Below are 72,089 nucleotides of genomic sequence, written 5' to 3' on the forward strand. Positions count from 1 at the left end.
ATGGAAATTAGAAGCTAGTATTAGAATTGTTGATCTGTGAGCATATTTTCGATCATTTTTTAAGTGTTCTGACTATATCTCTGGTTGCCTGGTATAATGAGTTCACAATTAGATAAACTACATGTTTATATTAAGAAGAAACCTGAGATATGCTTACAAAAGGAACTCAATTAAAATCCTTCTATTGTTATCAAAATTATTAAATATTAAATTACAACGCTCCTTAAGTTCTACTCAACAGTAGAGTTGACCTTTTTAAACCAAAGAATTTCTTTGCATGAATTACTTGTGAAACTTTCTGATCAATGTTAATGACAAATGAAAATTATGAGGATTATAATCACAGTTCATCCATGTGCCATTTAGAGTGTGTGCTGTTGTGAGTCACTGACAACCCTGCCCAAATAGGCTTAAACAGTAACAGGAGGTTCACTGACTCACAGAACTGGGGTCCTCATTGCTGGTGCCTTCAATATTTCCACTCCATTTTCCTTTTTTTTTTTTTTCCCCAGGCTGTGTCTTCCTCTAGAATTTTGCTTTCTCTAGATGGTTCCCCCTCAAGGAAACAAAATGGCTCATACATTCCAGATGCCACACTGGTGACCCGAAATATGCTGGGATAGATCATTCATCTGAGTTACTCTGTCTCAAAAGCAAGCAATTCCTTTCACAAAAACTCTCATCTAATTGGTTTGAATTCTGCCACTTGCAGAATCAATCCCTGGGGCCAGAGAAATGCCCTGATTGGCTTGTGGCTGAGTTCCTTACCCAATCACCATGGCCAGAGGGACAGGACTGCCCTGACTGTCTAGGACCAATCACTGCTCCCCACAGGACATGGTCAAGGGGCGAGTCCCACCTAGACCACAGGCTGCTACACCTGGAAAAAGAGGAATAGACACCAGGGAGACCGCCACGTGGCCACTTAAGTTCCTAAACTTTTTGTGGGTTTTTTGTTGTTGTTGTTCAACTGTATTCACAGGAAAAGGGTGCAGGCATATGTGAAACCCACACATACACTAAAGCAGTTATAAATAATTGTTGTAGATAGAAGCCTACGGATTATGGCGAGTCCCAGCTTCCTATTTCTGAGATTTTCCTGGAGACTCAAACACTGAAATTTCCTTGAATTCTAGATCAAAGTACATGTGGCTTTTAATAGCATTTTCTCACTGCTTTTAAGAAACTTTCAAGAATTTACTGCATCTGGCTCTTAGGCTATCTGTCATTCCAGAAAAATCAGCAGGCATGAGGATTCCCACCTCCTTAACAGCTTCCCATGAGGCAGCTTCTTCTCGGTGATGCCACTGCCTGAGAATCCAAGGGCAAGGAAGCAGCTAAGCGAGCCAGAGCCTTCTCTCCCTCACAGCCAGGTAATACATCCTTGTCACCAGCATGGAGACAAAGAGACGTGCTAAATCAGCAACTCCTCATCTTCCCTGGTGCTGGAAAGTAGATGTAGATGCTTTGAAGAATGCATCCAAACAAATCCATAAGTCCAGCCACTGAGTCCATAAGGGGCAAGTCATTTCTGATACAGAAACAGAATCGACTGTACCACTAGTTTTATTATTGAACCATCCTTCTTTTCATAACTGTTTGAAAAGACCATAACAGTATTTAAGCGTCTAGTGAAGGAATTCTTGTACCTCTCCTGAAAGGAAAATGATGTCTTAACCTAACCAAAATAGCAAATTTAGGAACTTAGGAATAGGAGTAGTTATTTAGTATGTTATTCTTTACAAACAATAGAATTCACAGTGTTTTCTATTTGAACCTTTTCATTTTAAGTCTCTTAAAACTGAGTTTCTAATAAATCCTGTCAGTTTCACAGAGAACTATCATACCCAACTAATCAAACTCCTTTAAGTAGCCAGGTGACAAGTCTGTTAGTGTCTAGAGCAAGTCAGAGAAGTAGTCTGTCTTGACTTAGGCAAAGCTGAAGAATCTGTCTTATTTGGCAAGCATACCTTTTGTACTTACTGCATGCCAGGCACGGTGCTTGTCAATGTCCAAATTTCCAACTTCACACCAACAGCAACAACTGAAGGTTGCAAGAGAAGGATGTGAGGAATGGGAGAAATCAGAGGCAGGAGAGAGAAGAAGGAAGGGAGGGAGAGAAGAGGAGAGAAAAGGTAGGAGAAAAGGAAAAGATAATATTTATCCATCGCTCGCCAATTAACGCTGCTAGCTGGCTTCTTTCCTGGCCACGATCTTGTTTAGTGAGAATGGAGGGGAGAAAAGGGAGGAAAAGGCAAAGGCAAAATGAAGAGAGAAAACTCTGCCCCAGAGCTCGCCACCACCTCCACTCAATCAGTTTCATTTTTAATCCTCTCACCATCTACCTTCACACCTGTATTCAGTGGCCCATTTCTAGCCCTGCTTCCCTCATCCCAGAGTGTTGGAAGACAATTCCAATGCCTTGACACCACCAGGGATGAAACAGTAGAAGATATGTTCCTGGTTCCCTAAGACGTGACTCTGAATAAATACTCTGGTGACAGTTGGGATCTCAATTACTACATACAGTAGTTCTATAATTTACTGAATTCCCTCCTCATGCATTGAGGCTCTGCTATTGTCAGTGACTAGTCTAGGTTATGAGAGGCAGTGATGAACAAGGTCTCTCTTATGGAGCTTACATATTAGCAGGGCACATACATAATGTACAAAGAAATTAACAAGAAAGTATCAGGTGGTAGATATTTTTGAGCTATGCAAAAAATTAAAACAGGTTAACAGACTAGAATAAATAGGTGGCTAATTTACACTGGGTGTCAGAGAAGATCTAATAGTTAAAGTTAATCTACTAGGTAGGTGTACCCAGGGTCATTTTTCTGAATGGCTGAAGGACAAGAAGGAGCAGTCTTGTTAAAATCAGAGAGCATAGCATCTAAGTGAGAAAACAGGTAATGCCAATGTGCTAAGATGACAACAAATCTGACTTACTCAACGATCTCAAGGAAGACCAGTGTGACTGGAGCACCGACAGTGAGGGAAGAGTGGTGAGAGATGAGGTTTGAGAGGGAGCAGAGGGAGAAGCACAAAAGGCATTGTGGGAAACTCCTAGGGTACAAGGAAGTCATTGAGTTAGAGAGTTCTGGCATTTTCAGTATTATCCATATTATCAGCTGCCAGCCTTATCAGTACATATTGCAAATCTATTGCATGTTAAAGAAATGTGTGGCCTTTTCTGGGATCCAAATCATGATAAGAAAGATTATTTCCATGAGAAAATGCTTTCTGAATTCTAGACAAGACACTCGCACAATCTCTTCAGACCTGATTCATTTGCAACCCGTGTGGGATATTGTCCCAATATTGCATCGCTGTTTACCTTTTTCTTGAGGTCAGATTTGGGGAATGGATAACTGCAGGCTGTTTGAATCTTCTAGGCTGCAAAGAGAATCTGGCTTATCATCTCTCTCTTTACCAATGTATGTGGAACCTTACCACTGGAGAGTCATCTATCTAATGCCAGGTCTATTATTCTTAAGTCCTGTTTAATTTGCTTTAAAATGTTTTCTGACAAAAAGAGGAAACAATTAATTCACACCATCTTCTCCTCAGTCTTAATTAAGACAAATTTCACTTTGAATTTTTTCATAAACCTTTTTGACTTAAAAGGCAATAGTAATAAATCATCACCACTTTGAAAATTGCATTAGTAAGCAAAACATGAAATATGATTATATATTATTTGTGAAAATTATTTTCTGAGGTTCAAGTATTTTATTTTGAGAAATGTATCCTGTTTTCTAGGATAAGAGATCACTCTAGTATATGTCATCGGCCACATCAAGTAATTTGAAACAAGTTGGGACCTAAATAAATGTAAAATGGTGTTCTTCAAAAAATTAATGGCTATCTGATGCACAAGATTTATTTTTTGTTCAGTCAAGTTACTCAGATAGAAAATGGTAATATCTTTAGCATTATCTTTAATTGAATTTGATTGAATCCTTATTGTAAATTATTTTCTAGGGGAAGGGATTTGGGGGACTATTTTCTCAAGAGATTATAGCAATGTAATTTAAGCTTACATGTGAATTCAACAGACCCACAAATTCAGAGGCTAAATAAGTTGATCAAGTAATTTAATAAAATTGCTATATGATTTTCCAGCTTGGGATATTTATCACACATAATACTGCCATAACACTTTCAAGAAACTTTATATTATGGAAAACTTCAAATATACCCCAAAGTAGAGAAAATTGTATAGTGAACTCCCATATACATGCCACCTAGCTTCAATAATTTTCAGTATTTTGTCCATTTTGTTTTATTATTGCACCCAATTTCTGATAAGAAATTTAAGAGCTGCAAAGAATATATGCAATAAACTTGTAGTTATTTTGAAGTTAACTGCAAGGTTAACTTTCCTAACACGGTATATCTTTTTATAATTTTTCTTACTTTTAATCACAAGTATTAGATCTAGATTTCTTAAGTAAAATGTAAGATATAATGACTCATCATATTTTTTTCATAGCATCACACCTGTCAGTGACTTGTGGGAATTCAGAAAGAGGTAACTACTAATTGTTCTGATATATCCAGCTTTTCTGTTTCAGAACCTTAGCTGTAAGAGGGGAGGCTGGCAAGAGAGCAAAGGAGTGAGAGAATAGTTGAAAAGGACAAAATAGGAACCATTTTATTGCTTGATGATACTCGATGAGTTTAGATGGAATGATAGGAGAGCAATCTTAGGATGTGGGAATCTCTGCAAAAGATTGTAAATTTCTTTGTGGGCTTGTGCCTAATGAATAATCTTAGATTTGTTTCCCTGCTTGGAGAAGCCAGTTTTAAACTCTCCATCCCTACAGCCATTATGCTATTTAAGATTCCTGTTATCTCTCTCATGTATTTCTGTGATGGCCTCTTCCCAACTCTCCCAACCCCAGTACGTTTTCCACACTGTCTACCTTCAGTCAGAGAAATGTTCCTAAAACTCAGTGATGAGCATGTTGACATTCTCCAGTGGTTCCTCGTTGACCTCAGGACGAGGCTGTCTCTTTAGTGTGACTTGGGTGAACATTTTAAACCTGACTCCAACTTACCTCTTTGCCACCACGGTATGTTGAATTTGTTGCATGAACTGGGAAGACTGTCCAAGATGGCCCTTCTGGGTGAAACTAACATCACACCATCTATTTATTCTTCAAATTATCCTCTCACTCAGGGTCCTGAGGCCTCATCGCTGTGAAGGAAGTGCTCATCCTTTGCTCCCATAACACCAATGAGGCTATGTTGTAAAGCCAGTTGACATTCTCATTTCCCAATAAGACAAAAACTCACTGAGGCAGGGACCGTGTTGTACTCATCACTGCATCCTCAACCCGTGTCCCATTGCTCAGCACATCCTAAGTGTTCAGTAAAGGTTTGTTGTAGAAATAGCCAAGTGAATGAATGAAAAATACATGATTCTGCTTTTTTCAGTAAAATAATTCCCCCCAAAAGGAAATAATAAATAAATTAATTAATTAATAAATTCTAAAAATTAAAAATTTTAAAAAGGAAAGAATTATCATTTGGGGTGTCATTTTCTATAATAAAAGTTATGGCAGAAAATTCCTTCTAGGCAAGTATAAGGTTCTAGAGCTATTTTCTTAATATATACTAATACTCTTAATATTATATCTTCTTATCTACTTTTTAAAATAGATATATTCCAGATCCATAATCTTAAAATATTATTATTCATTGTATCAAGTCCACAGCAACAATATACCACAGTGGGATTTCACTAGCACATTATTGCTGTGAGCTGAATAGAAGTCCTTCACCTTCCCAGCCCACATGAGTTAGTGTACTTATTAAGAGCAACCCAGATAGCTCTAGCTTCCCTAAGAGACTCCTAAGAGAATGGATAAGAGGAAGTCGAGTCAATTATTTCCTTAAGAAACCAAGAAGACTTTCCCCAGAAACTGAAAAGCACAGGTTATTTAGGTTTTTGATGGAATTTATTGATTTACTGGTGTTATGTTTCAATGTCTCTTGCAACTTTAAACCATTTGTATTCTATACACTGCCTTATATTCTTTCAGAAGCAGATGGGACATAAATTTAAAATAAAGGTTCATCTTTATATATAATAACTACAGAGTTGTCAACACAATCACATATGTTGGTGTATTTGTTTCCTGTCTATGAGATTAAATTGATCAATTTTGTTTCTTACAGGATGAATCCATTGCTTTACTCTATAAGATATTTAAACCTTCTTACCCTACATAAAGAATGTGACTGACTGCTTCATTTAAATAGCTCTGATCTTAATGCAATACGTAATAGAGAAAAGATATGAAAAAATATGCCAGTTTTTAAAGTTCTTGGGCAATACACAATCTTTCAAATACATTTAAGAATAATTTGTCAAAAATGTTATAATTCAGGCTATAATTTATTTTTATTTTCTGATCTTTGCTGTCATTTTCTTCATTATATTTGTTCTTCTGCCAAAAATAAAGCTTGCATGTATCTGACAATATGTACTTTTCATAAAGTTATGGAAGAATTTTCAGCTTTAAAGCACATAACATTTGATAAAGGTCCTCTAGTCTTATTCTAAGAATCATAGTGAAGATGATATGATTCAGATTAAACAAACATTTATTGAAAAGCTAAATGTTCCAAGTGCTTTCTCATGTATCTCCTGTGATCTTTATAACAATGTGGTAAGGAGGGTATTATTAGCATCTCTGTTTTACAGATGGGCAACTGAAACTCATGGGAACTAAGTTGCTTACTGTTACACAAACAGAATGGAAAATACCTATGAAGCAGCCTGACACATGGTAGCATTCAGTAAATTCTTGCCAAACCAGAAAATACACTGCATTTTAAGACAAATACTGTTTCTTTTTTTCACTTTCAAATCCCACCACACTAAATGAGTAAACAATGAGGCTTAGCAAGCATTCTGACTCATTTATGTATGTAATTTTATAAGTAATCTGTTATTTTATCTGAACAGGATATTAAACCATCTGCCATTTTAAAAAACTCTTTCAGCAGGTTTGAAGCCAGTCTTCTCAAATTATATTGTATTATTAGCCTAACACATCTCTTTCCTTTATTGTTTTATTGAGTTATCTAAGAGAAATTGTTTCAGCCAAAGTAGTTTGAGATTGTTTTAGTTAATCTAGAAAACCATCTCCTATGTTTAATCAATGCTTACCTGTTCTAACATTGAAGTTTGGGATTTGCAAATGGCAAATTGCTTTAAGATCCATTTTCATGTTTTACTAATCTTCCACACCACCCCACCACCCCCAACACAGTGCCTAGTATATCATAGATAATCAATAAATATAAGATAAATTAAATAATTGATAACAGTTTCTATATTGAATGCCACTCACATATTCAACAAGTAATTCCTCCCTGAAATGTTTCTTTGGGTTGGATTCAATAAGGCTAGTTAGGACAATGTTCAAACTCTATTCCTTGCTTACTGTGGGAATTTGATTTATTCATATAACAGCCATTAGCCTCAGTTTACTCCTTTTTAACATGGTAACAATGAACTCTATTCACTGTAAATGATGACGTGACAAAGGTAGTTCTTGAAGTTCATACATGTTATGGATTGGATCATGCCCCTATCCCCTCAAAATATTCATGTGTTTGTCCTAACCCCCATTGCCTCAAAATGTTACCTTACTTGGAGGTAAGGTCTTTACAGAGGTAACCAAGGTAAAATGAGGTTTTTAGCATGGGCGCTAATCCAATATGACTGGTGTCGTTATAAAAAGGGGAATTTTAGAGAAAGAAACACACATGCATGTGCGTGCACACACACACGAACACCACATGAAGGCAGAGATTGAAGTGATGCTCCTACACACTAAGGAACACCACAGATTGCCAGCAAACCCCCAGAAGCTAGGAACGAGATGTAGAACCAATTCTTCACCACAGTCCTAAGAAGGAATCAATGCTCAGGACTTTGGCCTTTCAGTCTCCAGAACTATGAGACAATGAATTTTTGTAGGTTTAAGTGACTCAGTTTGTGACATTTTGCTATGGCAGCCATAGGAAACTAACACAGTGCCTGACTGTGATGATTTTTAATGCAAGAAATTAAAGTCATCTGGGAGGGAGGAGCTGGCATAGAGATGAAAGCTTGAGAAGAGAGAGAATTTTTTCATTCATTCCAGCTGTAATGACTGAACTTCTCCCATGTGTCAGCTATTGCACTTATCACCAGAGATACAACCATGGGTAAGACCCTCACATCCACCACCTTCATAAATCCAAATGTCTAGTAAAGGTCTGGAAATGTTGTGGGGGAAAACAGATATTGAAGGCAACTTGGGATACATAAACTGATTGTCAAAAAGTACAGAGTTCAATCTCTTGATAAACAATCTCTTCTATGATTTGGATTTTGCCTGCTTCTTTGACTTCAGTTTCAACATCCAACCCCCAATTCCTTCCCCACCACTGCCATTACCCACATATTGCATGCACACACACGTGCACACACACAGACACACACACTCACAGGCTATGTTTGAGTCACTCCTGCTTGCATCTTCCACAGACTTCCCATATTCTTCTTTATTTGGTGACTTTACATGTGCCATTCTCTCTGCATGAAAGTCTCCTACTCCTCTTTATTTACTTAGTAGGCTCTGAGGTTTTCCTGGAGTCCAAACTCAAGTGTTATCTTCATATTTTAAAGCCTTTCCTGACCACAGTTCAAGTTAGAAGTGCCTTCTCTGCTCCCACAGAACCAGATACTCATTACTACACTGGACTGTGATTGGCTGTGGACATGCTTGAGAGCAGAGATTCTGTGTCTTTTATCTCTCTCCCTCATGCTGAGTATAGTTCTTAGAATACAGTAGATGGACAATACATGTTTCTCAGGTCAAATGTGTAATTAATTAACATAGAGAAACGTTATATTTAAAGATATTCAACAACATATATACACATGGCAAAATGGCCCCAGGGCTGATTTTTGGTATCACATGTTGCCTGGCTATGTGTTACTCTGTCCTGCAGGACAGTGACTTCCACCTCCACCTTTCACATCCTCATCCACCACGAAGGTATCACTCTCTACCAGCCAGCTTACCATCAGTTACTAAGTATGTCTCTACTCTTCTCCACTCAGTAGGAAAGCCTTTGGAATGTTGGCCTTTATTTTTTGAAAAGTTGTCAAGCACAATCCTAAAGCTGTGTAGTATTTTTCACCTACATACCTTTTATTTCAACCATGTCTTAAAATGTGTTACGTGGAAGCCCTGAAAAATCATAAAGCATTGAGTCCTTCTACAGTGATATATCAGTCTCTTTGGAAATAAATATGTAAAAATAAAAGGAAAATTAAAGTAGTTGAAAAGTTTCAATTTTTATGCACCCACATATCTCCAATGAACAAGTATAGGTGAACAAGTACTACTTAAAACAGTCTTACAAGAATTAATAATCATTAATCCTAATTTTTACTCTGTCTTTGAATTGGTTGTGACTTGGTTTCAGTCTGTCACACATGTACATTTGTTCTGTTCATAAAATGGAAAGGGTTTAGGTGAGTCTATTATAATGCATGTTCACTTTCTTCAAAATCACACACTAAAAATGAGAACTTATGGGAAGAGTAGGATCAGGGAAGATCGTTTACTAGCTATGGAACTTTTGCAAACAAAGCGCCAATAAGGGCAGTTAACAACCTAAGAGACGTATGAGCACAGTTACATTTCCACTGGTACTTATTCCCTATCAGTCAATCTTTGCATCCTTAACCCCTGGTGCTGCTGCTTCCTTTGTGAGATAGAGACCCTGGAGGTAGACCATTCTATCAGACTGTGTAATGAAAATTAAAAATCTAATTCAGAGTGTAACATTTTACTTTTTTCCATTGTTTTAATGCAAGAGAAATGTCTGTGCATCTTCTTCATCTAAACTCAGTTTCTCCAGGAAGCTTAACATAGTAGAAAGTTTAGGAGTTCTTGAAGCCACTAAACCAATCTCTACCTGCAGTTCTGTAGATTTCCAGTTCTTCCTAAGGTCTCCACAGATCACTAAGGCGTTCTCTTTAATTGAGAAAAAACCTGCTCTTGATGACTTCAAAGTGTTAACTTGATGAGAAAAATCATATAAAAGCCATTCCGTGACTAACATGTTACATAGACATTCTCCTATTTACGAAGAGTTAATAGAGTTATCAGTACAAAGCATACTTTGAAGTAGAACAGATTGTAGTTCTAAAACCTTATTTAACTGATGAACAAAATAATCAGTAGGTGCTTCAGGAGATCATGTCAGGAAATTTTGCAAATTCCATGGTACAACTGTATTATGCAGCAATATGTAGTATTTTCAAATAAGAATCCTTGCAATCACTTCCACTTTTACGTTGAAAGGAAATGTATTGTTAGTTATGGTAACTCTATCCTGGCTACCTTCCCAGAAAGTTGTGTGCTAAATATATTCCAGACAAAAACAAGGAAGACTTGCTCAAATGTTGCCATTGGAATTCTTTTGGGTTTTGCAATGAATACCTTACTGACCAAGGAGGACACAGTTCTAAACTCTGCAGCTGAAAATGCTTCCATAGTGGTCTATCAAATTATTTCCCTCTAGGATGAGGACATTTAGGTACCATTGGAAAAGAACTGTGCTGAATCGTGCTCAAATAAAAATCACCTCTCTCTAAGTCTACCAACTGAGACTCAAAAACCGTTGGAATGTAAAGTGATACTGGGGTGCACTGGTGAAAATAAAAGTGTTCCATTATAGCCAGCATATTTGAAATTTTATTCTTTTAATCTGAAACTTTGTTACACTTCTGGAAATTGTATGATAACTATGTGGCACCTAAGTAGTATTCTTATGTAAGGCTCCTGTTTCAGGATAGGTATTTAGAGTCCATATCCTTCCAGATTAGGTAAATGTCTATTGTATTAGGTGCTATGTGCTCTTAAAATCCATCTACTCCTACAGTTACAGATGTGCAGACTGTTAAAATAGACTGAACCTTAGGAATCAATTAGATCATCTGTAGATTCTTTTCATAGATCACAAAATGGATAGAAGACATGATGGTGGGACGTCACAGTATTTCTTGCAATACATAACTTGTTTCATAAGTTGTGAGAACAGGAAGCAATTATGATTACACTGGCAAAGTGAGAGGGCAATAGTGTGTCCTTTCTCGTTTGTATATCAAAGCTGTGAACAAAACTACGAGGTATAGGAATTTGCCTGTAGCACAGTTAGTAAACTTCAAAGGAGATGGCTGCTCATCTTATTTCAATCCATTTAAAATTGGGAGTTATGTAAGCCATGTGAGTCCCCCAGAAAGGCATACTGAATGAGAGGAGCAGTGGGCAAGGACAGAAACTGGAGAAGCAATAGTCTGAGAGGCAGGAAAAGCAGCCCATGCATGAGAGCAAGAGGGAATGAGAAAAGAAGGAGAATGACCAGGAGAGAGGATTTTCATGACAGTTGAGAGATTTTATAAGAAATAATCGGGCAACATTGTCCAACACTACAAAGTGGTCAGGAACGATGACAGCTGAAGATAACACACATTTTGGCAAAACTAACTGGAATATTAGAGATTATGTCAGGATGGGATACTGGGGTTGATGATTTCTGATAGGAATTAATCAGGGTTATGACAAAGTCCACAGTGTGAGTCTGACTATATGCAACTGAGGTGGAGGGAAGGTCAGGATCTTTGGAGATAAGGAAATCAAGGGACTGACCGCAAGAGCAGGTTTCACGTGGGTCATTCACATGACGATGGCAGTCACTGATACGTTGGCAGGACATGAGGTACATGAAAAAGTAAGTTTCAAAACCTGTTATTATTGGGAAGTGAGCAGTACACTAATAGAACAACAGGTACTAAAAACAGTGAAGTTTTGCATAAGGAAGGAAAGACAATTGGCTTTAGATACAACAACTAGGATTTAAGAGAATACTGACTACTCTTTTTTTTTTAAGTTAATTAATTAATTTAATGGGCTTGTTGGGTCTTTTTTTTTTTTTCTGCTGTGCTCAGGCTTTATTTTTTTTTTTTAGTTGTGGCAAGCAGGGGCTACTCTTCATTGTGGTGCGTGGGCTCCTTAGTGCCGTGGTTTCTCTTGCTGTGGAGCAGGGGCTCTAGGCGTGTGGGCTTCAGGAGTTGCAGCAAATGGGCTCAATAGTTGTGGCTCACAGGCTCTAAAGCACAGGCTCAATTGTTGTGGCGCGCAGGCTTAGTTGCTCCTCGGCATGTGGTATCTTCCTGGAGCAGGTATCCAACCATGTTCCCTGCATTGGCAGGCAGATTCTCAACCACTGGGCCACCTAGGAAGCCCCTGACTCCTCTTTTTAATCACAAAGTTCATGAGGCCCCCATGGTATATAGCTTTGGGATTGGCCTGAAAAGAAACAGGTAAATGTGGGTCATAAATAAGAGGCATGGAACAGTATGGGTTGAGATAGGAGAGAAGTCAAATGACTCTTGAGGCTTACATGTTGGGAGACTGGTCAAGAACTATTTAAGAGCATAGTACTTCTAAGCCACCAAGGATAACTGAGGGCAAACAAAATCTTGCCCCTGCCTTCATGGAGTCTATAGTACAATGAAGGTAAACTTTATCAAAGGCTCAAATACACGTGAAACTGTAGCCCAGTAAGAGCGAGGAAGGAACACTGCAAAGACCTGGGAGAATAGGTCACAGGAGGATCTGTCTACTCCAGGAGGACAGGTTTTCTTGAGAAAGGAACGACTGTGCTGAGCTCAGAAGCGCTGGGGAGAGGATGGGGCATGGGCAGCGGCGCTGAACTGGACAGGGAGGATAGCATGTGCCAACACCCGGCGCTGCGCACGGGGTGTGGTGCAGGGCACGGCGCACATGTGCCGCAGGGACAGCGGCTGCAGCCAATCCTGGCAGGCCTTGGAGGTCACGTGGAAGAGCGTGTTCTTTAAGGGCACGTTGTGTGTCTGTGACAGGAATCCTCAAACTATCCTCACGAGGCGGATGCCGACGTCTAAACATACGCTTCTGTTGACAGATCAGTTGGCGAGCAGAGAAGGCATTTACCCTCTGCTCAATCAAGGTTATTGTGGTTTTCATAGTTGGCAGCTACTTCTTCAAAAGGATTACTATAACATCCTGTGTGGTGACCTTGTGTCTATGAACACATCACGCAAGTTAAGACATCATGTACCAGTTTTTGGAGTAACCCTCCGCTCCCTCCCCCGCCCCCATACTGTGCATCCTGTCTCCTTCCCTCTGTGGTGAGACAGCCTTTCCTGCGCCACAGTACAGTGCAGGATGAATTAGCAGATGACAGATATAAACCGCCTTTTGATAGAGCAGTTTCAAGGAGATTGTGTGTGTAAAAATCAAATTGCTGTAGGTAAATAAGGAAGTGGAGGTGGTTAGTCAAATCGCTATTTCTAAAAATATCAAGAGAGAAGAAGAGAGAGATGAGAATGAAGCTTGAAGGGAAACGAGGTTAAAGTAGACTTTTTTTTGTTTATATAGCCTTTTAAAACAACTTTTGGAAGAAAAAATTTCAAATACACAAAAGTAGCAAGAAGTAAAATGAACCATCGCAATTCAGGCTAAATAATTATCAATAATTACACTGTTACATTTACTACATTTTCCTTTCTCTTGCTCTCTTTTCTGAATTATTTTATGGCAAATCCCAGACATCATGTTATTTAATCCCCATATTTTTTACCATGCTTCACTAAAAATATGTATTTTCCTTTATAAATATAATGCCATAATTCTACCCAACAAAATTAACAGTAACTCCTTATTACCAGTTTTTATTCAAATTTTCCTTATTGCCTCAAAAAAGTCCTTCTATGATTAGTTTCTTGAAATCAGGGAATTTAGTTATTGTGTCTCCTTTTCAGTGTCTTGCAGCCTAAAACAGCCCTTCCCTGTTTGTTTTTGTTGTTGTTGTTATTTGTCTTTTTCGCATTTAACATTTCTTGATAAAAATCAGTCAGTTCCTCTACTCTCATATTTTTATAAATGAAAGTTAGGCCTAGAGTCTTCATGGATAACTTTTTTTAATATTGAGGAGGGATTAAGTCACACATGAAGTAAAAGGAGCTGGCATGAGGAAGAGGTTGAAGATCAAAGGGAAGGCAGAATAATCATTGGTGTAAAATTATAAAGAAGTGACATACAGAGGTTAGCTGTTGTTTGAAAGTGAAATTGTCTTCTTCTCAGACAGACAGAAGTAAGGATAAAATATTGGTAAATTTTGAAGTGGCAACAGAAGCAATATTCAAAATAGTGCTTAATCTGTTTGACTGGGGCATCAACGATATGGAACAGATTGATGCAAACAACCCATGTGTATGGCAGGCACATATCAGTGAGTGATATCACTTTCCACCCCTAAGTGATGGGGAGGAAAGTTTACGTTTGTGTCTAGTGACCTTTATTTTCACATTGAAGTAGAAGATAAGGTTGTCTGATGAAAGGAAGGGATTAGGGCATGGTTGAGATTTTGAGAATTAAATATTTGGAATAACTATGGTAATGAATGAGCAAGTATGTCAGCCAAGGATGAGGTAAAGAGTTCCTATCAAAATCAAAGACCTAGAAAGAGTAGTTCACTTAAAGGTCCTGAAGGTGCTTGATTGACTGGTTATAGAGACATAAAGTGAGCAGAATTATTAATACTCGGGAAGAGGTGTCTAATAACAAAGAAATATGACTTGCATATTTTCAAATCTTAGTCATGTAATTTTTTTAAATTAATAACTGAGGAGAAAAGACAAAGCAAAATCAAGGAAATATTAATAGCTGTTAGAGGATAATGAGAATATGGGTATTATAATATTTTTGGTACTTTTCTATATTTTTTTCACTAGTTAAAAAGCAACTGACAAATGAAAGCTAGATTACTAGACACATAAGATTGCGCTAAAAAGCTGCTTTAAACAAAATTATTATGAATATGTACTTCTGTTTATCATATACTCATAATAAAAATAGAAATAATTAAAGAAAGTTGGAAATTAGAGAAAAATCACTGTTTATCCCCATTTTTCAACGGATTTTTATTTGGGGGGAGGCATGTAACATAATAAGTTTTATACTTGCTATGTATATATTTTATAAAATATGTATTTTTATACTTACTATAGTATATACTCATACTATTACAAATAATGACAGATAAATTTTTTTTAATTTTGTTTACTTTATGAAAATATAAATATAATTTTCTTTGGATATTTATGAATCAAAGGGTATGGAAATTACCAAGGTCTTTCATAACAGTTGGAGGTCTTGCTCCATAAGTCCCATTGGCTCTCTAAGAGGATTCAGTTTCTGTCAGCAATGTGTGAGAACGTCTGTTTCATCACACCTATTCAGCATTACTAATAGCTAATAGATAGCAAATTTGCTAGACCTGAAATTATATTTTAGGAATATAATTCCTAAAATTCCACCCTGGCAGTCCAGTGGTGAGGACTCTGTGCTCTCACTGCCAAGGACCGGGGTTCAATCCTTGGTCAGGGAACTAGGCTCCTACAAACCATGCGATGTAGCTAAAAAAAAAAAAAATTATATTTTAAAAACAATAAGGCTAACGTTTACTAAACACCTCTCTATAAGTCCAGCTAAGCACTTTATAAACAACCCTAAGATACATCTTGTTTCTGTCCTAAACTTACAGAGAAATTAAAGCATCTATTCAGACAACTGACAACTATTAATGGAAGAATCCCCTGCTGTGTGCTGGGTGCTGTTGCGGGTGCTACTGTTACAGAAAGATTTTACATTATAGAGACCAGAGAAATATCATAAACCAAAACATATATATTTACAAATAAATAAAATGTTTTCAAATAGTGGTAGGTGCTTTGCAGAGAATAAAATAGAATGATACTCTGGAAAGTGACAGAGATAGAGCATTGGGGATGCTATTTTAACTAGGATAGTAAGGTAAGGACTTTAGAAAATGGCATCACTTCAGCTGAGACCTCAAATGAGAGGAAAGGGCCACTTGAAAACCTCAGAGGAAAGCATTCCAAGGAGAAGGAATAGCATGTGTGAAGCCCTTGAGGCATACACACAAAAAATGGAAGTAAACTGGAATGCAGGAAAACAGGAAAAGAAGGCGGCAAGTTCAAAGGGGAAGGCTGAAGCCAAATCCAGTAGGGCACTGAGGGCAGATTTGGATTTTCTTGTCAATTCCATGGGAATCCATTGGAGGGTTTCATGGAGGAGAGTAACATGATCTAATTTATGCTTTAGATCGTAAGACTGTGTGGACAATAAACAGCAGAGTAGCCAGAATAGAGGCAGAAAGACGTATTGAGATGTTATTGCAGTAGTATCTTCAGGGAAGATACAGTGTTGGCTTGGACAAGAGTTGCGTGGAAAGTGTTAGGGAAAAAGGAATCAGATGTGATTTCTAAGTCTTTGGCATGAGCAGTTGGGTGGGAGGTGATGCTGTTTGCCAATCTAGAGGTCTGGAGAGAGGTCTTGAGTGGAGAATAAAAATTGAGAGTCTTCAATATGTAGGTAGCCTTTAAAGCAGAAATCCTGGATGAAATATACTAGGTAGAAAATGTAGCTATAGGGAAAATGGGCAAAGAATAGGTTTGTGGGGGAACTCCATCAATAAAAGTTCTGCTAGAGAAAGAGGAGCCAGCAAGTGAGGCTAATATGGGATAGGCAGTACACTGGAGGAAAACTATGAGTGCAGCATTGTTGAAGTTAACTGAAGTAAGTGTTTAAATAATAGGGGTGATGCACTGTATCAAATGCATCAAGATACCAAGTTAGGTGAGGACAGAGAAGGGGTTTGTTTCCATTGTATCAGGTCTTTGTAGTCTTCACTAGTGCCACTTCAGTGGTCCACTGGAGACAAAATGCTGATTGAAGTGAGCCAAGGAGAAAGGGAATGAGGAAATGGAGATAGTAAGTATAGACAACTCTTAGAGACATGCTGTGAACAAAGACATGGATTTGTAGCTGAAGTGGTTGATGTAACTTGCCCAAGTGTGCAGAGATAGTAAGCGAGTAGTCCCTTGCTTTGAACCTCAGAGTTTCTGACCCTGAATAGAACAAGCTTTTAATCAAATATACTGTTTTAATTTGTATCTAAAGAGTCTTGTGTATTTGCTTAATATTGTCTCTTTAATTTTCATCTTTAACTAAATACTACTATGGTCGATTAGACAGGTTAGTCAATTAGCCAAATATTGAGACCTGTCAGAGTCGATGCTTAGATAAGAGGTCTGGGAATACTATACTAGATGGCTGGGAGGTGTCCAAAGAAGGCAGAAATGTGGCACAGACTTAATCACTGAAAAGAGCCATGGCTGTCACTAGGAAGAACTAACTGTATCTGGTATACTTTTGGAGTCCCATCTTCAGAAAAGAAATATTTCCCGTTTCCCAACCACATGCCTTGTTGTAGAAAGAGCAGAGTTACAAGTGATTTCACCGTGCTTCCTCTGAAAGATTATATAGGACACGGGAAGAAAACTGTTTTTCTCTGGTTTGCATTTAAGGTCAGCCAGTATATGTGAAATAAGAAATGAATGTCATATGAAGTGGAATTGACTCAGAATAGTAAAATATATTGCCACATAGGTTTGAGGATGTGGTGCTGAAGGTAAAATTTAAAAGTAGACTTTTAAAGACTGCATGTAATTTTATTGATAACAAGAATTGGAAAGGAGGAAGTGAAGGAGGAAAGGAAAGGCACTAACAATGATTGTCACGTGCCAAGCACTATGCTAAGTACTTTATTTTTTTAATTAATTTATTTGTTTATTTATTTATTATTGGCTGTGTTGGGTCTTCTTTCTCTAGTTGTGGAGAGCGGGGGCTACCCTTCCTTGCGGTGTGAGGGCTTCTTATTGCGGTGACTACTCTTGTTGCAGAGCACAGACTCTATGTGCGAGGGCTTCAGTAGCTGTGGCACACAGGCTCAGTAGTTGTGGCTTCGAGCTCTATAGCACAGGCTCAGTAGCTGTGGTGCACAGGCTTAGTTGCTCCACAGCATGTGGGATCTTCCAGGACCAGGGATCAAACCCACGTCCCCTGCATTGGCAGGCGGATTCTTAACCACCGTGCCACCAGGCAAGTCCCTATGCTAAGTACTTTAAAATGGGTTCTTTTTTGATTCTTACCAAAGGTCTTTTAGGGTTATTATTTATTTACACTTTTCAAGATGGAAAAATTGAAACTCAGGGAAGTTAAAATACCATATCAGGGAACCAATGCACTGTCTACCCAAATTCCAGCTCCAACAATTAAATATATCATCCACATTAGCAAAAACTTTGTCACATAACTATCACAAATGTCTTTATTTCTTATTTACATTTATTTTGAAGAAGAAAAATAATGACATTGTGTAGGAATCCTTAGAGTTCTATTGAACACCTTTCCATTCCACCTGGCTGTGACCACAAGTGTTGGACTGCACCCCACAGGCCTACAAGCCTTGTGATTGCCCAGCCTCAAGACTGAAGGAAGAGCCCCGGAGACAGAGACAGAGACATAAGGGTTTATTGGATGGGGGATCTTACATGCCGGGGGCAAAAGCATCCTGGAGTGACACCCCACTGTGGATGGCAGAAGGCAGGCAGGACAGGGCAGCAGTCTTTGCAGCCAAGGGGAGGGGAAGGTTACCAGTTGTAGATGGAATTGACATCATGTTGGCTTATCTGTTACCAGGGAAACCAGCAGAGGAACATGCCCCTCGCTGCCCCTTTGATAAACTGTCATAGTGGTCGTGTTCTAATCTAAAGATTAGAACAGGCACTAGCTGGGGCCAGGGGCGAGTATGTGGGTATTTGCTGATTCAGCTCTATGATAAGAGGGGAGGTCGGTGGGGGAGGGTGTAGGTGAGGTGGGGACTGGTCTAGCAGGGGATGTACAGAGAGCAAGAGAACAGCCATCTTGAGTGGCCTGATCGTACAGATCATATGTCATTCATGTGAGTGTGACACATGAGGGAAGAAATTCCTGCACCCCTGACTCAAAAGGGGTTTGTGATCCATTTATAAGGTCTTTCAGGAAGACAGAAATGAAAACTACACATAGTTCTGCTACTATATTAATTAATATGTTAATGCAGTCCCTTATTTAGATAAAAAAGAACAATCTGTAGAGGATTTCTATGTGCATTACTGGAAGACTGGAAGTCTTTAGCTCAGAGCCCAGCACCTAATAAGAGGAGCTCAAAAATATTCATGGAAATAAAATGATCTCTGATTATGTGTGTACTTGGCTCTTTGGATAATAAAAAGGAAAGAATAGCTCAGGCTACGTTAGGAACAGGGAGGCTAGGAATTCACAGAAACAGTCAGAAACAGAGAGCTGGCAGAGACCTAGGCAGCTCTGGGGACTAACTTCTCCCTCCTCTCTTTTGGGCTTCAAGATCTTTGCCTGTGGGCTCCCTGTACAGTTTTCCTTCCTTCTCTCTGACTATTAGGCAATTCTCTTTGTAATTTTGAGTCTGGTTTGCAGACTCAAAAGGAGGTCTGCCTGCTCACTGTTATCTCTTTGGGCAGAAACCTTTATTCCAGACCATTTCTTAGTCTAGATTTGAGCTGGGTCCCCACTTCAGTTCAATAAGTGGTCAATGGTGAGAACAACCAAGCATTGTTTTCTGAACAGAGGACAGTGGAGAGACAACTTCAGCTGGAAGGTGCCTTGGCAAGGTGATCATGGCCAGTGCATTAGTCCCTGTGATCTTTCACCTAATGATCTGATTTAAGTTGTGAGAACAGCACAGAGTTTGGCTAACTCTCTGCCCGGGTCATTTCAATACAAGTCTAATGCTTTGCTTCCTGTCCTTGAAGAACAAAGGAAAATTATATGAAGTACTCATTCACAATTCCTTTTAAAAAGGAGCTCATCTGAAATTTAGATGTGCCAGAATTTTAGACACTTAAGGAAGATGTTTGAAAGTGAATTGTTTCTACTTAAAGATTCAATGAGTTGACCCAAAACCGAAGTCATGCTCTACTTACTTTATACAAAAAGTTATTTTTTCAACTAACAAAGCTATTAGAGCTTTATTTTACCTAAGAAGGTAGAAATTTGATACACTGGTAGTGGTAGGTCATATTCTGATGTAGAATAGAAATAGAAATAGCTTTGCCCCAATTGAAAAAGAACGTGCCTTGTAACTGAAACTCTAGGATAATAAACATGCTGGGGAAATGCACAACAGGGGCAAGAGACTCACTGCTTCCTGAAAACAATGAAGATTTCTAACAAAATGCATTTGAAGACATCAGGGATGTGAGTGTATCTTAATAAATGTTTATTTTTTTCAGTTTGGCACATATGCAAATATTCTGTAAAAATGTCTGCCTCTTGTGAAAGATGGAAGTTTACGTACAGTATAAACGCATGGAAACTCTAAATTATGCTTTTTTTTCCCCCTTTTCTTTTTAATTTTTTAAAAACTTCTGGACTTCCCTGTGGTCCAGTGGTTAAGACTCCGTGCTTCCACTGCAGGGGACATGGGTTCAATCCCTGGTTGGGGAACTAAGATACTGCATGCCATGCGGCCCAACCAAAAAATTAAAATAAAATTTAAAAATTTCTGTTGCAATGATTAAAACTTGCCATGTATATTCCACTAAATCCTTTAGAAGGAAGTAATAATAATTAAAGTGTACATCCAAATAAGGAATATTTAGGAATTTCTGAAGAATATAATTTCACTTTGTCATTGAACACAAGTGTTATGTTAAAGGACATTTATGTTGTGTTATTGGTTAAATTGTGTCCCTCCCCCCTCAAAAATAAATATTGGAGTCTTAACCCCAGTACCTCAGAGTGTGACCTTTTATGGAAATTAGGTGGTTACAGACAATTAGTTAAGATGAGGTCATGCTGGAGTAGGGTGGGTCCCTAATCCAATATGACTGATGTCCTTATGAAAAGGGGAAATTTGGGCACAGACACACAGGGGAATACCAAGAGTGTTAGAGTTAGGCTGCCATGAGTCAAGGAACTACCAGAAGCTATGAGAGGGGCCTGGAGCAGATCCTTCCCTAGCGCCTTCAGAGGCCCTTACCTTAATCTTGAACTTCAGCCTCTAGGACTGAGAGACAATAAAGTGTTGCTTAAGTCACTCAGTATATGGTACCGTGTTAACAGAAGCCCTAGCAAACTAATATAGATGGTCAGCTGTTGTTGGTGAGTGGCTTTGGGAATCTCCTTCATTCAAGGAATTCATAAGAATGTTGAGTTCACTGTGGAGGAGCAGAGCTGGACAACACCCCACATGTCTATTAGGATGAGCTAATGTATGTAAAACTGAAAATCTGCCTTTGAAAAAGACATGGGAACACTGGCCTTTTTGGAATTCAAGTTTATAAAAACATGCAAACTGTGTAGCACGTGATTAAAACCAGAATGAACCATGGAAGTGGTAATACTACCAGGGCAGGTGAAGCCTGGCCCCTGAGCTGCCCACAGCACGAAGCTCAAACAGCCATGGAGCAATGGAAGCATCCTGGAGACATTGATATGTGCATGTGTGTGGGTATGTGTGTGTGAGAGAGAGATAGAGAATGCACAGACAGTTCTGTAGTGGGTGGGACAGCCCCAAGCAAGTTCAATGCCCTTTTTGCCCCAGAACATCACAACCTGCGTGAGTTGAAGGAGGTCTGCACTAAGACCACGAGACTATCAAGGCTTAAGCAGAAAGCCCTGGCCAGGCTGACAGTAAGCACCACCAGTGATGTTGTGAGTTCCCAGCCCATTGCAGATTGCAATGGCAGGTCTCCGATTCCGTCGCTGGGAGCAGGAGTGATGGAAACACAGAGAATCAGAAACCTTCAGGGGTGCATCACCTATGGAATTTGCCTGCAAGGAATTTCTGATTTTCTGCTCCATCAGCAGGCAATAATAGTATATTATGCCCAAGGGATAATTTTTGAATAAATGTAGGCACCCATCAGACCTGAGAAAGTATCTTGAAAGAAAGAATCTATTGGCACAGATCAAACTTTCTGCAAGTCTATCAGGTAAGATTGGAGCATCAAAAATTTAAACATTAATGTAAATGTTTCCTGACTTGCATGCAAATCTGGATATAGCAATCTTACTAGTATACATTTAAAGTCAATTTATTGTCTTTTTTTTGGGGGGGGGTGTACACCAAGTTCAATCATCTGTTTTTATACACATATTCCCGTATTCCCTCACTCCCTTGACTCCGCCCCTCGAGTCCCCCCCACCCTCCCCGCCCCAGTCCTCTAAGGCATCTTCCATCCTCGAGTTGGACTCCCTTTGTTATACAACAACTTCCCACTGGCTATCTATTTTACAGCTGGTAGTATATACATGTCTGGGCTACTCTCTCGCTTCGTCTCAGTTTCCCCTTCACCCCCCACCCCCTCCCAAACCTCGAGTTCTCCAGTCCATTCTCTGTATCTGCGTCCTTGATCTTGTCACTGAGTTAATCAGTACCATTTTCAGATTCCGTATATGTGAGTTAGCATAAAATATTTGTCCTTCTCTTTCTGACTTACGTCACTCTGTATGACAGACTGTAGTTCTATCCACCTCATTACATATAGCTCCATCTCATCCCTTTTTATAGCTGAGTAATATTCCATTGTATATATATGCCACATCTTCTTTATCCATTCATTTGTTGATGGGCATTTAGGTTGCTTCCATGTCCTGGCTATTGTAGATAGTGCTGCAATAAACATTATGGTACAAGTTTCTTTTGGGATTATGGTTTTCTTTGGGTATATGCCCAGGAGTGGGATGACTGGATCATATGGTAGTTCTATTTGTAGTTTTTTAAGGAACCTCCAAATTGTTGTCCATAGTGGCTGTACCAACTTACAGTCCCACCAGCAGTGCAGGAGAGTTCCCTTTTCTCCACACCCTCTCCAACATTTGTTGTTTCCAGATTTTGTGATGATGGCCATTCTAATCAGTATGAGGTGATACCTCATTGTGGCTTTGACTTGCATTTCTCTAATGATTAGTGATGTTGAGCATCTTTTCATGTGTTTGTTGGCCATCTGTATGTCTTCTTTGGAGAAATGTCTATTTAGGTCTTCTGCCCATTTGTGGATTGGGTTATTTGCTTTTTTGGTATTAAGCTGCATGAGCTGCTTGTATATTTTGGAGGTTAATCCTTTGTCCATTGTTTCATAGGCAAATATTTTTTCCCATTCTGAGGGTTGCCTTTTAGTCTTGTTTATGGTTTCTTTCGCTGTGCAAAAGCTTTTAAGTTTCATGAGGTCCCATTGGTTTTTTCTTGATTTTATTTCCATGATTCAAGGAGGTGGGTTAAAAAGGATGTTGCTTTGATGGATGTCATAGAGTGTTCTGCCTATGTTTTCCTCTAGGAGTTTTGTAGTGTCTGGCCTTCCATGTAGGTCTTTAATCCATTTGGAGTTTATTTTTGTGTATGGTGTTAGGAAGTGTTCTAATTTCATTCTTTGACATGTTGCTGTCCAGTTTTCCCAGCACCACTTATTGAAGAGGCTGTCTTTTTTCCATTGTATACTCGTGCCTCCCCTGTCAAAGATAAGGTGCCCATATGTGTTTGGGCTTACTTCTGAGTTCTCTATTCTATTCCATTGATCTTCCTTTCTATTTTTGTGCCAGTACCATACTGTCTTGATCACTATGGCCTTGTAGTATAGTTTGAAGTCAAGAAGCCTGATTCCACCAACTCCATTTTGCCTTCTCAAGATTGCTTTGGCTATTCGGGGTCTTTTGCGTTTCCATACAAATCGTAAGATTTCTTGCTCTAGTTCTGTGAAAAATGCCTTTGGTAATTTGATGGGGATTGCCTTGAATCTGTAAATTGCTTTGGGTAGTACAGACATTTTCACGATGTTGATTCTTCCAGTCCAGGAACATGGTATGTCTCTCCATCTGTTTGTGTCGTCTTTGATTTCTTTCATCAATGTCTTAAAGTTTTCTGCATACAGATCTTTTGCCTCCTTAGGCAGGTTTATTCCTAGGTATTTTATTCTTTTGGTTGCAATGGTGAATGGGAGAGCTTCCTTCATTTCTCTTTCTGCTCTTCTGTTATTAGTGTATAGGAATTCAAGAGATTTCTGTGCATTCATTTTGTGTCCTGCTACTTTACTAAACTCATCAATTAGTGCTAGCAGTTTTCTGGTAGAGTCTTTAGGGTTTTCTATATATAATATCATGTCATCTGCAAAGAGTGACAATTTGACTTCTTCTTTTCCATTTTGGATTCCTTTTATTTCTTTTTCTTCTCTGATTGCTGTGGCTAAAACTTCCAAAACTATGTTGAATAATAGTGGTGAGAGTGGACACCCTTGTCTTGTTCCTGTTCTTAGAGGGAATTCTTCCAGTTTTTCCCCATTGAGAACGATGTTGGCTTTTGATTTTTCATATATGGCTTTTATTATGTAGAGGTAATTTCCTTCTATGCCCATTTTCTGGAGAGCTTTTATCATAAATGGATGTTGAACTTTGTCAAAAGCTTTTTCTGCATCTATTGAGATGATCATATGGTTTTTATCCTTCAAGTTGTTGATATGATGTATCACGTTGATTGATTTGCGTATATTGAAGAATCCTTGCATCCCAGGGATAAACCCCACTTGATCATGGTGTATGATTTTTTTAACGTGCTGTTGGAGTCTGTTAGCTAGTATTTTGTTGAGGATTTTTGCATCTATATTCATCAGTGATATTGGTCTGTAGTTTTCTTTTTTTGTGACATCTTTGCCTGGTTTTGGTATCAGGGTGATGGTAGCCTCGTAGAATGAGTTTGGGAGTGTTCCGCCTTCTGCAATATTTTGGAAAAGTTTGAGAAGGAAAGGTGTTAGCTCTTCTCGAAATGTTTCATAGAATTCACCCATGAACCCATCTGGTCCTGGGCTTTTGTGCGTTGGGAGATTTTTAATCACTGCCGCAATTTCTGTACTTCTGATTGATCTGTTCATGGTTTCTATTTCTTCCTGGTTCAGTCTTGGAAGATTGTATTTTTCTAAGAATGTATCCATTTCTTCCAGGTTATCCAATTGATTGGCATAGAGTTGCTTGTAGTAGTCTCTCATGATGTTTTGTATTTGTAAGGTGTCCGTAGTTACTTCTCCTTTTTCATTTCTAATTCTGTTGATTTGCATCTTCTCCCTTTTTTTCTTGATGAGTCTGGCTAATGGTTTATCAATTTTGTTTCTCTTCTCAAAGAACCAGCTTTTAGTTTTATTTATTTTTGCTATGGCTTCCTTCCTTTCTTTTTCATTTATTTCTGCTCTGATCTTTATGATTTCTTTCCTTCTGCTCACTTTGGGGTTTCTTTGTTCTTCTTTCTCTAGTTGTTTGAGGTGTTAGGTTAAGTTGTTTATTCGATCATTTTCTTGTTTCTTAAGGTAGGACTGTATTGCTATACACTTCCCTCTTAGAACTGCTTTTGCTGCGTCCCATAGGTTTTGGGTTGTTGTGTTTTCATTGTCGTTTGTTTCTAGATATTTTTTGATTTCCTCTTTGATTTCTTTAGTGATTCCTTGGTTGTTTAAGAGTGAATTGTTTAGCCTCCATGTGTTTGTATTTTTTGCAGTTTTTGTCCTGTAATTGATATCTAGTCTCATGGCGTTGTGGTCTGAGAAGATGCTTGATATGATTTCAATTTTCTTGAATTTGCCGAGGTTTGATTTGTGACCCAAGATGTGATCTATCCTGGAAAATGTTCCGTGTGCACTTGAGAGGAATGTGTATTCTGTCGTTTTTGGATGGAATGTCCTATAAATATCAATGAAGTCGAGATGGTCTAATGTGTCATTTAAAGCTTGTGTGTCTTTATTGATTTTCTGTTTGGATGATCTGTCCATTGATGTAAGTGGGGTGTTCAAGTCTCCCACTATTATTGTGTTACTGTCGATGTCCCCTTTTATAGCTGTTAGCATTTGCCTTATGTATTGAGGTGCTCCTATGTTGGGGGCATAGATATTTACCATTGTGATATGTTCTTCTTGAATGGATCCCTTGATCATTATGTAGTGTCCTTCCTTGTCTCTTTTAATAGTCTTTACTTTCAAGTCTAATTTGTCTGATATGAGTATTGCTACTCCAGCTTTCTTTTGACTTCCATTTGCATGGAATATCTTTTTCCATCCCTTCACTTTCAGTCTATATGTATCCCTTGGTCTGAAGTGGGTTTCTTGTAGGCAGCATATAGAAGGGTCTTGTTTTTGTATCCATTCAGCCAGTCTGTGTCTTTTGGTTGGAGCATTTAATCCATTTACATTTAAGGTGATTATTGACATGTGTGTTCCAATTACCATTTTCTTAATTGTTTTGGGTTTGTATTTGTAGGTGTCTTCCTTTTCTTGTGTTTCCTACTTAGAGAAGTTCCTTTAGCACTTGTTGTAAGGCTGGTTTGGTGGTGCTGAATTCTCTTCACTTTTGCTTGTCTGGAAAGCTTTTGATTTCTCCCTCAAATCTGAATGAGATTCTTGCTGGGTAGAGTATTCTTGGCTGTAGGTTTCTCTCTTTCAGGACTTTGAGTATATCCTGCCATTCCCTTCTGGCCTGCAGAGTTTCTGTAGAAAGGTCAGCTGTTATCCTTATGGGTTTTCCCTTATATGTTGTTTGTTGCTTTTCTCTTGCTGCTTTTAATATTTTTTCTTTGTGTTGAATTGTCGTTAGTTTGATTAATATGTGTCTTGGTGTATTTCTCCTTGGGTTTATTCTGTATGGGACTCTCTGTGCTTCGTGGACTTGGTTAATTATTTCCTTTCCCATGTTGGGGAAGTTTTCCACTAGAACCTCTTCAAATATTTTCTCAGACCCTTTCTTGTTTTCTTCTTCTTCTGGGATGCCTATAATTCAAATGTTGGTACGCTTAATGTTATCACTGAGGTCTCTGAGACTGTCTTCTATTCTTTTTTCTTTTTCCTGCTCTGTGGCATTTATTTCCCCCATTCTATCTTCCAATTCACTTATTCATTCTTCTGCCTCAGTCATTCTGCTGGTTATAGCATCTAGAGTATTTTTAATTTCAGTTATTTTGTTATCCATTGCTGTTTGTTTTTCTGAGTTCTTACGAACTGTTTCTTGTACTTTCTCTATTTTGTTATCGAGATTTTGTATCATTTTTACTATCATCACTCTAAATTCTTTTTCAGGCATTTTTCCTATTTCCTCCTCATTTATTTGGTCCTGTGGGTTTTTTTCCTGCTCCTTTGCCTGCATGGTGTTTCTTTGTTTCCTCATGGTTGTCCAGACTTTTGGGGTTGCTTGTCCTGGTGATAGAGATGTTTATAGAAGACTGTCCAAGCCTCAGACTAATGTCCAATATTGGATTAAACAATTATTAAGTCTAGGAAACACATACATGTATAAGACACTCAATTACTGAATCCATTAGGACATAAGGCTCTAGAAAGACCTGGCAGAACCCCAGTGTGCTATCAGATATTCAAAGAGAAACCCAGCAGAAATTGACAACTGAAACAGAACAAATCAGAGACAAAAGCAAAAGCAAACAAACAAACAAATAACACCTTATGCATACAAACATGAATCCAGGGAGATTTTGTAAGCTAGGATCAAATATAGAAAAGAGCCAGAGTACCACCAGAGAGAATGGAGATTCTCAGAATGTAATTAGACAACTGTACTAAGAACTAAGATAAAGACAAAAGCCTAATATTAAATACCAAGACAGTGCGTCATCTGGAGAATAGAGCAAGGAGTCTGAGCAGACCGATAGTGTTGCTTATAAGTATGTTAAGATAAAATAAACTTAAAATGGCTGGAAGAAAGGGAAGTAGAAGAGCGTAATGTGGTTGGAAATATGCAAATAAAAAGAAAGGAATAGAAATGTATAAAAGATAGGGATGAAAGGAAAGTATGAGAGATATATTGTCCGTACTACCAAAAACTTAGCTAGATATAGAAGTATATAAAAAGGCAAAAAAAAAAAAAAAAAGAATAAAAAATATCATTAAAAAATTATGTTTTAAAACTTGTAGATCCCTTAGGGCTAAGATCGTATTTAATAAAGAAAAAGAAAAAAAAAAAGAAAAAAAAAAAGAGAGAGAAAGAAAAAAAATCCAGAACTGATCCCAGAATGGACCAGTTCAATAGGAATTGATACTACTATTTCTGTTTCCTTAGCGTCTCAGCTGTAAGTGTCCTTCTCCTTGCCTTGGGTTTTTTTGCATCATTCTGTGACCAGCAGAGTTTCCTTTATTGTTCGTCTGTAAGCGTGGGTGTGTGGGGAGGGAGAGCGTATAATAGTGGCTCCTTCTCCTGGGAGTGAGTAAGCAGTGGCGCACTGTTGTTTCAGTCAGGCTTGGAGGTGCCTGTTGCAGAGAGACGCCTGTGGCTCAGGCGTAAACAGAAAGTCTTAGAGTTGGGCCTCTCTCTGGTTTTTTGTTGTTGTTGCTGTTTTGTTTTTTTTTTTCTCTTGGCAGCCTCCCTGCTGCTGGTGTTCCAAGGGGTTTTAATCTAGCCCCGCCCGAGCACCTGAGGGTGCTTGTTATCCCTGAGCGCCTTAGGTGGCCCACGGGTGTCTCTCCATTGCCTGTTGCAGAGGTGCCCGAAAGAGAGAGAGAGAGAGGCTATGCACGCGGCTCCTCCCCCCCACCGTGAGCCTGCAGCCTCCAGCCGCCATCATGGCCGGGCAGCTCTCAGGGACGGGCACTCCTCTCCGCGGACCTCCTCCCTCCTGTCCTCTTGGTCCGTCACCCTACCGGCAACAATGTTTCTCACCCTGAACCAGCTCTCCGGTTCCCATGCTCCTGCTCCTGGACCCTCCGTTCAGCCGCAGATCAATGTCTCGGTCCGGGAACGCTGAGCTGCGCTGCGGACCCTCCATATGTTTCTCACTCCCTCCCGTCTGCCACAGCTCTGCCGCTTCACCCTCTTTGAGCCGTCGTAGATGCCTCCCTACCGGCTATGCCGGGCTCCCCGCGGTCCTTTCTGGTGTCCAAGGCCGTCTGCTGGTGTTCAGCTGGTTCTCTGTGGGAATGACTGCGTCCTTCCGTGTATTCCCAATGCATCTGTGGAGAGGGATGCACTCCACGTCCCTCTACTTCGCCGCCATCTTTTCCGATCTATTGTCTTTTATACATATATAAAAGTAATTATTTCAAGGACTATGGCTTTAAAAAACAAAAAACACATATTGTAACCTTGTGGCTGCAACAACTATTTTGTACTTGCTCAGCAAATTTACCTGAGAAGCAGGTAAATGAAAACTAAGCAAAAACACTGAAGGTTTGCTCACTGGCACAGTGGAAAAGGCTGTGAAAATGCTTGGGGGTGGCCGGAAAGAGTGCTTCTTGAACATTGCAAGATCGGCTGAAAAAAGTGAACGGAAGAGCCTGTCAGGGCTGACATCTCTATCTCTACACTAAGAAAGGCGTCAGATACCATGTCTTCATACACTCATTCCATTCCACAGTTAATGAACCGTTTATCTGCTGGATGGCCTCCATCGTAGAAGATGCCACAGTGGATGTTCCACAAGCTATACCCAGAAGACTCAGACATCGCACTGGGCTCACAGCATGATCAATCTGTGTTCCGAAGTGATGTGATGGTTGGAGAGAGCATATAATCACCTCTTTGGTGATGCATTTCCAGAAGCCTGGAAAAAAGCCAATGGATTTCTGTGTGGTTGAGTCAATGAATTTTTAATACCTGTAGCTAACATTTATAGAGCACTTACTATGAGCAAGGTATGGTGATAAGAGTTTTACCTAGATTACCTCTTTAAATCCTCAAACCAGCCCTAACATCTCCATAGAATGGATGGGGAAACTGAAGCTCTGGGGGGTTAAGTACCTCACCTCTCATCTCCCAGCAAGCAGTAGCAGAGCTCACACTCTTACCCTCTACCTTACTGTACCTCAGGCAGCAGGTGGAGGCTGATGTGGTCCTCAATAAAGAGAGGGCCTTAGTTTTGTGTGATGGAAAAATAGCCCTTATTATAAGCATGCATACACGAGCGACTATCTCTTGAGCACTTACCAGACTACACTCATGCTCTTTGTACAAACCCCATTTACTTCTGACATTAACCCTCTGATATATATTATCACCATTTTACACATGAAGGAACAGGTTTGAGTCACTATGCAACTTATTCAAGGTCACACGGCCTGAAAAACGTCTCTCAGTTGGACGCTTTAAAGGCTGTCCTTCCTGCTCTAAACTTCTTTCTTTTTGTTTGTTTCTGATACTGTACCTATAAAACCCTAGGGATAACAACGATGGACCTGAAACATTGTTTTCCTCGAAACTGATATTTTTATTTTCATGTCCCAGCAGGCTCAGATAAGCTAGAAAGTGCCCTTGACAGGGGGTAATCTCCCCCAGAGTGGTCAGTAAGTTAAACAAGTAAAAACATCCATCTGAAATGGATTCATTATCTCCTTTTCTGGTTGCCTAAGGGCTCTGTAGACGTTGACACACAAAGGAGAAGAAAGCTTGTTCTTCATTTACCTAGTACACACTTCACAGAATGATCAGGTCACACGTGAATTCTTGGGGCATCCCTAGCCGAAAGAGAGGAAAGTGATGTACGGAGTCATTCACGGCTTTCTGCGAGCGGCAGCCTGGTCTGAGTTGGACTAATACTGGAGACTTTTCATTTTTAGTCGCTTTTGGGGTCTACACCTTCTTGCTAGTCATAGCTGATACTTTTGATTATTTTCTCAGCATGGTGGCAATTTCTTTCACATGGGTTATCTTCCAAAAATCTTTTGTGACAGCTAGTATCATAATCCTCAATTTACAGATGAGGAAAAGGAGATTTAAAGAGATTACATAACTTGCCCCAGTTCATGCTGCTAAGAGTGAAAAAGCCCGGCCTTGAATCCAGACAGTCCAATTCCAGAACCCATTAGATGAACCACAACATTTGCGCCCTTAAACCCCACATGTGTTGGTGCCACAGTCTTAAGGCCCTATCCATCTTTCAAGTGAGATTGTTAATATCTCTTCTGCTTTGTGCGTGTTTTCAACTGACGGGAGAAGTGAATAATAAAACAATGGATAATGTAAAAGGAATTTACGCTTGACCTTTTAAAAAACTGATTAAAATTTACCATTTTAATCATTGTTAAGTAGGCAGTTAGTGGTATTAGGCACGTTCGCGTGGTTGTGTAACCATCACCCACATCCTTCCCCAGAACTCTTTTAATTACATTTGAGTTTAAAATACAGTCATTCATTTATTCAGCAATATCTATGTGAGCTCTAACTGAACCTCTGTGCTGAGCCACGCACTGTACTGGCAAAGCCTGGCCCACTTCACATTCTCAAATTCCCCGCGTGAGGCTAGCCAGTCTAGCTTGGCGAGCTCTGTTCTCGTGTTTGATCCCCTCCGCTCCCCAAAACCCTAGCAGTTTAGAGAAAAGGCAGGGATGGAACTGGGTGGTTGATGGAGTTAAGAGAACAGGTCCTGGGCCATCATCCTTCACACAGGTTTGAATGAATAGCTCATCCTTCCCATAGCTCAGTGGAGGCGTGAACACAAAACTTGTGTTTACATCCGTTTTGTGCTGTGGGATCTTGGATGTATTTCCTAGTCCCTGAGCCCTCAAGCCTCCATTTGTAAAAGAAGATTAATTTTTACTTTATTGTGTTGAGAGCATGAGAGACAATACATGTATGGTAAAAGAGTTAAAAGTAATTAGTTACAAGAAAAATAAATATGCGTGATTTTCCTGCCACTTTTACGGAGAGTGGATCTTGAAACTGGAGGAACTTTCCTTTGCTGGCCTTTAGCATGCTTAAGTGTAATACAGTATCAAGAGATTGATATCTGTGTGTGTGTGCAGATGTGCACACATGTTCACACATGCATTGTGTGTATATGTACATATGAGTGTGTGTGTGTATGTATTCTGAGGGAGAAAGAGGGAAGATGGTGCTAAATTGTCCTAAGTTAGAAACAGAGGAGAAAATGAGGTCCAAGGGAGGCTGCAGGGACAGGGGACTGCAGCCCAGGGAGATGCGGAGTCCTTGAGGATAGAGGCGGCAGTGGGGGGGGGTCTGGGCTGTGAAATTCTAAACAGCATGTGATGTAAAACCTCACTTCTGTTCTCTCTCTAATTTCAGCTTGTGTTGTTCAGCAGTATTTGAATTTTCTCTCTATTTTCGAGGGTGTATACATGGGGGTGGGTAACACGGGAAGAGATGTAATGCAAAGTCCTACTTCATGACTGGCTCCTGAAAGAACCAGGTGGTTCACCAAGAAAGCCATCCATAAATTATCTTGTACATCAGAAACACACATTGCCAGCCACTGTGTGTGTGTGTGTGTGTGTGTGTGTGTTTAACAAAAATTGTTTTGAAATTCTATAAATATGCACAGGTCTTAGACCTGAAAGGCATCATTCCTCCTGCCAGAACTTTCCAAGAGTAGACTTTGGACAACAAAGCATACAGACTTGAAAACTTTTACAAAGGAGAAACTCAGGTGGAGTGAAGGGAGGGAGAGAAAGACAGACTAGTTGAAGAGCCCTATTCTGGGAGGGTATGCTGGTCTCTGCCAAAATAAGCCAGAGTCACTCTTCTAAGAGGAGGTTCGGGAACAGTACCTTCTCTGAAAACATTGGGGACATCCAAACACCAAAGGTGTGTGGAGAAAACCTTCAGATGCCTGGGGCCGCCGGCTTGGACAATAGAAGCCTGCAGTTCCAGTCCCTGTGGAGGTGAGAATACAGGCGGCGGGGACTGCCCTGGGCCCACTCTCTCCACTGGCAACTGCAGGCCCCTGGGGCTGAGGGCTGAGCCTCCTTCCAGGCTAAGACAGTGTAAGACTTTGTAAGACAAGTCCTCAATAGCAGAGCCACCACACTGCTCTGCAGAATGTAACTTCCTCAGATATCCTGGTGATGTAATTCTCCCCCAAATCCCACAGATGGACCATCCGACCCTAGGGTGTCACACATAAAAAGGAAGTGTGATTCCCTATTTGTTAAACACAAACCTTTCATATCAGAGCCTTCAAAGTTCTCTCTTGTTTCAACAAATTGTTAGAAATATTAGATGAAAAGTAATCATGCTACCTTTTGTTGACATATTTAAGCATATTTACCTTCGTTGTCTTATAATGAAGGTAGGGTTTCAGGACAGAAAGAGAATGGAGAAAAAAGGGGGAGAAACGCAAGTTAAATATCTTCTAGATTGTTACCAAGTAGGCTAACGAGATTGCTTAAAGTCTCCACTGACAATATATTGCTAGGGATAACATGAATAGTAATTTTGAAATATTTTCTGATGGACCCTCCTCTACTGGTGAAACCAATTGTCTTTATGTGCATTTTATCTGCTATTATGACTGTGGGGAAGGGTCCTGGTAAATGTTGCTTCCAGATGAAGACAGTACAAGAGTAGCCCTCTCCTACATGAAGAAGGGACAGACTACCTTTCTTATCAGTGTAAAGAGGAAGAGAGAAGGGGAAGTTAGAAAAGAGGTCAAGTACCAATGTCTTTGTACCCCCATACCATCTTTCAGGGTCCAATCTGGGTGATGAGGGGAAAGCAAGGGCCCTAGTACCTAGGTCAGAAGAGGGAGGCTGTCCCTGTGTGATTCTTCCTGTGTGAAAGGGGCTTCCCTTATACTCTGTTTCCTTTTGGAAACAACATTCCCAAGGGCTATAATGGGAGAGTACAGGATGTTGCATTTGGGGCAATGGCGGGAATGAGTTCAGCCATAGACACCGCCGAAGACCAGATGAAAGAGGTGTCAGCAGACACAGACTGAGGCCGGGGCCAGCTTAGGCAGGTCGCTCCATGGCTGAGGCCAGCCAGCACCTAGGGGACTTCTTGTAGATCCAGATCTGCTCCAGTCACCCAGGCATGCCCTCTGTGTGGAATCAGAGATAGGAAACTTTAAAAAGCTGCTTCAACCAGAATAGATTGAGATGCTCTTTGGTGGTAGGTTTGAGTTTTCAACCACCCTGCCACCACTACACAGAACGCTGTGGATGGGTGTGAGCCTGGGGAAGATGAGATGAGCCTTAGTAAATAGCTACATTTTCTTTGCAGACAAAGTGCAGAGTGCATGTCTGAGAGCAGGGCCTCTTCCAACACCCATTCACTCCACTCATTTCAGATCTAGGACAAAGTTCATTCCCCTCAGAAGGCTTTTCCTAATTAATTCCATTCCACTCATGTTTGCCAAGTACCAGCTGTGTATACAGCACTCAGCGGGTGAAGCAAAAACTGCCCTCCAGGGGCTCTCAAGGCTGGAAGGGAGACAGACGTGTCAGGATTGTAGTCCCACGTGGAGGAGGGCACTGGCGTTAGAAGACACAGAATCACAAACTCTCCTGAGTGAGAGATTGGGAGTCGATGTTAAGAGCTGACGGTAGAGCTCGCATCCAAGAACAGGTGAGATTTCATAGTTAGGGATGGAGAGGAGGAACATTCTAGGCCAAGGAATGATTTCTACCAGGGCTCAGAGGCTGGACAGGTAAACTTTTGGCTATTCACAGTTTATTTCTGTAAGGGTTTTCCATATAATTCTTGCATCTGTATTATGTTGCCTTTGCTGCTGTAACAAATCACTACAAACTTAGTGGCTTAAAAGAACAGATTTATTATTTTACCTTTCTAGAGGTCAGAAGTCCAAAGTGAGTCTTGTGGAGCTAAACTCCAGGTGTCAGCAGGGCTGGTTCTCTCTAGAGGGCTCCAGAGGAGAGTCTGTTCCTTGCCTCTTCCAGATTGCAGAGGCCGCCGGCTTCCCTTGCCTGTGGCCACATCACTCCCGTCTCGGCTTCTGTTGTCCCATCTCCTCCCTCTGCTTCTGACCTTCTTGTCTCCCTCTGATAAGACCCCTAGTGATCACAGTGGGCGCATGAGGATAATTCAGGATAATTGCCTCATTTCAAAATCCTTAATGTAATCAGATCTATAAAGTCTCTTTTACCACATAAGGCAACTTATTCACAATTTTAGGATGTAGACATCTGTGGAGGGCCACCGGTCTGCCTACTACAGTACCATTTATGTTACTTCCCTTCTTCTAATTCAATGTGAATAGTTGAGTTAGGGTCCTGTTAGTGAAATGCCAAAGAAAAATTCAAATATACTTTAAAAAATGTAAACATACTAATACCAATTATGATATCCATTAAGGTATCAAGGTGAGTGCCATTTAAATTTATTTATTTATTTTATTGGCTGTGTTAGGTCTTTTTTGCTGTGCGCAGGCTTTCTTTTAGATGTGGTCAGTGGGGGCTACTCTTCATTGTGGTGTGTGAACTCCTTATTGCCTTGGCTTGTTGCAGAGCACAGGCTATAGGTGCATGGGCTTCAGTAGTTGCAGCACATGGGCTCAATAGTTATGGCTCATGGGCTCTAAAGCACAGGCTCAATAGTTATGGCACATGGGCTTAGTTGTTCCGTGGCATGTGGGATCTTCCTGGAGCAGGGATCGAATCTGTGTCCCCTGCATTGGCAGGTGGATTCTCAACCGTGCACCACTTAGGAAGCCCCTAGGTGAGTGCCATTTAAAACTAACAATTGTCCTTGGAGAAATAAATATAATCAAAATCCTGAATATTTAACATGAAATTGTTCTTTCCTGCCTCGCAACCTTACTTTATTAGTACTTCTCAAACTGGGACCACCCAGGTGCCAGCAGATACACCTGATAACCAGAGGTGATGATAAGATGCAAGATAAACATTCCCTCACTGCCAATTTTATTAGGTGTAATAAGCCAGTTGAAACATTTTATATCAAAATGAACATGGCTATAATACAGAGTCGAATGGAAATTTTGAATACATTTTATAAAATATGAGATTTTAAAGAAGCAATGATCTGCTCCAAACCGTGCTGAAGGAATTTCTTCTCTGCTTTAAGGAGTATTTTGATGGAACATCTGAAAAGCACTGGTATAAATTAGAATAATTTGTGAAAGATTTTTGTTTCTCAAAAAAAAATCGAGAAAATAATATCTCCTGATTACATGTAATCCTGGCTGAGAGTGATATAAAATGTTTTCATTGTAGAATTTAGAGATCATTTATTATGCACCAAGAACATCATAATTCATCTGTATATAGTACTCACTGGTTGACAGTTTCTGCTTCCATATATAACTGAAAACCAATATGTAAAAATATGCACAAATTAAACTCTTTGTATTTAGAAGAGGCTGTCTGGAACTCACCTGGAGCAGATTTACTTTTAGTTCATATACAGTTCTGCTTAAGGCTGTCTTTGTGGGTCCCTTACCCAGAGCAATAAACAACAAATTAGAGGAGAAGCCTTGTTCTAGGAAACTAAGTTGACAGATTCACACACACACACACACATATACACATTTAAAATGCACTATTTTTGACTACTTCTTATACACCAGATGTTACCTCATATGATTATGAATATCCTGGGTCTTATCCTCTTTTTACACCCAGGATCAGAGGGGTTGAGGAAAGCTGGAATTCAAAACAAATCATCCAACTCCAAAGCTTTCTTCTATAGAAAACTCAGCTTAATTCTTTAGGAAGGCAGGTAAGACTGAGTTGAGTTTTCTATCTATGGGAACAAAGAATTCTTTTTCCCTCCTCAAAGTGTGGAAGCTGAGTTACATGCTAAACTTGGCTTCCTAGAATAACTCATTAGCCAAACATCCATGGTCTGGGCACGGAGCTAAATCCAAAACAGCCATAGTGGGAAACTGATATTTCATCTATTCACTATTCTTCCTACCTGTAATAGGTATAATTTACCTTCCTAAGATTCAAATGACTCTTTTACTTCCAGGTACCACTTGGATTCCCTTTTTGAATAAAATGGCTTATTTCCAATGAGCATATGTTGATGAATCAGGCCGTCTTCCCCTCCTGCCTCCTCCCCACCCCCCCCCCCAGCTGTTCATGTCACCACTTCCTCTCTCCTTTGCAGGATCTACCTCATAGAGATCACATGAGCGAGTGTTCAGAAAGCACTTAAAACAGTGCTTGGCAAATAATAAACGACCTTCAGGGTTTTTTCCTTTTATGGAGACTCCTTCAATTATGAGTAAGTCAATTATAATGGCTTGTTACTTATAGTGAATTAATATGAATTATAAAAGTACACATGTGCTCCTCTACTGTTACCCACTACCCAGCATAAAATAAAATAACCCAAAATAGAATTCCAGATTTTATTAGAGAATATATCTAAAATACAGTATTCATTGTTATGATATATTATTTGAATGGAAATATACTCTGTATCACAGCTATAACAATTTTTACAGATAATATTTCATTTAGATCTCTATAGTGCAAAAGTCACTAAATTACAACATAATTCATATTTAAGATAACATTGCTACAAATTTATAAGAATTAAAAATTTTTCTTTAATATACCATCTTGGAATCACAAACATTTATTTTATCTGATTTACATTACATGGGATCATGTCTATTTTACCTGATTTATATTACACAGCTCGATTTATTTCATTATATGATTTGCACTCAATCACCCTAATTTCTTATGTTTTAAAAATAACATTTTAGTGAACAATTGTGAGTGCTTCTTACCCCACATGCTGTGAACAAAGTCAAAATTTCTCCTACTCTTTATTGTATATTCTCTGTAATAGAAAACCTACTACCATAAGCAAAGCACCAGTCACAGCAATTCTGTCAAGCATGACAATTGGTCTCAGTTTTCATATTTTAGTAGTAAGCACATCAGGTGAGAGATGCAGTGTCTAGAAAACCAAATGCAAAGCAGCCAGGGTCCAATTCACCAAGGCAGACTTATGCTTAGCTAAAGAGAAACCCAAAGATTCTTCATTGGACCCTGGCTCTGGGACCATCTTATTTGCAGGAAGCTCTGATGTGTCTGTTTTTCAGTGGCTGAGTCGGGCGCCAGTTATCCACCATCAGTTGTTCAGGTTCACCCTCCGCATTGAATCTAAGGGTACGGAATTTCGACATCTAAAAGACAAAATCAAAGATGAAAAAATTAAAAATTAAAGTTTCACAAGAGCATTCAATAATGTGCTTGTGTTAAATCTTGAAATACATTCTCCAATATTCACAGTCTCATATTGCAATGTTCAAAATTCAATTTTATTCCCAATAGATATATAATCACTTACAGATTACACATATATACTTTTATATAACAAATCAGTTTCTATAAAATACCTATAAAATCTTGCTGTCATTTGAAAGGAAATTTTCAGTGAGCTTGTATTTTCCTCTTTTAATTCTATAATCAAACATCAAAAGCCTATAAAATACTTCTGAGGTGTAAAGCAATAATAACAATTCTAGATCCAAATTAAGGTTTTGTTTTTTGCCCCAGGGAAGATAAACAGCATCTGTGCAATTCAATGAAGTGATCTGGGATCTGCAAGCTCTGGGGCCAAATGATGGCTGCCATCTCTGCTTAAATTTATAGAAACACAGGAATGAAGCTGTCCAAGCTGGGATTTCAAATCCTTACCATTGGTTAATTTTGATTCCCTTTTAAATTTGTGACAGTTCCCACCATAGTGATGTGACACAGGCAGCCCTCAACCAGTTTCCTCCTTCTCTGAGGTTGTTCTCGCACAGTGGAACTTCCCTTTCCCTAAGCATGACTTGATCTAAATGAAGAAGGATGGTTTGGGAGGTAACGTAGCTGCCCATGAATCAATAGCCTTGAACCTGATATCTTTGGTCAAATAATATTCCCTCCTTCACCCCCTAGGAAGTCAACTTCAAGTAAGCCAACTACTGTAACATGAACAACCATCGTGACTGCAGTGCACTGATCACTCAAACAGCACAAACTACACTGTATACGAAATGTGTGTCCAGTCTAAGCTGCTAAAGCAACCTGGAATGACTTTTAATAGACATACTTTCTCCAAGGGATAAAGCTCACCTTTGTCAGAATCCAGAAATGTATCCTAACATAAATAAACTGAAGTAAGCTCTTAGGTGAGTGAGCAGTAGGCTGGAATTATCACACACACCTATGCACCCTTGAATAGAAAATCTCTGTTCCACGCTTCAGTTTCCTCATAGCTTACAAAAAAGCATTACTTAGGTGACAGATATCTTTCTCATCTAATCCTCAATGTTACCCAATTTTAGAGTGAAAAAGAAAAAACTGCCTAAAGTTATGGTTAATAACAGCAAATGCTTATTGAGTGATGGTTATCTGCTAAGCACTGTTGTCGGCACTAGTTGCACAGCTAGAAGCAGCAGGATTAAAGGAGGATTAAAGCCCAGGTGTGTCTGACTGCAAAGGCCAAGTCCTTCTGCCTGGACTAAAGGCTCCACCTCACTTTAGCAGACGGACCTGCTCACTGCTAACAGAGATGGGTTCTTTGAGCACAATCCAGGTCACGCTTTCCAGGAGAGGAGGCGTGGTCAGTGAGCCCAGGTAGGTCCAGTAGTCGAAGCACTCAGGAAGGAGGCCACAAGGATCAAAGTTAGTGAAGCTGGCACTCTTACCCTGGAACAAGGCAAATAAAGACACAGGTTAAAAATGTCACAACATCAGAGTAGGGGGAAGGCAGGAGAATAGGAACCAGAACTATTTCCCTCTGGCAGCCACAAAACTTTCATTTTTTTTTAAAGAGAAGTTCCATGCTCACCAGAAAACAGAATAAAAGAAATCAACAGAAGACATTTGACACAGAAATTTAGACTGGCAGATATGAGCAAGAGAACCCTGACGATTAATTTCACCTGTCCATTTTCTCATCTTGTCCTCTAAAATAATCCCTTATATTTTTCATTGTCATTAACTGCTCATAGCCAGTATTTAAAGTGAAATTGCTGCCACTGAAATGATGCAACTTTAGGTTTCAGTAACAGAAAATATGTAGTATCCTTGATGAGGAGGTCTTGCTATCGTATTTGATGGTGTGGTCAGAACTAAAGAACTACACTCAGTTCTAGACAGCATGCTTTTAGAGCAACAGAAGCAACGGAAAAAGTTACTGGAAGAGCGACAAGGTTGCTGCAAAGAGACAACTGTCGTGTAAGACTAGTTAAAATGGACTAAAGAGAACTAGGCTGGGGGTGGGTGAAAGGCTGATCAGGAATAGGGTCGAGTGTAAGGAAGAGCACGTTTCATTTTTTGGGTTTTGTTTTGAGGTATACTTGACATGGTTTCAGGAATACAAGGTAATGATTCAATTTTTGAATATGTTATAAAATGATCACCCTCAGTAAGTCTAGTCAACATCTGTCAACATATATAGTTATAGAATTTTCTTTTCTTATAAGAACTTTTAAATCTACTCTCTTAGGAACTTTCAAATAGGCAATACAGTATTATTAACTATAGTCACCTTAGTACTTATTTACTTTGACTTATTTATGTCATCTCCATGATTTACTTTATAAGTTATTTATTTTTGTACCTTTTGACCCCTTTCACCCATTTTGGCCCCCAACACCACCTCTGGCAACTACCAATCTAGTCTCTGTATTTTTAAGCTGGCTTTTTGTTTGTTTGTTTTGTTTGCTTATTTGTTTAGATTCCACATATGAGTTCATATGATATTTGTCTTTCTTTGTCTGACTTATCTCACTTAGCCTAATGTCCTCAAGGTCCATCCATGTTGTCACAAATGGCATGATTTCATTCTTTTTTATGGCTGAATCTATCATATCTACCTATGTATATACCACATTTTCTTTATCCGTTTGTTACTGGATGCTTAGGCTGTTTCTGTCTTGGTTATTGTGAATAACGCTCAGTGAATATGGGGTGCATATATCTTTTTGAATTAGTATTACAGGGTCAGGTTTATTCTTTATGAATCAAGGGAGTCAAGCTCAGGGTAACAGGTGAGCATATCAGAAGATAGAAGCTGCTTCAACTTGAGAATGAGCTTTATAAAGCCAGGCAGATGACCTCAGCACAGCTGTGCTGTGGAGCAGATTTATATTCTACGACCTCTTGAATTAAAAGAGGTCGTAGAATATGTCTCCACAAAGCACGACTTTATTCATTGTGTTAACCACTGTATTTCCTGGATTAACAAAGTGACCTGCCTGTAGTGAGTGCGCAACAAATATCTGCCGTATGAATGAGTGGATAATTTGACCAGATGATCTTTCAGCCTTCTCGCAGTCATGATTTTCCCTGACTCTTGCATATGGATGTCCAAATGATGGGAAGCAAGATTAAATAAATACAAGTCAAAATTATACAAGCATTAGGATCAACTCTGGGATAAAGATAAGTTAGATAAACATATAAGCAACATTTTACCTTTATTAACTGCTCCTTAATGGCACATCAAACAGAGACTGCTCAATTTGAGCAAAAGAGTGTTCAAAAATGAGCGGAGTATGGAAAATAGGTACCCTATTCAGGTGGCAAAAAATTCAACCGTACCTTTGTTTTAATGCAATCCAGCATGTCAATGACTTTCTGGAGGCCTGGTTTAGCATTACCAATCTATAGAAAGAGATGAGGGACAAGATAATGTTTTCCAGTTGACACTACACCAGTGTTTCATTAGGGCAGCTCTACGGTAAAATTTCTCCAAATAGCAAGCCAAAACCCCCCCACTTGCAACACACCACCCATCAGTCTTAGTTTGATTTCCCTACTTTCACTGACCACCTCCTTCGGCCTCTGCTCCTATAGTTCCCCTGAAATCACCCTCTCAGATGTCACCAGTGACCTCCAACTGCCAAAGCAAAGAGTACTGTTCAAGTGCTTACTTTAAGCTTGATGTAGGATTTTGCACTACTGTCTTTCCTCCTTTTAAAAATTCTCCCCTCTTTTGGTTTTCCTTCCGCCCTCCAGCCTGCAGAATCTCCCTTGACTCCTGTATTCCTTTTTAGTCATTTAAGTAGCATCTTTCTCTACAGTTTGCAGTTTCTTAGGGCTGCCTACTGAGCAGTTTTATCCTCTCCCTCTCCATGCTTTCTCTGGATGATTTCATATACTCTTGTAGCTTCCAGCTTGACAAAGGATTTCCAGAACCATGAATCTGCAGCCCAGACCTTTCTCCACTGGGTTTATAACTATCCAGAGGGCAGCTCAACCTGTATGTCCTACTCTTATTGCCTGACTTCTCCAATATGGAGTCACTGTCCTGCACCCCTCCAAAACTTGGTCTTAATTTAGCATCATCTATCATAAAAATGGCACTATCTAGCTTAAGGTTGAATGAAAAAAAAAAATACTAGTATTCAGCCAAAGTATTCCTCTTTCTGATTTCACATTTCACATGTATAAATCCTTCACATTTGCATCCAAACAGTACCTAAGAAATACTTCTGGAATTGTCTTTTTGTCCTCCATCTCTGCTGCGACTCGCAGAAAATAAGCCTGAAAATACCTCAGAGCCAAAGGCATTTCCTGGGCTCTTTGTAGAATGTCCTATTTGTTATGAGTGTTCTGTCGGGTTAATCTTTTTTGAAAACAGGGGAAGAAAAGAACTGGGCCATCAACTAACCTTCAGGAAAACACCCAAAACAGCCAGTCCATCAGGGTGTTGTGATGCTTTTCCAAATTCCCCATACTTGGTGTTCCAATGAACCAAGTGTAGCTAAAGCAGGAGACAAAACCGCAAACAACAAATGATTTACATGATAAAAGCCTACACAGCTAGCTAGGGATCTTTTCTGCATAGCTAGAGGTTACTAAAGAAAATGAAACTGTAAATAATTTTAAATCTAAACTTGTATTTTAATTCTAATTGTCCACTACTTGGCATAATAGCAAGTGATTCCTTCAACAGCTCTAAGACAAAGAGTTGCATACTTTTGATGAAAGACAAAGATTATTTCTAGATTTGCACTGAAACAGGATCCTCCAATTTGAATTCATTAACTTTGTGCAAATGGTGTCCTTGGAGGTCTTAGAGAAAGTTTTGCAGCATTAATCGTAATATCATAAATAAAGGTTACAAGAAGCAAATGTGAAGGTCCTTTGTAAAAGAGGTAGTTTGAGTTGAGTTTACAAAATTAAGATTTTTGAAAGAAAAAAAGTGTATCTTACCTCTGCAGGATATTTCTTTTTATCCACAGTATGCTCGGAACCTTGCTCATCAGATGAACCCCAGTGAAAGTGAAACTGAACCAATCTATAAGTGCCAGTAAGCGGTCCTCCTTCCAGCACTAAAATTAAAAAAATATATATATATACACACACACAAACACACACACACACACACTTACATACACACACACTCATGCACATGCACATGAAACACATACTACTCAATATTACACTTTTTAACCCCATTTTATAGTACTAAATTTAGGCCTGAACCCACATTTTCACTCTCTGAAAATTAAATCTACACTCAGATTTAGTTTGCAGAGCTTAACAGAATACTTTCAACCGTGTTTTGTTTTGTTTTTTTTTTTGGATGCTTTTCCCATCTGTTTTCTGAGCACAGTGACACTTCTCTTGTGGGTTTGTTTTGGACCTCCTCATAGGTTCAGGTTCAGGTTGTCTGGGGAACTGTGAATTCCTCTGAATCCGTGAGGAAGTGCCTGCAGCTGCTTGCAGGTGCTAGTCTGCCGCACACCTGCAAGCTCAGGAACCTCTCCTCTGCCTGGGCCCAGGGACTGACCTTCAGCTGGCTTTACTAACCTCTGATATCAGTTCTAACCAGAATTTGTGAAACAATAAGCAGTCCCTTGAGCTTAACAGGATAAAATCAATTTTCCTTACACAGGCTTCCCAAATTCTTTAGAATTTGGATGGTCACTGCTACTAATTAGCTTTATACCCTTAAAATGTTCTATTTAGCCTCTCTGACCTTAATTTGCTCATCTGTAAAATGGATACCTTCAATTATTTACTACTTCACTACAAACTGATTGATCATCTGTGAGATGCAGTGCATAGAGCTTTCTTAAAATTCGAACTTCAATAACTATCCCAAGATTCTACTGTTCTGATATTAATGTAACTTTGTTATACTTAAATACATACTAGAAATCACATTCTTAGTCTATAGTCTATCTGTAGATAATTAACGAGCTGTGTCTGAAGAGAGGATTAAAATAGTTAGAAATCACTGTTTCCCCCATTCCCTCCAAAAAGGCTTTTACCTAATTTATATGTATTAATGGGACTTAACCAATACATGTAAAAGCTTTTAAAATTAGTTCAGTTCTACCACTTCAATTTTCTTTCTCTAGAACACCTTTTGCTTTAAGTGTATTTTATTAACTTTGGTTTATAATTCTACAGAATAATGAGCCCAAACTAACTTTGGCTTTGTAAAACCAAGGAACAAAGTCTGTACAATAAAGTTTGTTCACTCCACTTCACCTAAATATGCTTAGATGGTAGCAACACCCATTCATCTATTCAAAGAAAAGGTAAAGCTGGCTGGAAGATATTTAGGCAATCAGGCCTTTCTGTGGCTCCTGATATAACCTCTGGCTGACAGCTCTGCCTTACAATTGGGCAGGAGAAGAAAAGAATAAAAAGGGGAGAGAGAGAGAACAAGTTACAAATGGTGTTGCATTACAGACCTATTAAGAAACATGAATTTGGATGTATTCTGATAAAATCACATCTCTTGAAACTTAAAAACAACTTACTGTAAAAGTTTTTTTTTAATCTGATAATAAGGAAAGAATTATCCATATACCCCCAAATAGACTTTTCCCAAAATGATGGAATTCCCATTTTTCATAATTATATATACCCTTAAAACAAAATACATGTTTACAAAGTAATTTGATACCAAAATTAATTCCTTTATAATAACTTTTTTTTTAATTGCCTGCATTGGGTCTTCAATTGCTGCACGCAGGCTTTCTGTAGTTGCGGAGAACAGGGGCTACTCTTCATTGCAGTGCACAGGCTTCTTATTGCAGTGGCTTCTCTTGTGGAGCATGGGCTCTAGGTGCGCACACTTCAGTAGTTGCGGCACTGGGGCTCAACAGTTGTGGCTTGGGAGCTCTAGAGCTCAGGCTCAATAGTTGTGGCACATGGACTTAGTTGCTCCACAGCATGTGGGATCTTCCCGCACCAGGGCTCAAACCCACTTCCCCTGCATTGGCAGGTGGCTTCTTAACCACTGAGCCACCAGGGAAGCCCAATTCCTTTATAATAACTTTTTAAAACTAACTGGCTGATGATAAAAACCATTTGTAACATCATTAATTCTACCAAGTGGCAAAATTAGTTAAATAAAACCATAGTAAGCATCTGAGATAATTGATCTTATTTCAGAAAAGATTTAGAATTGGCAAAGAACATATGGCTTTTATTAAATAAGGCTTCTTAATACTAAAAAAAAAAAAAAAGCTCTGGGATCAATGATTAAACACTTTCAGGGCTAATCTGTTATTCCCAGATACTTGTTTGAGCTCTTGTTAAAATAAAACTGTGTTGCTATGTAGATTAGAAGCCCTCTGTAATTAGGAAAGGTATTAAATTCTTAAAGTTTAATTGCTACAAAAAGCAGCATTTCTGGTCTTCTTCAACTAATAGGTCATTTCTCAGCAAATTCTTAGCATGGAGTTTAGTAATGAAACCTCTCAAAACATTGTTATAATAATATATTGCCAGAAACTCTAATGAAGGTGGCATACATTTTTCATTTGAGAAATAGGAAAGGTAAGGTTAGAGACAGGGAACTTATACAATATCCAGATCTACTTATTTTTTTACTTAATTTGATTGCTCCATGCCATAAACTACCCCAGTTTAAAACAAAACCTGTTTTTCTAATGCAAAAATAATTTTAAAGAATCGCAGAAATTGCTGACTGCATTTTTTTTTCTCTGTAAAATCCAGCCATGTTAGTGGGGCTCTGAAGAGTCAGTCATCTATTGTACCACAGAAATATGTTCCACAAGTGATAGAGATATGTACATGGGGTTTTCTACTCAAAGACTCAATGTCTTATTCAAGACTCCTCCAGAAGATTTTAACTTTCATGATCTTCCATCACTTATACATATGATACATAAAACACAAAATAAGCACTAAATGTAATATTATAATCTGTCTTCCTATACATATTACTTATGTACCTTATATGTTACTTGTGAAAAGCAAGAGATTATTTCCAGTAATATTGAAATAAATTGGATACTTACACAAATTAAAAACTAAAAACTTAACATTAAAATCTTTTTCCTTCTTGATAGCTTTATTATTACTTAATATAAGATGTATAGAAATTAGAAACTAAAGACCTAGTGAGTGTCAATAATCTCCCTTAAATCCAAAATATAAATAAACTATTCACAATAATCCTTAGTTTAAAACTAAAATGTAAAGGATTTCCTATTAATGAAGTAAATGACTAAGTCTACTAAAAACACATTTCTTGCAGGTGAATAATCTTCTCTAAAAATAACTGGAAATTCATTAAATCTGTTTTGGTGTTTTTGACAGTGGTCAATAATTCTAGGTTAAAAAAATAAATGTCAATGTAGATAAATCTGAGAAAAAGACACTCACATTCCATTTCTTTCTAAGTAATGCAGTGTTTCGCCATCACTTTCACTAGTGTAAGCACAACTACGATTCAAAGGAACAGAAGTTTTTTGTTTCAGGTTTATGGCAATTGTACAAGAGTGAAGAAAAAAAAGCTTTAACTCTTTGACAGGAACATAATTAAATACAGCGTCTAGAATGCTTTTGTCAGTTTTATAGAAGCAAAAGATCTGCTCACACCATTAACAGAATGCAGGACGAGCCCTTCCATTTTTTGTTGTTTTGTTTCCTTTCAACTTATAATTGTTTGTGAAAGGAAAATGGTAAAGCTTCAAAAGCAAGTCCCTGAAAATCAAGCAGGACTCTTGTATCATTATATCATACAGACAAAGGTCTGCTTGAAATGAGCACAGGTAAACTCAGCTTCCTTCCTTCTCTTTCTTGAAATAATATAAACTGATAAAAATATTCCAGTTGCTAAAAGCAGAAATGATATGAGAGTTGTATATGGGTTGGTCCAATAATTAGAGCATTGGTTTTTAAATGATATTTGCCTCTAACTTTGCAATAAAGCAGGAGAGTTTTAAACTCATTAATAAAAGTTAATAAGTTAGCAGGAGTTAATAATTTGACTACCATTCTTTTCTCCTAGATAAAGAGTGTAATAAAAGATCTCAAGCAGGGAGAGTTATTTTTTAATAATTAAAAAAAATATCCCACAGGATTAATAATTTTTCATTAATTTAAGGTGGTTTATTTTTAAAGGAATTTGGAAGATTGATGAGAGCTTTAACCCAAGCTTCTAGTTAAAGCCTATTAATTCCACATTTAAAAAAGAATTCTCTCAAACTTAAACATATCAATAAATTCTACCAGTTCAGTTCCTTATACCCAAGTATTTAAGTTTGAGTATAAGATAACATTTAGGATACATCTAAAAATCTGAGTCTGTGAAAAGTTCTAGAAGACTGAAATCTCTCTAAGGGGGTGGGGGGGAAGTAAATGAACTGAAACATTTAAATATAGAAATTAAAGGAAATCTAAAAATGTTAACACCATGAAACTAATTCCTAACAAAAAGAGATGATAAACAGTCGATTTTAAAAAACTGAGTGACCAAAATGAAAAATTATTTTTAGATTTAAGTGAACAGAAAAGTATATCAGTCTTTAAAAACATGGTATGGGTAAAAACACACTAAACATTAACTATGACTGTCATTCTAAGATTCTTATTCAATTTCTATTTTTAAGTGATGGCCATTTAGTCTCATTCCAACAAACTAGGAAGGAGATGACTAGCAAGTAACTTAAACTCTTGAGTGTTCTGTTTCTTCATGTTTATTTTAAGTGGGTTTGACTACACTATCTTTACCATTTGTTCTAACTTGAGAGTCTAGGATCTTAAAGAAAAAGTCTGAAGGGTGTTTCTCTGCATGGTATGATTGGTTTTGTTCTACTTTGTTTTCTTTTTTCTGTCCTGTAGATGTTTCCCTTAGCATCAACATTTAATATATTATGTATTCTAGAAAAAAAATGCTTCCTTGTTTAATCAAAACAACTACAAATGTTGAAGAGACATGGACAAAATTACAAAGGAGTCTTTCACATATAAAGGAGAACAAGTCTTTCTAACATTCACTCATCTTGTTTTTACTGTACCTCCTGCCTGGCTCTCTCAAGTCCCCTGTGTTTCCTATTTCCTTTTGCCTGGAGTCTCCTCCAAGACACTGAAATCCTTCAGGCCTCATCCCTCAAGCATAAACCTTATTCACTCCAAAAATTTTCTGACTTGCTCAGGCCAACTCCAAACCTGCTTTCCATATTTCCTTGGAATACTTCCTTGTTGTACTTATCAAAGTGACTGTCAGCATCTATTATTTCTGTCTTTCTACTTGAGGTATCCCTAGCATGGGCTCTGGGGATGCAGGAGAGGGACCAGGACTCCATCCTATCCTCAAGATGCTTAGCTTATGTTACATATATGTGGTTTTTGTAAGATTTTTTTTCTTTTGTATAAAAACTAGGTGATTAATGTATCTGTCTCTAAAGACATGAGTTTTTGCCTCTATCTGAACCACTTGGTTTCCATCTGTTTCACAATCTAAACATGGCCAGTTGCTTTAATAATATATGTGCTATTCACCAAGAGAAGTAGTTAGAAAAAGGTGGCTAGCTCTCATCAGTTACTGCTCAGGTAGAAATCTATCAGAACTTGACATATTTATGAAAAACATATTACTATGCAATAATGTAATATATAAAATCAGTACATAGTTTAATTTAATAAGTGGTATATTTGGGAAAATATAAAAGTAAGATTTTTAAAATACCAAGTGATGGGAAATAATTTTAAAGCTAACTAAAAACTTAATTCAAAAATCTTATCAGGACTTCTGTGGTGGTGCAGTGGTTAAGAATCTGCCTGCCAATGCAGGGGACACCAGTTCTATCCCTGGTCCAGGAAGATCCCACGTGCTGCAGAGCAACTAAGCCTGTGTGCTGCAACTACTGAGTCTGTGCTCTAGAGCCCTCGAGTCACAACTACTGAGCCCGCATGCTGCAACTACTGAAGCCTGTGTGCCTAGAGCCTGTGCTCTGCAACAAGAAAAGTCACCTCAATAAGAAGCCCAAGCACCACAATGAAGAGTAGGCCCCACTCTCCACAACTAGAGAAAGCACACACAGCAACAAAGACCCAGTGCAGCCTAAACAAACAAACAAATAAATATGAAACAAATACACTGTGATAAAAGTTATGTTCTAAAAAATAAATATTATCAAAGGTGCAATAGCTGTAGCATCGCCTAATAAAGGCAGTCAAAGATGTGCAAACCTGACAAGAGCAATTGAGGAACTGTTAGGTGCCAGGCACTGGGCTTTATATGTCTGTCCCACTTAATCCTTCCTTTGTAATAGATACTACTGCTACTCCAATTTTATAGTTAAGAAAACAAAAACTTAGAGAGATTAAGTTACTATCATTCCCAGGAGGGGAGAAAGGAAGAAGAATTTTTTCAAAACTCTACTGAATACATTGGATAGCTACTGAAAAAGAATAGTCAACTCTATTTTAATGATTATAATTACATTTATATAATATATGAGTACTGTAGATCATTACTGCAACATTTTGACAGCATTATTGAATGTTGTCTCTATCTTGTCTCATTTTGCCCCAGTGCTCCCCCCACTCCCACACACCACCACTCATAATGTGTTTGTAGCACCATTCACTCAATGCCCTTCAGAGGAAATCACTCAGGAAAATAGGACACTGGCAATGAAATCAACCACTGGGCAAAGTAGGCTGCTACTACATCTGAAGGGGATTGTTCTTCTATTTCTAAGCAAGAAAAAAAGAAGCATTCAAAGGGCATTCTGTAAACAGCTCAACAACAAATAAATTATGGTAACTGGTTTTGTCAGTAAGGGACCAGGTATGTCCACCAACTCTAAAACATCTGCATTTGTGGAATGAATTTCTGGGTGTATACCTCGATATACCTTTATCACACTAACCCAATGTCGAGAAAATATTCATAAATACAATGTTTCCAAGAATTTTAGGATTTTAAAGTATCAGGTTTTCATCACTCTTCTCACTGGTACCTTGAAGATGTGCTTTTTATTGGATAGGTATCAATTCTGGAAAGCAAGTATTTTAGAAAGAGTCTTCAAAGTTCAAGTTTTGCAGATCTCATCGTTACTGATCCCTATTGCCAGGGAACCTTGCCTTCTGTGACTTTTCCCAGGCATATCACAGTTATTCAATGCCCTACACTGAAACCAGGAATTTTACAGGGAGAAACAGCCCCTGTCACTTCAAAGTAATCAGCCTGCTTCTCAGAGACTGAAACCTCATGAAGATTATCAGAGGGTAGTATTAAGGGGGTCCTGCTGCTGCCCCTGCTAAGCTGAGAAAACAGCTACTGGCTGAAACGCACAAGTTATTTTTTAAACACTGACCTGCTTTGTCCTGGGAGTCGTCAAACTCCACGTTGAAAGAGTGACCGTTGTTGACAATTCTCTTAGCAGTTGCATGCTCATAGCGAAGAGACAGAGGCTTCAGGTGAGGGTCATAAACGACTGCCTTGGTGTCAATATCAACAGGGGACTGGCGTTCTCCCTTGGCGTTGGGGAAGTCCTTATGCCAATGCTTGGGTCCTGTGGTTGAGAAGAGACGTGTGAACCCCCCAGGGTGGGGAAGGGCACACCCAGACCCCTAGAAAGGGCAATGACTCTGGAGCCAAACTGCTAGGCTCCCGTTTCGGCCGCACCATTTAAGAGCTGAATAACCTTTGGGAAAATCTTTAATCTGTGCCTTCGCTTTCTCATTTGTATTAGGGGGTAATAATAACATCTAGCTTATAGAGGTTGGTGTGAGAATTAGAATCCATACATGTAAAGCTTTTAGAACAAGTAGTGAGTGTCATATAAGTATTAGCTATTTTTATGCTCCTTTTACTGAACTTGAGCAATTGACACTGGGTTTGTGATCAGGATTTGGGATTTGCAAGCTCCCTTAAGACACTCCAGCAGATCAGGATGCCTTCCTCTAATGCTCGGTACTAGATGTAAGGACAGGGTCAACTGCTCAGGCCCGGCACCCCTCCTTTGATGGTCAGGGTCCCCATTACTTGGGAAGCCCCAAACCTCTAAAGATGCTCAAAGATGCGCCAGACACATCTTTCTCTTGCGTTTGCTGGCCCTGGAGAACCCAGATCTGTGGCCCTGATAAAGCCGCGTTCCTGGTGACCTTCTAACATTAGAAGTCCAGAGATGAAAAGAAAACTCAGAAATCAGTGCAGAGGATTCAAACCAGCCCCCCAAAACCGGAACCGTTCGTGCTGAGAGTCTTAGCCACAGGTGGTGCTGAGGATGAAGTGGGGGTGCGGGGCAGGGGGTCCCCTAATTTCTCTGCCATCAACAACTAAAATGTTTCGTTACACCCTTCCTAGTTTCCTCCTGGGTCAGGAGAGGATGGTCTCCGGCTTGTTACCCGGGAGGGGCTGCGCGGGGGTCCCGCGGTTGCGACTGCGCGCCCACTTCCCAGGGTCCTGCGTGCCGCCGTGGGACCCAGGGATTCCTCGACAGTGGCCTCGGGCTCTGCGCTGGGGGCATCCCGCGCCTAGGAGCAGCGGGCGGGGCAGGGCGCCGGGGACGCACCTGAGCCTCTGGCGCTCCGGGCGGCCGCAGTAAACAGCAGGTGCCGGCGCTCCGCAGCCCACTCGGGGACCGGGGCCCCGGGGGCCGCGCCGTGCCGCCCCGCCCCGCCCCGCCCGCCGCTTGCACTCACCGTTGTGCTCGCAGTATCCCCAGTGATGGGACATGGTCGCACCGCAGGTCCGGACAGGGCAGGAGTTGCAGCGGATCTAAGAGGCGGCTGCTGGGGCGCCAGCACCGTGTGTCCGCAGGTCCCTCCGTCGCCGGCTTTTATAGGCTCCCGCCAACTTCGTGCTTGGGGGCGGCCCGGGGGAGGGGGCCTCGGGTGGACCTGGGCCAAGCCGGGAGGAGGTGACGGGCGGAGGTGATCTCCCCGCGCTCGGGGCGGGCCGGGCGGGCGAGGCTCCGGGGGCGGGGAGAACGCCCTCCTGGCGGGCGCTGGGCCAAGTTCAGGAGCTCCTCTCTCGCCTCCCGGCTCCCCTCGGCCCGCGGCCCGGGCCCCTGGTCCCCGGGTGGCCAAGAAGCTCCAAGCTCTCCGAGCGCGTGGCGCCGGCGGCGGCGGCGGCGGCGGCAGCGGCTTCTGGGTTCCTGGGTCGGCCTGGGCTGCGGAGAGTCTACGCGCACCCCATCCCCCTCCTGGGCACTGAGGCCGGAGGCGGCGCTGACAGCTCCGGACCCGGGCCCGGTGCCTCTCATCCCCTGTCCCCTTTGTGATCGCATCCCTGGCCTCGGAGCCCTTCCGCCCCGCCCCATCGGCTGCAGCCGCGCCGAGGTCTCCAGCCCGGAGGGACTGATGCCTGGTGTCCCGGGCCCTGGGCCGGCGAGCTCAGTTAGGAGCTATGACCTTGGGGCAAATAGGGATACGGTCCTTGAGGCGCTGAGACGCGAGCAGCTTAGGGCTGAGAACCACGCGCCCCTTGCTGGAACGCCGTGGAATAAACCAAAAGAGAGGAGGGACGGTGTCTTTTGCTTAAGTCCAAACTGAAGAGAGACTCAGTTTAAGAGAATGCATTTCTTTGCGAGCTGTCACGGTCTCAAGCACTCATGAAGTGTTCATCTCCTGCTACCTTCTTTCTTCTCTTTAAAAAATTAACTTTGGGGGAGAGACGTCCTGGTCGAGTACATATTGATTTAAAGCAATCAAAACTTCTGAAGCATCATTTTTCTAACAGGAATTGGGTAAAAGAAAGTATTTCTTGCAGAAAGATGAGAACTTTCCTTGGCTGGCATCTGGCATACGTGAGAACCAATTAAAAGAAATTTAAGAGAGGATATTTTTGAGACAAGGCAGCATTATGGCTTTCCTGGGCCCTAGGCATTTTGCCTTTATGGGTCCCTCCTTCATAAACACACACACACACACAAACATATACATGTATTTATGGCTGTGTTGATATAAAGATTAATATCTGAATAGTATATTTTTAAACATTTTCTTTGATCTAAATGTTCATTGTTTTTCTTCTGATTTTAAAAGAAAATATCTTCGTGGATATCTGAAAGCGTTGTGGGCCTGAGGCACTGTTTTTCCTGTACCTAATGGATAAGTCAGGACAGTTTTGAGGTGGGGACAGAATTCATTTCCCTCAAGAGACTTTGACACAAAAAGGGAAGAAGGATTTTCTGTCCTGTGGATCTCTGGAATCTTTGAGAGCATAGTATTAGAGTTAAAATTGGGGCAGTAGGACATAGTTTTACACAAGTCTATCAGCCTTAATATCATATTACTTATATAGATAAATAAAAAGATAAATTATAGTATTAGCGTAAATTTTTGCAATGTTGATCTTAAAATAGTTATTTAGTATTTATTTCAGTCAGTTCCCCACGAATAAATGTGATTCACATTTAGATTTACTTGTTCTTGTCCTAAGACTCCAAAAAAGTGTGTCCTCTTTCTGTTGGGGCCTTTTGGTTGATGTCACCATCAATTCTTAGGCAATGAGCTATTTTTTATTTCTAGTAACATCACAAAATGTAGTTCGTAGTTACAAAGAACCTTTTATTTATTTATGCCTCTTTAGCTGCATAATCTCTCATGGAGCCCAGTAAAATAATTTTGATTCTTTGTATAATTTTCAAATATTTATTTAATACAAAAGAAGAGGGCCTTGCAGTTGCTATGAGATTTTTCACTAGGCCCTGAGGATATAAAGTTGGTAAGTGCTAAGAGTTGAATACTAACTCCATGAATGAAAAGTGGGTTCTAAAGATTCTGTGAAGGTAGTCAGGCTTTCACATCTGCTGGAATCCTTGTCTCTCTCTCATTTTCTGTGAAGCTGGTTGGTGGCTTTACTAACATGGAAATAATAGGAGCATATTTTGATTATTAAATACCTCTAAAACTTCAAACACCACCAACCTGCAGTTCAGAAAATAGATTCTTATTATTCAAGTGAGTTTCCTCCTTCTCAGTCACTTCTGGAAAATGAACTCATTTTCAGTGGAGCAGGCCCTCTCCACAGAGCTGCGCTTGGAGAGAATATCACATGCTCACTGCAGGGCAGAAAATATCTCACCTTTGGATATTCAGCAGAGATCTACATTTTTTTATTAACTTTTCTTTATTACAGTGATTGTCTTAGCATTTTGTTTTCTGTCCACTTTTTTTAAACGATGGAAATACATTCCTTCATATAGATACATTCAAAATGTAACTTTATTTTACTGAGGGCATTCTTAGCAGACTGGTTCACTTATGTTCAAAAGACTACTCTAAGATTGAATTTTTAAATATAAAAAATATTAATTATCCCATACCCATGTTTCTGCTAGAGGGAAAGACTTGTTCATTTAAGAATAATTCTAAATAAACTGTACAGTACCTGAAGAAAGGCACTTTTTTTCCTGCCCCAAGAGGAAGAATTGGCAGGCTATATATATCAGGGAACTATAACACAAAAATCTTGAAGTCCACGCTCTAAGTAGCATAATAAAAAGGCTTCTAACATATTAATCTTAGTAAAAATATAAAATAAAGTGGAAAAATCTTTGCTTCCCCCCTCCAAGTAAAGATACTGTTAATATATTTTACAAAGTGAAATATACATAGTTTATTAAACATTTAACTACAAAACTAATAAGATGATAAAAAATTAACTAATCTCATGTTTGTTACAATTATAGTTTTCAAGTAAACATCTGTGGAGGCTAAGAGCCCATGCCTTCTTGGACCTCACATAGGTCTTTGCACACATATTCGTCCATTCCTAGTATTTTCAATACCACATCCCAATCAGACACTACTATGATCATCAAGTTGTAATCGACCACCCCAATTAGCTGTTGGCTGCTCATTTGTAAAGTAGGAATAATGAGACCCACCTCAGGGTTATTGTAAGGATTCACTTAGGGACTGTGTATAAATCACGGGCTACATGAAGGCACTCAGTAAATGGTGGCCGTTCAGTTCACCCCAGACAGTGTTAAACCGTTAGAATATAATGTAATGAATGCAAAATGAAATACCTGGGCAAGGTTCAGGGGAATGATTAAGAAGAATGAGCCTCCAGCAATCTGGGGGTTTTTTGTGGGGGGAGGGAGGAGTGTTCAGATCATGGAGAAGTCCATTCTAGCATACTTGCAATATTTGTTTTTCTTATTAAACTGAGCTACCTGAGGTTGGGAACTGTATACCATTATTCACCTCCGAATCCTAGATATCTATCACTTTTATCTGGCATGAGCCTCAGGATGCAACTAGTAACTACCCAAGTAATGCTCTTTGAATTCTGAAGTCATTAATCCAAACGGAGGCAATAGCAGTTTCTCTGTACAGAAGCCAGTCAGTTAACAAATAACATTGTGCTGAAATTAGACTTGGTTTTGAATGTGGGCTAATTTACTAGGACTCTGACCTTAGGCAAATTGCATGGTCTTGCAAAGATTCGATTTCCTCATTTGAAAAACTAGGATAATAATATTACGTGCCTGCTAGAGTTGTGGCAAGGACTAATGTATACAATTTGTATAAAAGATATAAAAGATTCAGCACAGTGCCAATATTTAGAATTTGAGAAGTCCTACTTATCAATGCTACTATTATATGTTTTTTGAACTCCTATTATGTGCTTACTATACTTTTAGGCACTAGGTGGGCTGTAAAAGCTGTAGTCATCTATCCATTCACTCATTCAATAAATCTATCAAGTACTGTTATGTGCCAGGCTGCAGCACAGGGGCTACAGCCATGAACCAGATCAACAGAGTCCCTGTCTTAATGGAGCTTATACGGGGACAGATGGGCGTAGAATACAATAAATGAATAAGCAACAAGAAAAGTGAATTTCCAGTGAGGTAATGAAAAATGGGGTAGATGTTATTGTAGGTGCAGTGGTTATGGTAGACCTTTTGAAGGCAGTGGCGTTTCAGGAACCAATAAGAAAGAATCTGGGGAAGGACATTTCAAGCAGAGGAAAAAGTAAGTGTAAAGACCCTGATCAAGGACATTTCTAGAACAGAAAAACTTGTGACAGGAGCATTCTGATTGAGGAAAAGAAAACAAGGAGGTAAGGTCAGAGGCACTCAGGGGTGGCCACCTGCAGAGCCTTTCGGACACTGTTCCCTGGGAAGGATTTTGTACTAGTTACCCTGGAAGCTACTAGGAGTTTGGAAGGAAGGGAATGATACAAACTGCAGTAATATAGTGTGTTTCAGAACTAGAAGGAATTCAGAGATTATCTAGTCTGAGTATTTGTTTTATGGATGAGGAAATTGGTAGAGGTTCCCGGAATGCACGTGCTGTTCCCTCACTTCCTTGCCTTTGACCATCTGACGATGACTTTTCACAAGAAGACTCAAACTGCTTTTCCTGACCCAGAAAGCCATTTTAATCCTGGTTCTGGCTTCTCTCTTGGCCTCTGAGTCTCTTGACATTCTTCTACCATAGAATGAGAGGCAGTATCCCACAGCAGCCAGGAGCGCAGGTTTCCTGAGTTTGGATACAGGTTCCACGACTTACCCTCTGCTCAGCCTTGGATGACTTATTTCACCTCCTTGAGCCGCAGTTTCTACATCCAAAGTGTAATAGGAGTACCTAGGGTTGTTGGGAGAGTTCGATGGGCTAATTTGTGTGATTTAGTCATATAAGCTAGCGTGATGCCTGGTGCTGTTAGCTACTCCATTAGGATTCTTGTTAGTATAGCAGAGAGGCATAGAACTGTGCAGGGGGAATTAGCTGTGTAAGAAGATGGAACTGAGTCCAGATTCTGGCTCCGACACTCATGTGCTGCGTCCCTATCACCTTCAGTGAGCTACACGAGCCTTCTGAACTTAAATTACTTTATTTGTAAAGTAGGGGGAAATTCTAGTTCCAAAGCATTATGTTGAGAACTGATGCCTGGAAGGCAGCAGATACAGTTCTGGAACATTTTCCTTATTGAATAAATGGTATAATTTTTATTACAGTACTTCCCATTGTAAAATCGTGAAATGGCTTTTCTGTTTCTCATTTAGATGAAAAAACTCACATTTACTGAAGGAACATTTTTAGAGTTCCTACTCCTTTAAAAAAAAGTAACATTTTTGGGAATCTGATTATGCCGCAAGCATGATTCTGAAGGTTTTACACAGCCCTGAGGCATAGATGTAGGTCAGTTTGCCCCAAAAGGGGTTGTCCTACTTTTGAGTACTTGGCCGTCTGCTGTGCGGCCTGAGGTGTTACAGTAACAATGCATTCGGGTCATGCATGCAATAACTGCTCTGTAAAACAAAGTTATATCAACACACTTGTCATTTTTAGGGTTTCCTACCAAAACCCCTCTAATCACTAAAGTGGCAGGAGATAGCACCAAGTATACATCTAATAAACAGAGAAGTTCAACTTCCCTTAGTAAACTGCTTTTCAGACTTTTAAAACATTAGTTCTTAAACATGTATTTTTCTTTCATGATAACTAGTAACATTTCAACTTTTCTGTAGTAATAAATCTATTTAGTTTTTAAGAGTAGTTGGTGAATTCAAACACTGCTTCAATCAACCAGAACCGGAATGGGAATATTAAGTGGGACAGTTATACTAAAAATGCAAATTATACATTTAAAACATTTTATCTTCCATGGTAGCTGCCACATGTGGCACCAGGAGTCCTCAAGAAAAGTCCTTTAAGAAAAGTCCACCTCTTCTTAGAGCACTGGTTCTCAACTGGGGGCAAAGTTGACAATGTCTAGAGATGTTTTGGTTGTCACAACTAGTGGGCGGTAGTGTCCTCCTGGCCCTCAGGAATGCTGCTAAACACCCTATAACGCACACAACAACCCCCGTTCCAAAGAATTATTCCATCCAAAATGTTAATAGTACCACGATCATGAAATTCTGCCTTAAGAGTATCTGTAAGGTAATGCTTTTATAAAAGATACGTACATATCCAGCAACTCATGAGCCCTGGAACAGTGCTTTGCCCATAATATGCCCTCACCCTTTTTTTTTTCCGGTTGGATTGGATAGACAAGCATAAAGTCTCAGCTCCGCACCTTACAACTACTGTGTATTCACTTTGCTTCAGCATATCTCCAATAATGGCTTTCCTACCCAAATCGTGATAGTTGGTTATGTCAGTAGTAACTTCATCACATGATTAAACGCCTCATTTGCTTACAAATCACCACCTTGTATGGGGAATTTTTGAATTCCTTTTAGTAACAAGAGCAACTTAACTTTTCCATGCAAGGGGAATGATAAGCATGACAAGTAGTTTTTTCCCCCTTATCCACGGCAAAAGTCAGGATTCACTGGTGTCATAGACTAGAGGCAAAACATACTCTCCCATCCCAAATTTTAAATTTGAATATATGCTTTTAATGATTTTTTTGTTGTTGTTTTAGGTTGTTGATTAGGGTGCCTTCAAATGTCTCCCTGTATTCGTGTCTTTTCCCTGCAAAGAGAACCTAGCTTTTAGCCATCATTTTAAAGACAGGAGTAAAGTAAATTACTTTATGCTTCTAGGGCCTCGCTCATGCCAGAAGAGCCTATGGAAGGCTTAGATCCAGATAAATTTGGTTTTCTGAAAACTGTCTTAAGAGTATACAAAGGGGAAACCAGCACTTTTATAATTCTAAAGTATATATGGATAGGCCACAGGAAACAGAAAGGTTACCTTTTATAATTCTATAGTTTGCTCATATTGTCCTTATCCAGGTTAATCCTAAAGAGAAAATAAGACTATTTTATGAAAGAAAAGATATCGTGAAAGTTTGGGACTGCCGAATGAGGATTTGGGGGTAGAAAAGAAGTAGTCTGTAACCTGAAAGTATTGCTCCTGATGTTGAAATGACAGCATTTTCTTTATACTTCTTTGCTTCGTATTACTTGTGTGTATTTGTTTTACCACTTCACAGAAATTTTCTTTGTTTTACAAGCCACAACATTTTCAAAGTTATTCCCTACAAGTTACTTCCCTATTTCTTAGTACCTCTCTTTCTCTTTCCCTTCCTGCTCCTGCCCCCCCCAACCTTCTTCTTCTTCTTCTCCTCCCCCTTCTTCTTCTTTTCCCTCCTTCTCCTCCTTCTTCTTTCTCTTTCACTTCCACCTGAGCATAGTGCCTTGTACACAATACACACTCGAGTGAATAAAGTTCCACATGTTAATGCTTTAAGGGATAGAAAGAATGGTACAGTGCATATCCCTTGAGTTATCTTTGATATGATGGGATGCTTTTCCTTTCTTCTTTTTCTTGTTTTTTTCTTTTGCCATCTTTGACTGAGCTGAAAGAGTTTATAACCAATTCAAAAAACCACCCAACCCAAGGTCGAAACTGGTCAGTCAGAACTGTGTGCTACACTTGTCACATTCATGGCAGGGCCTACTGGCACTATTTTTCTAAAACATATGATAGAATTATCCTTTCTACTTCTACTCTCAGCTAATCCCCACTATGTGAGACAGTGAATGCAACAGTGGCCCAGTGAGGTGAGGAATCACAGAACAGAGTGAAGTCAACAGGCTGGTAGGAGGACACCTCCTAAGCTGATCTTGTTAGTGGAAGGCTCCAAACCAGCAACCTCCGCACGCAGTGCACACACCTTGGGGTACACCTAAAGGATCGCTCCATGGCAGGAAGAAAACAGGAGACTGTTTCTCTTAATAGTTATTTTTTCCACTCCCTGAAAATGTCCACTTATTTATATTTTATAACATACATAGTCGTATCATCCGTGACTGTATAATTTACTTGTAGAAATTCTATATTGGGGGTTCATGTTCTAAAACTGGGCCCTCATGGCTATACCATCTGGAAAAAATCTCAAGTCCACTGTTGGCCTAGAGGCTCAGTTGACCCAGGGCCTGGGTTTGCAGGTCGCCTGTGCCCTTGTTTCTGCTATCACTTCCTTCTTTCCAATGGCACTGATATCACTATTTATCACATATTTCATGCCCAGTGTGCTGGGCGCCATGGCCGTGGCCGATAAGGCCTTCCCCTCTGCAGTCACAGCTACGGTTAGTACAATTTCTCTTGAATAATGTTTGAAGGTGCACTTTTTCTTTCCTTTTTTTTTTTTTTTTCCCTCTTCCTAGGTGCTTCCAGGTAGATCCTTGACCTACTTTTATTTTTTTCATACTCGACACATAACTGCTTTTGAAAAGCATGAAATCCTTTCAACAAAAGGGTTTTTTTAGTCACTTGTGTGTACTTTTTTAGTCACTTGTGTATACATCAGCTATTGAATGCTTCTGCCTAGCTAAAACCACATTCTTAGCAAGCTGCAAACTTTTTTCTTTGCTCCTCGTGGTTATTTCATAATTCCTCTGAAACTCCCCACCCCTCCTGGGGCCTAATCAATGTTCCATATCAATTAAGCTGCTAAGGACAAGAGGCTTAGTACACCTCACAATCTTGACAACAGGCCCTTTGTTAGAGAAAACAAACTAAAAGAAAGAAATTAGACCTCTGATGAAATATCATTAATACTTATTTTAATTAAAAAAATGTATACAGGCAGCTAGCAATTTATACTTCAAGTTATAAATTGAGCAGCCAAGTACCATTTCCTACCCCCTTTCCCACCCGTCAAAAGAGAACTTGAGTTTGATTTCTGGTAAATTCACTGTCTGAATAAATGTTTTTCCCAAAGAATCCTCCACTGTATTGTAAAGTAAGCTCTAGGTAGTAATTAAAAGTGTGTGAGGATATATGTGGGGTATAAGTCTGTGTTGTTTGTGGAGGGCAGGACATCTACCTGAACTGACCATCAGTTTGCTTGGAGTGGGGCAGAATGTGTCAGTTGAAAATGTTTATTGAATTTTCAAAAGTATCATAGTTTGCTCATTTCTGGCCATAACACAAGCATTTGAGTTAAAGAGTTATCTTTATTATGTATGTGGAATTGCTATGAGCACAAAGCATAACTAAAATCACAAATGAGAAAATAAAGGCAAATTTATAAAAGTTCAAGCACTAGCATGAATCGTGCAAGTTAGGATCACCAGAATCCAGTGTCACAGACTCACTGCCAACTACCTTCAGTTTGCACGTTAGAAGCGTGGGTGCTAAGAGATAAATACTCCTGTAGAGAATCTCCTTTTGTATCTCTTAAAATATGTCTCTTCTATTTACAAATGATAAGGTTTGGATATATGCAAAACTCCCTCTTTGCTGGCATCCACACTCTCTGAGAGACAAGCCTGAGTGGCAGCAATAGAAACCCACGCTTTTCTCCAAGAGCCCTTCGAGATATCAGTCACTGACCTTCCTAGGATGAGGACACAGCTCCCACCAGCTCATGGACATAGACTGGCATTCACTATCTCAGGATTCTCACTGCCTCCTCCACCTGTCCATCCGTCCACGCATCCATCCATTCCTCCGTTCAACAAGTACTTTTCGAGAACTGGCTACGTTCCAGGTAATTGTGTCAGGTACTGGGGCCTCTGTAGTATAGCAAGACAGAGAAAGCCCTCACCCTCCTAAAATCTCCCTGCCCCCACTACTCATCACACATATACACACACATGCACACACCGACTTGCATTACACATAGACTTTACAAGTAATCTTGTTACTCTTAAAATTAATTCCTGGTGCAAGAACCTGAGCCCCAGGTCTTCACTGGACAGTAGTTTCCTTACTACCAACTGTCTAACTGCACCTTTTCCTGCTTAGTTCTCAGTTCTTCCCCGGGCTGGGCGCCACCCTTCCAGATTCTCTGCTTGGCTTGTACAATCCCCTACTCATGTCAGGCCCCTTCTCTGGGGTCCTGCATTCCATTAAATCAATCACACACACAGGAGGCAGAAGTGTGAATTCTTTGAGCCCAGGCTGCATTGTATTTTCAAACGCTTCCATCTGTAATATACTTTCATGGGACTCAAGTGCCCTTAGGGGAATGACTTCCCTCGAACAAATGTGTTTGGAACTATCCGAATTTGAAATGAGTAAGTATGATAAAAATGTATGGACGTGCTGAAACATAATATGTACATTTAATAGCCAAAATTATTTTCCTGAGCTTCCAGACTCCTCTACCTGGAGATAATTTAAATACAAGGAAGAATCTGATTCCTTGTTTACTACACAGAGCCAATTCTCACCTGGCTAAAATTAGCTTTTAAATCACTGGGTTTTATGCTGCAGCAGTGTACTTGGTCCCCTGTGACTGCACCATTACACGCACTCACTCCTGCTAATTACCTGTGATTATCTACCTGGTCAAGTTGTCAAAAGGCTGCCATTAAATGCCTTCAAATATAAAGTAGTTCATTAGTTCTCTAGTCCTTCCCTGGATCCTGGATTTTATGCCTCGACTGTTTTATTTCCTTTTGTACAATTGAAGCTGAGTTGCCCCCAGATGGATAAACTCATCTCCCAGGATTGCTTGTGCATCTCATTCGGGATCCTGATTTTATGACATGCCTAGACAAGCCCCACATTAATTTCATGGCAAAAGACTTTCTGTACTTATAATGGGGATAGATTTTCCGCTTCACACAGCATTTCGAGGGACCCTATCCTGCCAACATTCCAAAGTCAGCAAGACAGAATGAACACCGTGGTTCTCCCACCTCTCCAACTTGGTTTCTTTTTTGGATGTTTTGCTAATCGTACACTTCCTCAGAAGGTCAGGTGCAAGGCTCCGGAATCAAACCTTCCTCCAGAAAAATTTTCTCTCCGCCAATCACCCCTTCTAGCTTTCTGCTGGTTTCTAATGTGGCCACATCTTGTTTTTCCTGCTGAAAAGTGTGAGACAAGAGTTATCACCATTGTTTTTAGAAACCATTTCACCAATGCCAAGTACAGAGGGAACTCATTAGGGGAGCCCATTATGGTAACTCCTAAGTATTATCTGAATTGATAAGATATGGATTCATGACCTTACTCATAGATAAAGAAACATGATTTTAGGTGTTGAATAAGCCATTATTTTTCTTGCTTGAAGTTAAATTAACTTACAGAAGATAATAGTTAACCCCTTTCGAGAGTTTTATTACCTGCTAGAATAACTACTCTAAGAGGTTTACATATATTAACTCATTTAATTCCTAAAATAACCATCTGAGCAGGTACTATTATCATTCCTGCTCACTGATGAAGTTAACATGCCTGCGAACATGTATCCAGGAAGTGTTGTGTACATTGCTCAGGCCTCCAGAAGACTGAACAGAGCTGAAAAATACTCATTTCTCATTTGTCTCAATTTTAGTGTAGCAACTACTAACTCACAGGCCTCACTTTTGGCTATTAAAATTCTCAGAAATATGTAAGATTCTCTCACCATCTTTTCTGCTGCAGATAGATATTGATGGTTAATATTGAACATTTGAGAAAAGGAAATAGGGTGTTCAGTATTTAAAGATAAAAACCCTAATTGCTCAGCAAATGGCATTTCATTTGTCAGTTTTGTAATTATTTTGCTGCCATCTAGTGACCCAAAGGAAATTTTTTAAATGTGTTGCTGCCATCTAGTGATCTAAATGAAAATAACATGCAAACTTGATTTTGCCTTACTTGCATTTCAAGTCTTTAAGTGCTACCTTAGGAGTCATTTAAAAAAATCGTTAAATCTTTACATACTAACGTAAAATTCTAAAAATATGACATTATTCTTTTTTCTTACTTCTTACTTACTCTTTCTCCACTAAAATAATGTATTTCGCTCATGTCCCCAGTTCCTCTTTAATACCAAATAAGACGGTATTAGAGGAAAAACTAAAATATAATTAATTTTATTTATGCCTGATATCTGATGTGGTTTTGGGCCATATGTGTTGTTTTAGAACAATTTTATTTGTGCCAATTCTTATTTGAGTAACTAACTCAATTTTTCCCATCTATCCAAGCTTGTTTATAGTTGATCAAATTCACCCATATTTATTTGATTATATAAATGATTTTAGTTAGACACAAATCTGCAGTTTTACATGTTCTATGTAGAATACTTTCTATTCATCTACATATTCACTGGTTACACATAAAGAATTTTGGATCAGTGCTCCTGAATACCTGAATACTTCTTCTTAAATATATTGTCTCCCCATTAAAGGGGTAGGAACTACATATGCACTCTCAAAATGTAACAATGCCCTATATTCAGTAAATTCTTGCTGATGACGCCCCATTCCTAGACTTTTAGGGATATAATCGTCTGACTATTATAACACACTTCATTCAAGTTAGTTTCTGCTCTTCGGTGAAGTTTTAGAGTATCTGAAATGATTACATCCCGAAGAAGAAAAGTCTGCAGATGTGGCAACATTTTCACCACAGCAGCTCCTAGCCACGTCTCCTCTGTAGGCTGTGTATGCCTAAAATGTAATTATTTGGAAGCCTGTGCTTGATCAGGAAAACGATCCCCCACCCCCACCCCGAGTAAGGACACAAGTGTGGTTTCAATATTCTAGTGGACATTTATAACTCAGCACTTTGAGTTGCAGGGCGAAGTGGAGGGGAAGTTTTAAGCTGGGCGATAACTGTGATCACTGGTAATGACTTGGATGGGGGGCAGAGAATATATGTTCTACTGGAAAGCTACCACCTGAAGCTAAAAAGATAATTTTCCAAGGAGAACTAAACTAAATGAAATGAGCAAAAAACAGTATTCTTCTTAATCCTGTGTTGTTCGAGAAGATGAGTATTTTGTCCTGGGCTCATCTATGTTCATGACATCATTTATTCACCACATATTTATTGAGTGCTTATCAAGTGCCAGACACCATACTAGGCAAAAAGGGGAATGTTAGTGTATGAGATTCATGTCTGTGCCCTCATGGAGCTCACGGTCTAGGGAGATACCTTCTCTTGGTTAGACATTTTCCCTTAAAACTGTTCCAGCCTTGTCCAGCCTATGTCCTTGAGTACACATGACTGCAGATGGAATTAAGTCATATGTTCCTCCACCACATAGAGTGTACACTGGATACATTTTTACAGTGCTCCCAGCCTTACCAAGTAAGCACCCTGAGAGAAGCAGCTTGTGTATCACCACTAATTGATGAAAGCTCCACACCTCCTAATTTCAAGGGATTTAATTAACACATCCAGTTTGCACTGACCAACCTGGTTTTACTTCACCCAAGTGGTAATTTATTAAATAACGTTAGCCTCCTAGGATTTTGTCACATGACTTGACTTCTAGCATTGCAGGACTCTCCTGACCCAATACCATTTTCATTCCTCAGGGTAATGCAATTATTGCTGCCGTTTTCGAAAGTAAGTTAACACATTAGCCAGTAATGTGATGAGAGATTTATCAAAGCCACTAACTGCAAAATTAGACTTTATGTCTTAAGATATTTTGTGTTTTGAAGGTCTCAATGTATGGATTTTTGCAGCATTAGACTGGTGTTATCATGATGCACATTAAAAAAAATAAGGGCATGAAGGCTACAGTCTGACTTGATTCCATGTTCCTAAGTTAGCAACCATGGTACTGGTATGGACCCCAGAGTCCAAAAACAACTTTGAAATCTCCAGAAACTAGTCCACACTCTCAAATGTATGGCTACACATTCCTCTTCTTGTCTTCAATTTCCTCGGAATGCCCCCAGTAATTGCTTCAGCTGCTCCACAATCAAACTCAGAATTCAAGTCCCTTGAGCTATAAAAACAAACTTACAAAGTTCTCGCTCCTTAAAAAACACAACACTCAACTGTTTGCATTCATGTCTTTATTAGCTTTGATGATCAGTACAACTGCTTTTACTTCAAGTGCAGTTATTCACTCCTGCATGTTCTAGGAATCATTAACCCCACGCTGAAATCAGAGGTGGTTTTTATTTTAATAAGCATGCAAAGATATAAGTAGTAAAATGAAAAATAAATGGCCCTCCTTCAGGTAAAGAAAAATATTAGGATAAAGTCAACCATCTTTATGAAGAAAACATTCAAATAATGGGTCAAAATTTCTTAAAAATTCCTGGTCAGTGTGTTTTACTTTCATTGATAATCAAAACCAGGCAATCTTTACAGTAGTTTAAAAGTTAATAAATGATGGACCCCTTGTTGGTTTTATATACGGGTTAAAACACATCATCATCTCAATTCTTGGTGTCCACGGTCATATTAATTTCTGGCTTATGTTGAATTGCTATATTATCTTCAGACACCTCTACCCCCACATATAGAATTACTCACTATTTCTTTAAGAAGGATAACGCAGAACCACGTAGAGAGTAAACTGAAGTTCTGTGAAATTTAAGATGACACAAAAATAGTGCCCAACAGCCATTTTTCTCTATCTTTACTCTTCCAATTTTGTTTCTTCTTCTTTGAAACCTTACTAGAAATGCTGCTTTTGCAGGAAAGGTGATTAATTATTACAAAGGCCAAATGCTTTCATCGGAGATCTAGTCAATAGTATCACTCTGGTTTCTTGGTGATTGCATCTCTCATCTTCATTGCACAGTATGGAAAACTGAAATATACTTGGAGTAAGGAGCACCGAAAGGAGGCAAGGAACCAAGCTCCGCAGTGTCGGTTTCCTTCCCTGAAGAGGGCAAGCTCCAGCGGCCTCATTTGAAGGAGGCCTTCACTATCCTGTCCTTGATAGGCTGCGGGGGGCGCCAGTTCCTCACCAGGGGCACCGGGGGCTCATTCTCCGGGCTGGAGTAGAGGCTCCGCAGCTTGGCCATCTGCAAGGGACAAGGGGTGAATGTCAGCAGGACACACAGACCAAGTGAACACATTAGGAATGAAACAAAGAGTTAGAAATTGCTGGCTTTCTAAACAAGCAAACCAAGAAACCTGTCTCCAGTATGCAGTTCAGAGTTATTTGGTTACCAGTTCCTGAGTAATAAAAATCTTTTTTTAAAATTTGTAAAAACACTTTTCTTCCTTTTATAGAGGATCACCATAAACTCCGGTCAAAACCTTTTCCTCCGGAATTCTGAAACAACTATTTTAATTTGACGGATCAGTATGAAATCTACCCCTTACGTAGGAGTGGAAGACAGTATCAGTGCAAATAATAAGCTCAATTGGCCTTCATTGCATAAGTTAATAGAATCAATTTACATGACACTTAAAAGGGAGGCCTGAGCAGAGAGGTCAAAGGTATTGAAAGCAGACAGACTGAAATTGGAATCTCAGATCCGGCCCTTGGCTGTGTGATCACAAACAAATTACTTAACCTTTCTGAGCCTCAACCTACTTAGCTGTAAAACTGGGGAACTAGTATACAGCTCACAAGGATGTTCAATTCCTTCCACCAGCATCTTCTCCCTGGGCCTGTACTGACCATCCCATCTGCTAAACAGTGCTTCATATTTGGGAGTTCTCCAAATTAGCAAAGACTAACTTATATGCATCTGTACCCTTAAGTGTTTCTAGAGCACAAACTTGGGCATTGTTCAGCTTCACCACCACCTTTAAATGTTTTGCATTTAGCCTGGTACCCTTTGGAAGTTGAGTTTTAGAAAGTTAAACAGGCAAACTATGAAATCGCCGGTCGTAGAGCTGTTTGGTAAGCATCTATTAGCAGCTTTATGTTTTCAGTTTAGCATTTTTATCTCACAGAGCCCGCCAGCGATGCTAAGTCCACGTGCTCCCGAGACCGGCCTGCGGCTGCTGCTCACCTGGTCAGAGCTCACGGTGATGGGCTCCTTCAGCAGGATCCACACGATGCATTCCTCACAGGGCGGCGTGGTGAAGGAGCCGTGGTAGGTCCAGTAGTCTCGGCAGGCAGGGAACAGGCAGGATGGGTCGAAGTTCGTGAAGGGCGCCTCCTTGCCCTGGGAGAGAGCGAAAGACCAGGACCAGGAGCAGTGAGCGGGCACATGCGCACAGCCCGCCCCTAGCATCTCATGGTTGTCAGAGAATGGATTTCAAATGCAACTGAGAAAATGGAGCGTGTGAACAAATACTTGCCTTTTAGAAATAAAAGGTAAGGGGGAGGCCGGTTTGCATGGTGTGACTTTGGCACAGTTATTGTAATATTTTATTTCTTACTGTCGGTAGACCTATAAATCTAAATTTCTCAAGAAAAAGGACAAACTCATTTTAAACTGTAACAAAAATATTTCATGTAAGTTAATGCTAAAAAAATATATAAGTTAATGCTGAGGTTCCCGATACAAAACAGGTTTGCATTTTTATTGAATATCATACTCAGAATACTTACTTTTTCTGGTGGTAAAACTATAAAGCATTTGATTAGAACAGTCCCAAAGAATTAAAGTGAGTCTGTCAAGTAGAAGAATCTACTGCTAAGATTTAAAATACATAGGTGCAACCCAGGAGAGAAAGGGAAACACTAGGACCCAAACATTTAGTACCTCTGCAAGTATGTAAGTATGTGTGTGTTGGGCAGGGGGACCCCTCTCAACTCTCTCAAACACTTCATTAAAAATGTAATTATCCGACAGGTTGACTCTGAGAATTGAATAAGCTTTTGTATGTGAAACTGCTCTAAAAACTACAACCCATAAAAATATATATACAGGGACTTTCTAGGTGGCACAGTGGTTACGAATCCGCCTGCCAATGCAGGGGACACAGGTTCAATCCCTGCTCCAAGAAGATCCCACAGGCCATGGAGCAACTAAGCCCGTGCGCCACAACTATTGAGCCCACGTGCTGCAACTACTGAAGCCCACGCACCTAGAGCCTGTGCTCCGCAACAAGAGAAGCCACCTCAATGAGGAGCCCGCGCACCACAATAAAGAGTGGCCCCCACTCGCTGCAGCTAGAGAAAGCCCGCGTGCAGCAATGAAGACCCAGTGAAGACAACCCCCCCAAAAATATATATTTAGACACAAATATAACAGCATTTGCTTCTATATGTAGGCTTAGCATATTCATCAAACTTACTAACAGATTTTAGGTGAAAGGAGTACACTTGAAAATGTAAAAAGACAAAATTGACATACCCTGCTTTTATGTTCTAAGAGGGAAAATTTTTTTTTTTTTTACCTTCGTCTTAATTTTGTCCAATGCATCAAGGACTATCTGGAACTCGCCTTTCTCATGTCCTATCTGTAAAAGAAAAAGGAAAAGAAAAAGAGAAAGAAAAAGAAAAAGAAAAAGAAAACCAACAATTATATTTTTCTCTCCTCCATAATTTAGGATTGTCTTAAAAACTGATTTTAATCCATCCATCTACAATTAGTGTTTATAAATCTGCCAGAATATCTTGTACTAAGCAAAAACATAAGTTTATTTCCCCCCCAAGATTTTAGAGTATATATTTTCTGAACTAAACTTGGACTCCAGGCCTCTGAAGTACAAAGCCACAAATTACATGTTGATTTATATCTATGTCCTTGACCTTCTCTGGGAAGTCATTCTACTTTTCCTTTTAATAGAATTAGAGCTAGGATGGACTCAGTGTACGTAAAACCAACTTCGTTGTCTTTCTGCTGAGACTCACTCCACTTCCTGTAGTACCGTGTTCGAGCACTAAAAATGACCCAGTGAATTCAGAGCATAAGACAAATTAGGTCATTCAAAAAGAAAGAAGCTAGATTTTCACCTCTGGCTTAAAATCTGGATTATGTTACCACTAAATTCATGTGTTAATGACACTAAGTCCTCTCTAAACCAAGGCTGGCTCAACAACACACACATTCCATGTGCTATCTTAGCCTGGGATCATGTGAGTGGTAGCCACCCTAAGCCGAGGGGATGTCCAGCCAGGGACTTGGCATCACAGTGGTTCCCAACATTGGCTTTTCTGGTTTCCACTGCAATTGACGTGGGGTAGTGGGAAAGGGTAATGAACAATGCTGCCCTTGCGCTCACTGCCACTGAAATAAGCTCCTTCAAAGGCTCCATCTCCACCGCCCCTACACACACACACACACACACACACACACACACACACAGGCACACGCACACACACATCCTGCGTCTTGAGAAAATTTAGAAGCACTAGGGGTACTGAAGTATGGCAAAAGTTACCCTTTTAAGGAAGAGCAAAACATTTTGAGCTGATCTCAGCAGAAATACCTTGATTAGTTGAATGAATACTGAAATTCATTTTTCTCTCCCCTTTAAATAAAAGGAGGGAGTGACACTTAATCATTGATAAGGAACTATCCTAAGCATTGATAAGGAAATAATCTGAAAAAAAAAATGGTCAATTTTTACCCTACCTTCAGAAAAATGCCAACCACAGCTACTCCATCAGGTTTCTTCAGAGCACTTGAAAAACTGTTATACTTTGAATTCCAGTGAACCAAATGAAGCTGAAACCACAGAACAGAGGTTATGAGGTAAATTCCTAAAATAAGGAAATAAATATAAAATTATTCATAATAAACTCAATAATTATACAGTCGAAGATTGCTGAACACTCTCACAGAAGTTGATACAATTCTGAAAATTAACATGCAATTTTTGGTAAGACTTTTAATGGCTCAAATGAAAAGTTATGATAGAATCGGTGGAAACTGAACTTTCATTAAACCCACTTAAAATATTATTTTAGTTTTGTATAAGATTAGTCCTTTTCCTGACCAAATCAAACAGTGAAACACAGAGCTATAAACAGGAATCTGCTAACTAGAATTCTAAAGTCACAATTAACTGGGAAGCAAGAGAGGAAAAACAAGGGGACAAATTCTTGGGCATTTTCATGCCTCTCTCCTTTCAGCAAAAAGTGCTCTAGAATCAGGTGGTAACCTTAATAAGGTTAAGGTGCTAACATACTCACTAGTTAAATTAGTCAAATTTTCCACATTGAGTTATATAGAATGGCCAGAGGATACAATAGTTCATGGCAGTTTAAACATATTTTATTCAAGACCAAAAGTGTGAGATAATCCCACACGTAAAGACCAAACCACAAGCCTTGCCCACATTTGTAAGGAATATACTAAACTTTCCCCATTTGTGGGGGGAAGATGTCTGGAAGGCATTCTCGATTAATTTATCCTGTCACTGGCTGTCTAGATGGGCTATAGAGAACGGAACGATCACAGGCAAGTACTTTGGGTCTCCTGCAGTTTAGTTTAACTGTTTAGTTAAGTTCAATTAAGCTGCCTAATGATTCTGCCTAAGAGAGTATCCACAAGGAGCTCCAAGGTTCCTGTCTCAGCACCTCTGTGAACCAGAGCCTGCCTCTGCGAACCAGAGCCTGCCTCTGCAAGAGTCTGGCAGGACAAATGGAATTATCCTCACCTCCAGGGCATTTGTCACCCCTTATAGGCTTGGCTTTATACAGAGAACATGCAGGAGGCTTGTCTTATTTCCTTGTAATTTGATGCCTTGATCTGAGCTACAAATCATGGGTTTTCTTTAATGAGTTAACTGGAACAGAGAGTAGTGTTTGCTCATATTAAATAATGTGTATCTATATCTAACTATCTCTGTGTGCGTAAGCACATATGTACATATAAAATCACACACACACACACACACACACACAAGCACACCCTTCATTAGGAGATGAGAGCGTAGCATTAGCCAGAATTACTAAATGCTATTTTTAAAGCATCACACTCTTGTAAAAGCAGCAGCTTAGGGCACTGGGCAGCGTGATGGACTATGAAGCCAATCAGCATAAGGTAGAGCCCAGGTCTAGCATTCATGCCCTGTGTGACTTTGTTACGTAACGTTCCTGTGCCTCAGTTTCCTTGTCTGTAACCCATCTGACAGTGTGCCGAGAGGATCAAATGAGTCAGTACTTGTAGGCACTTAATACGTATTAGCTATCCTTATCTTTTCAGTTCCATTCAGGACCCTGGCTTTTTAAAAAATTATTATTATTAAGCTGCTAGCCAATGTCTAAATATAACCTTGAAAGGCTTCATGGGTGATGCTAACGCACCTACACTCTTTAAACTGTCTAGCCATGAATGTTTGGCAGCTTCAGTTTTTACCGAAACTACTGCAGCACTTTTTATAACTACAGGCTTGAAGCAAACACGGTGATGCTAGTCTGTCACGATCATTCAGTTTTCAGTTTGCACTGGGTGAGATCCAGAGTGGGTAACAGCAGTACCTCCTACCTCCGCTGCATACTTGACTCCATCCACGATGTGCTCAGAGCCGTGATCATCCGAGGAGCCCCAGTGAAGATGAAACTGGCGAAGCCGGTAGGGTGCAGTGAGAGGACCACCTCTCAGCACTGTGATTCAGAGAAGCTAGGTCAGCAAGTGAACACTTCTTTTACAGAGCCCTGCTTTAAACAGCCCTTATAGCCAAAGCTTGA

General features: G+C 39.7%; 2 protein-coding genes across 2 annotated transcripts in view; both read right to left on the minus strand.

The window, feature by feature from the left end:
- Positions 1 to 37,099: 37,099 nt before the first annotated feature.
- CA2 (carbonic anhydrase 2) lies at positions 37,100 to 51,904 on the minus strand. The gene is made up of 7 exons (XM_057736384.1): positions 51,644 to 51,904; positions 50,314 to 50,511; positions 42,932 to 43,050; positions 42,387 to 42,479; positions 41,315 to 41,377; positions 39,260 to 39,415; positions 37,100 to 37,902 (listed from the first exon to the last, which is right to left on the minus strand). The coding sequence occupies exons 1-7, from the start codon at positions 51,675 to 51,677 to the stop codon at positions 37,783 to 37,785; spliced, it is 783 nt and encodes a 260-aa protein (XP_057592367.1). The 5' UTR covers positions 51,678 to 51,904; the 3' UTR covers positions 37,100 to 37,782.
- A 13,688-nt stretch (positions 51,905 to 65,592) lies between these two features.
- The window catches only part of CA3 (carbonic anhydrase 3), a 9,510-nt gene continuing 3,013 nt past the window's right edge, over positions 65,593 to 72,089 (minus strand). The window contains exons 3-7 of the mRNA XM_057736599.1: positions 71,887 to 72,005; positions 70,030 to 70,122; positions 68,849 to 68,911; positions 67,513 to 67,668; positions 65,593 to 66,570 (exon numbers count right to left, since the gene is read on the minus strand). Of these exons, the coding sequence (XP_057592582.1) occupies positions 66,451 to 66,570; positions 67,513 to 67,668; positions 68,849 to 68,911; positions 70,030 to 70,122; positions 71,887 to 72,005 (551 nt within the window). The 3' untranslated portion in view covers positions 65,593 to 66,450. The remainder of the gene's footprint in view (positions 66,571 to 67,512; positions 67,669 to 68,848; positions 68,912 to 70,029; positions 70,123 to 71,886; positions 72,006 to 72,089) is intronic.

The sequence above is a fragment of the Hippopotamus amphibius genome, chromosome 5 (assembly GCF_030028045.1).
Source record: "Hippopotamus amphibius kiboko isolate mHipAmp2 chromosome 5, mHipAmp2.hap2, whole genome shotgun sequence".
In the NCBI taxonomy this organism is placed as follows: Eukaryota; Metazoa; Chordata; class Mammalia; order Artiodactyla; family Hippopotamidae; genus Hippopotamus; species Hippopotamus amphibius.

Bases quoted from the DNA above. Each gene is read 5' to 3' on its own strand.
- CA2 (XM_057736384.1), bottom strand. From the start codon at position 51,677: ATGTCCCATCACTGGGGATACTGCGAGCACAACG. The intron at 42,480-42,931 runs GTAAGATACACT...CTCCTGCTTTAG, and splicing joins AAAAGAAATATCCTGCAGAG to CTACACTTGGTTCATTGGAA. The intron at 39,416-41,314 runs GTACGGTTGAAT...GCCTTGTTCCAG, and splicing joins TGGATTGCATTAAAACAAAG to GGTAAGAGTGCCAGCTTCAC.